Here is a 72089-nt window from a genome sequence, read left to right on the forward strand (position 1 = left end):
TTCAAAGTACATAACACTCTTAGACATCAATAAACACACAGCATGGCCACTCAGCCAACCAATTCACCATTTCTTTCTCCCCCATGTTAACTTTTCTCTTGTTCCACATCCTATGTTTGGAATATCTTATCTTTGCCAAAATGCCTTCGGGCCTCCTCGCCTCCCATCATAGAAAAGTCCTTAAAACCTCCACTTTTCCCAGTAATCTTTTCCTCTAACTGAAAGTGAAGGAAGAAGTGAAAAAAGATTCTCCTTCTTTCATCTAGCACCAGTGTATATAGCAGAAATGTATATTTGTTTAATGTTTATAAACTTGCAATGTGTCTGCAGAGTCTGTTATATCGAGGAAATAACAGAACACTCAGTTACTAAGAGTAAATGGAAAATCTTCCTCTATAAATAGGTAAAAATTTAAGGAGCATGTAGATCAATCTTGGAAATATAGAATGCTAGCACAGCAAGGGACTTCGAAATTGATGTATTTTAACACTCTCGGTTTATAAATGTGGAAAATAACTCCCAGAGTATTATGACATTATGGTAGGCCTTGCAGGATTCTAAAATTCAAAGGGAAGCTAGATGCTGGGAAGGCAAAAAAGATAGGAATGGCAAAACCAATTACGCAGTGGCTAAAACCAAGATGTCGTTTAGGATGTTGTTTAGCAATCATCATCATCATCATCATCATCATCATCAAACTAACAGCTAGTAATCATAAGTACAATTTGCCAATGGCAACCTTAACTGAAATCGAACTAAGTGTTTTATACATATGTAGAAAGATAACCATGAACAAGACCAAACAACTCAGACTTTGAGACTTGTTCCAGTGTCAGAAGATTATGGGGTGTCCTGTCTGACCATAGGCCTGCACAGTACTGCTATGAGAGAAGATGATACTTCTTTAGGAAGGAATGGATATTATCCCTGTAGACCTTCCTAGGAAGTGTTTCACCCTGGACAGGAAATAGTGATACTTCAACAGTGGGTTCTAGACCAAGTTAAAGGGAAATATTCTTGCCCCATTCTGGCACGAAAAGGAAATTTGTTCTGTATTCCACGAATTGGAGATATTCAATCTCTCCCTGTGGTTGTGGGAAGCTGCACTTGGCTGCGTGGGAGCAGGATAAGAATGAGGCTCATTTAGGGGCCCCGAAGAAGTAAAAGCTTGTGCCACGTCTAAGTTGACTTCTGTTTTGCACTTTAGTTCCAGTGCCCCTGGGCCTTCATTATGCCCAGTTTTAATTGTGCTAGAAGGAGTGAGGGAGGCATCGATGACCTTGCTTAGGAGGAGACAGCATGGGTAGAGCGAATCTTTTAATCCAAGGCCAGAGTAGTGAGAGCAAAAATGACATTTCCCAGTGGAACAGGCATCTCAGGAGAGACTCTCAGCTTCAGAGCACCTGCTGCCATTCTGAAAACCTTGTTCTTTAAAGAACCGAAACACACAAATGCCTTGTGCTCCAGAAAAGCCTGGAGAAACAAAGTAAAAGGGAAGGAGCTCCACTATGAAGTTGAGGGGAGTTGAGAGAAAGACAAACCAAATGAGCAGAGAACCGAGCGACAGAGAGTACTGGGCATGTGCAGGAAGTGAGAGCAGTGGTAACCAGGAGAGGCGTAGGCACTGTGTGAATTCCTGCATGTAGCGGGGACAGGGGGGATATTGAATTTCCCGCCTTACATGCAACGACAGGTTGGAGCATTTTATTTGTTCATTAAAGAACAGGGTGACTCCATCAATCTGACAAATTTATGGACCCAAGGGTGCTGGACATTCGCAATACATGTGTTATCTCAATTCGTCCTTGCAACAGTTCTTGGCCCTGTTATTATTTCCCACATTTTCGGTGAATAAATTGAAATCTGGAGAAGATGAATAACTTTTCCACGGCTCACTGATTCTTCCTCCCTCCAGAGCTTGTGGTTGAGTATTTTGGTCCATCTCTTAGAGACGAGGTACCCAAATGTTTCTTATCACTCCCAGATTGTCTTCGAACAGACCATGGTGACTCTGAAGTGACAGTGTGATCACCACCTCACCATCTTCATCACTAAGACCAAAAACGAAGCGTAGATTGGGAACTAGAGTTTAGTATTTCCTGATACCAGAGAGGGACCAGGTGGTATGTTCTCTGCTTTCTCCACTGAGCGAGAGCGCTGACAGCCCTGCGTTTCCTGGGCCAGCATCTCAAACACTCAGGTCAGTGGTGGGTGCACAGAGCCTGCCCAGAGCTGGAGGGTGTGGCTCAGGCACGGGCACCACTCCGCCAGCCTACAGAAGGGCAGGACAGCAACAGGGAGACAGAGGTAGGAATCCACGCTGACTGCTTACACAATGTGCTTGACAGAGCCCGGACAACCACACAGTTATCTGACTGGAACTCACATGCGGCATTTTTTTTTTAAGAGACAAACTCCTGTCTGGAAGAACAGGCTGGTCAATAGTCCTATAATCAAAAATCCCCAGCAGAAGCCACTTTGAAAAGGTGGCTATTGCTCCCTCTGGTCTTGTCTCTAATTCTCCATGTAAAATTAATAGTGTACTCTGGGGACACCCCTTCTAGTACCCAGTCTTGGCAAAAAGGGACAATGGCGGAGGCAGGATAATCTCTGCTGTATCGATTTCCTGTGCGAGCTCCTCATGCCTCTAGGGAGACGCCGCTGCTTTCAGTGCCTGTTAGCAGTTGTGTCTTTTAACCTGCCGGGTGGCCTGGCAGTGGGTCCAACAGAGGCTTGGCTCCAAGCACCTCGCCGGCACAGAGCCTGACTGGGCTGGAGCTCACAGTGCCACTTGTCGAAGCTGGAAACCACACTTCCCACCAGCTCAGGGACAAGGGAAGAATGGCATTCAAAAAAGCCTAAACCACAGCCTGGCATCGCAGGGAGTCACGAAGGACCCACATACCGATTAGCCAGGCAGCTGAAGCCATCAATCAAGTGTGACCCAGGCTCCCAGCATGTTAGTCGAGCCTGGACCCTGGCCCGAAAATCACACCAAAAACCTGTCCCCAGAGGAAGGGTGGGTCAGTTAACCCTGTGAGTGGCAAAGGCTATCATTCCAGCAAAGTGGTTCAATCCCACAACCTGGAGAGGAAGGACTCCACAGCTGGCATGGTATTAAAAATATGCACTACTTATAGGAAATAATTGCATGTTTGCATTCCTTTCTAGGAAGTTATTGGCAAAGACTCCTACCTTCCCAAGGAAGCGGCAATAAAACGGATCGGTTATTTATCACCTTCTTTAGCGATGCAGAGCCACCTTGCTGTGGCCGAGACAGGGTCCTTTTCGATACTACAACATGTCCCTCAGGCTGGCCTCAGGCCCAAGGAGAAGCTGTGATAACCTGCTCCTTTATTGTGTTGGGTAAAAATTCCACAGTGGCGCTTAGTTCCATACTTACTGTGGTCTTCATTATGTTCCTTGTATAACAGGAAACATCCTGTTACTTTGTGAAGTATTATTAACCTGTACCTTCCGCAGTTTTCAACGCTTTTCCCTTGACCTCGGAAACACATGGAAGCCTACATTCTCCGAGGCCTGTCGTTTGGGCCTTCTACACTGAATATTCATCAAGGGACATAACATGGCGCTTCAGAGCAGAGCTGTGGAGCATGGCTGCCTGGGCTGAATTCCTCCTCTGCCATTTATTGACCATGTAACATTAGGCAACTTACTTAACCTCTCTGAGCCGCAATTTCATGATCTGTTAGCTGAGGATAATAGTACCTACCCTAATAGGTTAGTCTCAAGAGCACTTAGAACCGTACCTGGCATGAGTACTCATTTTTATCTCTTGTTACTCTATAGAGGCTGCTCTATTTCTCGGCTCTTTACTGACTGCTCCCGTGATCACAGATGTAGTTACAGAAGTGTCATTGAACTTTAAGACCTCACAAGCTGTTCCAGGAGTGGGTAATGCAGAGTAGCTGGAGCACGGGGCCAATGAGAGATTTCTGAGAGGCTGGCAGGAAGGTTAGGGTATGCCTCGAAGTCTCTAGCAGCTCACAGTGGAAGTGGCGTGGAGCTCCCAGCCCATGATGGAGCAAATGAGCCCTTGCTTCTGGAAGAAGGAGTACAATGTCCACAGGTGATAGAAAGGTGCTGAGCGTGGCCCGGACTGGAGGGATTAGGCAGAGACCTCAGCCTGCTAAGAAACCAACATGATGCCAAAGACTCCCCTTAGCAGTGAAGCTCCCCACTCTTCTCATTCTCTCCTCGCCACATGGGTCACCTCACCTGGTGATGCTGCTCCCAGAGCCTGCTCTTGGAAGGGGTGTAGTGGGAACCTGGCCTTCTGGCGCATGAGCAGACAGGCCGGTGACGTCAGTGCCTGGGCGCTTCCCCTGCCCTGACCACACATTTCTAGAAGCAGGTCCATAGCTCAGCCTTGAAAACAGTTGCTCATGGGAGAGACATTATCATAGTACAGCACAGACTAAGAAAACACTTAGAACGAGAACATTGGGAAGTTTCACAAAATAATGAAAAAAGGAGGTCCCATTGTTTGGGTAGCCTTGGGGTTCTGACATTTTTGGGAGATGAATTGTTTTTGCAAAACAACTTTCACATGGAGGCTCAAGGTGAAAAATGGAAACACACACACACACACACACACACACACACACACACACACAAATGCAGGGCTGCTCTGCTCAAAGGGGAGGCTTCCTCTGGCCCCCGGGGCCACTTCCCTGGGGAGATGCTCTGGACAGCTGCTCTAGGGCAGGAGGGACAGAGAAATTGGGAAGCTTGAGGCCCCGCCTCGGGGCCTATGTTCGTTTCCTAGGGCTGCTGTAACAACTCACACGAACTGAGTGGCTTAAACAATAGAAATCTATTGTCTCCCAGTTCTGGAGGCTCAAGTAGGAGGTCGAGGTGTCGGTGGTGGTGATGGTTCCTTCTGAGAGATATGAGAAGTCTGTTCCATGTTGCTCCCCCAGCTTCCAGTGGTTTCCCGTCAATCTTTGGTGTTCTTTGGCTTATAGAAGCATCATCCTGATCTCTGCCTCCAACTCCACATGGAGTTCAGCATTTGTGTCTTTCTGTGTGTCTTTCTCTGTGTCCAAATTTCTCCTTTTCATAAGGATATCAGTTACACTAAATTAGACTCCACACTATTGACCTCATCTTGATAAATTTCTTCTATGACGACTCAGTTTCTAAACAAGATCAAATTCCGAAGTCCTAGGCATCCGGACTTCAGCGCATGATTTTTAAGAGACACCATTTAACCCATAAAAGTCTGCTCAGGCTGTATAAAGATTTCTGCAACGTCACATTTCCATTCCACCTTCACAGGGAGGGTGAAGAGCAAAGTCGCAGGAGCACTGGAAATCAGGCCAGAGGATAAAAGACCCTGAAGGAAGCTGAGCCCGACGCCTAATATGGGATTGAAGAACAGGATGGAAAATGGGAACATGCCATGGAGAGGTGAAAATAACACCCGTAGCTGAGAAATTACAGGATAAAGGGATCGAGGCAGCCACAAGGCTTTGTTTCCCAAGAAGCGAGCGAGCAGCGGCTGCTCATGCAAACTTGGCCGACATGGAGCTGTCTATGCACAGAGCTGACGCACGACAGGCTGCCCTTCCTGCTGCTGGTGGCGCACGCGGGATCTGTCTCCTGGCTGAGGAGGCTTGTACCTCCACGCGCCCTTATAAAACTGGCAACCCCATCTTATCAGGCTTACATGGCGGGAAATACTGATTCTTCGCTGGCTGAGAGTCCTGCCATTTTAGCCCGTTGTTTGGATGTGCTGCCCTTGCAATGAGGAACAATGAGACAGACCAAGGAGAATCTGGATGCGTAAAACCTGAGGAGTCCAGGAAGATGGTGTAGGATTCCTTCCCCATGAGGTAAAAGAAACTACCCTTTTACAGAACGTCTCCCCTTGGAGAAGGGGTAAAGGTCACTATCAGGACAAAGTTTGGAAAATTTTGATGCCCAGGTTATGCCTTAAACCACTTAAAGCAGAAACTCTGGGGCGGAACCCGGGGACCAGCACCAGTGCACTGCCGACGGCAATACCGCACTTCAGAAGATGCTAGGGAGGTTCTACATACAAATATAAATACATGTACTTATACTATCTATATACACTACATGATACACAGACATAAAACGTGTGTGTGTGTGCGTGTGCGCACGCATGCGCGCGCATGTGTATCTCCAGAGCTCAGACAAAAGAAAGCACATCCTTTTCAGTGTCACACTGCAACAGTGTGTCACAAGTCCACCCAAAGATCATTTAATCACCTAGGGGAATACACCTCTGTTTGACTTTTTCCTTGCTCTCGATACTTTTACAAGTTGACCTGTATATTTTTATAGAGTACACATGCACATGACTTTTGTCCAGTAGTAATATTGCTATATAGGATATTATACAGTTTTGTATCTTATCTAGTAATCTATTTCTAGCATAGCCATCTCATTTTGACAGTCTCTTTTCATTGTCTGTAAGTACCTAGTTCTATTATTTTCTTGGAGTAGCTTTGCCATATTATTGGTTCCCTCACTGATGAACTGAATTATATTTTTGACATGAATTCATGGTATTTTGTCTCAAACTCTCTGTTCTAACTTTTTGAAAATTATGATCTGAAGGTAGGCAGTCACTTGCATTCTCTCCACCAACTCCCTTAACTTGCTTCCATTGCTAACATACTCTAAAATAAATTTCTCCAAACCACTCCACTGATGTTGGAAATTCTCATATTAGGAATTGAGTCACTGCTGAGTTAAGTCTGTAGTGTTGCAATACCTTAGGTAGATCGTACACCAGATTGCCCAGCCAGTCACTCATCACGGTTCTATGGGAACAGAACCATGGAGGCGCATGTTTTGAAGAAAGAGCAAGAGTCAAGAGAAGCAATACGTCATTAGAGGGAAGGAGACCGGCTAATTCAGGAAGAGCCATAGCAAATATGGTGGCCTCATCTCCTGAAGATGGAGGGGATAGACACAAGAGAAATCAGCTACCTACTTCAATTTTGGTCCAATGTTATCCTGAACCTATTACAGAAAGATGATAAAAGGAAAAAGAAAGAAAAGGAGGAACAGATATAGGGAGGGAGGGAGGGAAATAGGTCTAAATGATTAGACACAGGATCAAATAGGATGTATTGTTCTCATCTTTCACACCTTTCTAACCTACTGGAGCTTTATGACAGGCAGCTTCAGGAAAAATGACTGCTGCCCACTCACTATATGCTCCAGTGATATTAGAGGCTCAGGGCTGGACCCGAAGATCATTGACTTCATCTTATCCATTGACTATGGCCTCGATGAAGTCACATTCAGGCTGATTCGAAGGACCCATAGCCTCATTTTAGAAATTCATCAACCTCTCTGATCATTTTCCTTCCTAATGATTTCATGTGATCACTTACCATGGGAAGTTACTCCACTTCCTTCCTCACTGTGGCAAAGAAGCCTTATTCTTATTACATTAGCTTCTGAGAGACTCAATCAAGCAAGCGAATTGGAGGTCTGAAGTCAGGGACACGTCCCACTCCCACCCCTGCCTTGGCCACACACTAAGCTTAAGTCAGCATTTTTTTTTCTTCAGATAGTTCATCAGCAACACTAGGAAACCGTTCCAGCAAGGTCGCTGTACCACTCGCTAAAGCAACCATGCGCGTGAGTGCCCCCAGCCAGACCGAGCTAATTCAACATGAAGTAATCAAAGATAAGAAAAAGCCACAGGAGTTATAAAAATAGACACATCGGGTGCCCTTCCTGAGGAGGAAGGGGAAATTTACTGGTGGTGAAGAGTGTACCAAAATGATAAGGGAAGAGAAGTAGAGATTGAAGTGAAGATTTTGTGAGAAGTTAAGATAAATAATAAAACAATTCACTTTCTACTGTAAAGGGAATAAAGAGGTCAGCTAAGGACTCAGCGGGATTTTCCCAAGATTAGAAGGAACACTACTTGCCAGAGGAGTTGGATGTTACAGAGAAGCTAGATGGATGTACCTGTTCGGCGTTCTCCACGGAGGAAAAGGCACTGCATGCCAAGGCAGAAGTGCTTTCCTGAAGGAAGAAAATGCGGCAGCGACAACCGCTGGGGCGAGGACATCTCCAGGAGGAAGGGAGTCTGGAAGTCCTTCTGGAACTACGCAGCCGAGGAGTATTTCCTCGTGCTCCGAGGGGAAGGAGAAGCAGTTTACGAGCACAGGGTTCAGTGAGCGAGGCTTAATCTGTCATCTTCTCAGAGTCTTAATTCTAAGAGGTCGGGGACAGGCATTCTCCCAACAATACACCTCCTCAGCCATAATGGTGGGGACTGCCTACATGAGCCGAACATCAAGGCTGGATGCAAGCCTCCTTCCCCGCTGCCCAGTTTCATTGCTTCTCTATTTCCTGCTTATTCTGGGAGGAGAGCTGGGATGAACACTTGTTCTCAGACCACAGATAGCTAGCCAACGAGCTGGGAATGAGAACTTTGCCGAAAGCCTGTGCTGTCAGCTTCTATGGCCAGGTTAGCACCAAATAGCAATTTCCTATTGAATCTGGCCCCAATAGGCCCTGGTATATTTTGGTGATTGGTATCAAGAAAACTCATTAGCCACTTGAGAAAAGATTACATTATATCTTTACTTCACATCAGACAGAAAAATTAATTCCAAGTAGGCTTTTCTAAACCATAAAAGTATTAGAAGGAAATACGAGTAAATGTAGGAGACCATTCTTCCCACTTATGAGCCAAGTCTCGGAAAGAATGAAACACAAGGTGTTGCTGTAGATGCTGTTGGTGCCTGATCCAGGTCCCCTGAGACCTTCTTTTCCCTTGGGGGTGCCAGAGCCCAGCTTCCGCTACAGCTGATTCTCTGAAGAATTAACCATTGATCATCGGTTTAAGCCAAAGTTGCTGTGAGCTCCTCTTCTTCCCCTCTTGAGGCTGAGGCCAGACTTCACCCCAAACTGCGTGCTTGCTCCTTCACCTTCCCATCTCAATTCCCACCGTTCACTCGCACTTTTGCCCTGAGAGTAAATCACTTGTATACAAATATCCATTTCAGCCTCTGTTTTCAGAAAACTCAGTGATGATACTCGATTTAACTAAATAATAATGTAAATAAGTATCAAGTGGAAAGATACAAATAAATTTTAAGATATTTTTGTTTATGTTATCTATGCATATATGTGTAAGAGGAATTGTATCCCCCCCAAAAACAAATTCATATGTTGAAGCCCTAACTCCCAGTATCTAAGAATGTGACTGTATTTGGGAAAAGGCCTTAAAAAAATGATTAGGTTAAAATGAGGTCATTAAGGCATGCTCTAATCCTGTCTGACTGGTGTCCTAAGAAGTTGGAAACACAGAGATACCAGGTGCACAGCTGCACAGAGGGAGGATCGTGTGAAGACGTAGTGAGAACAAAGCCATCTAGGGAAAACTCACTGTTTTCCCCTTACTCATAGACAATACTTCTAACACCAGCTGTGTGTCCTGAAATTTCATTCAATTCTGACACTAACTGGGGCTAGAGCAGAATCCACAAGTTAAGGGCTCAGTCCCACAACACTGTCCCTAACCTTAGATGGCAAGCAGTCGGTCCCTGAGTTTCACAAAACTTCTGTCTGACATGGTCACAAATGGGCGGTTCCCACAACCTCCTCCATGGATGTGAGCTAGACTAGCTCACAGAACTCAGGGAAACATTTACCTATATTTACCAATACGTTATATAATAAAAGATATGATAAAGGATACAGATGAACAACCAGATGAAGAGATTCACAGAGTGAGGTTTAGAAGGGCCCCAAGCCCAGGGGCTTCTGTCCTGTGCAGCTGGAGTACACCACCTGCCCGCACATAGATATATGTTCACCACCCTGGAAGCTCTCAGAACCCCATACTTCTGGAATTTTCACAGATGCTTCATTACACAGGTATGATCAGTCATTAACTAAATCTCTAGCCCCTCTCCTTTTGCCAGAGGATAGAGGGGAAGCTGAAATTTCCAAGCTTCTAATCATGATTTGGTTTTTCTGGTGACCAGTCCCATATTGTAGTTACCCAGGAGCCCAGCAAGAGTCACCTCATTAGAACAGAAGACACTCCTATTACCCAGGAAATTCCAAGGGATTTAGAAGCTGTGTGTGGGGAACCAGGCCCAAACACCAAATATTAAAACAAAAGAGGTGCCTAGTGTTCTTATCCTTTAGGGTTTTAGGAGCTATGTGCCAGCAACCACGAGCGGAAACCAATACCTTTTTTTCCTATTATTTCACAGAAGACTTCTACAAGCCAAGGAGAGAGTCATCAGGAAAAACAAATGAGCTGATACCTTGAACTTGATCTTGGAGCCTCCAGAACTGTGAAAAAAAAATTGTTTCTATTGTTTTAGCCACCCAGACTATGGTATTTTGTCTTGGCAGCTCAAACAAACTTATTCAATTTATGTATAGATATACAGATATAGAGATATCTTTGTCCCTCTCTCACACACCGTGACAAAACATTTTAAAACAGAATATATGACGAGCATTTGTAAATACTCAAGAAAGAAATTTTTTAAAGAGACAAATAACCGAATTGGGCAATTCACAAAGAATAAATCAAATGCCAATAAATAAATATCCAAAAAGATGTTCAGCCTCATTATGTCTTCTTTTGGAGGTGCATCTGCTCTACTGACCAAGCCTTGTCTCTCTACCACTTCTCTGCATGTTACTGTCCGTTCCAGCTCTCCCCGTTAGTGTACCCACATTGAGTGTCCAGACAGTTCCATGCACGATGGAGGTACTAAACAAACATTGGTGACGATGGAGTAGTGTTCTGAGGTGGAGAAAAAACTGGTTTTAAGATAATTCAATCCAAAAAGCTATCATCTTGGTTCCAAAAAATCACAAAAGAGGAAGAATAACTAGCTCTAGTAAGTAAAAGAGAAAAATATTCATCACAAGTAATAACAGAAATGAAAATCAAAAGACAATAGGGCCACTTTTTACGGGTTTGCATATTATGTAAACGAAAAGCTAGAAAGCCTTGCTACCCGGAGTGCAGTAAAATGTATTTTCAGTTTGTCAGTGGCATTATCAGTTGGTAAACACAATTGGGAATGCATTCCATGTCATAAACCCTAAGGAATAAGTCAAAAATGGAAAACACCAGGTGAGAGGCAATATTTACAATTATGGTATTTACAATAACCAAAAATTAAAAATACCCTCAGATGGCCAATAATAAAGGAATCATCCCATAAACTACAAAACATTTGCTTAAGGGAATAACATAGATACACCAAAAATGGCAAAAATAAAGACCAAATATCAATATAAAGTTAACATAGATGCATAAATTAGAATATTAAGTTACATATACGTGATGATTATAGCAACGTAAACACATACAAATAAAGACAGACTAGAATACATAAAAAAATCAGTTTTAGGATTTGTTTTCCTCTTTCTTTTTCACTATTTCAAAGTTTCAAAATTTTTGTGTTGCGTATTTTTTAAATAATTAAAAATTTTATTGAGGAAAATGAGACATTTATATATTTATATAAAGGAATCCCACAATAAAGACTTAGATATTAATAAAAACAGCTGACACTTTCTGAAATCTTACTAGTGCCACCACTATGGTTTAGTGCTTTACATGAACTGTTCCATTTAGTGCTCCAACAACCCAGTGAAGTAAATAGGATTCTCTTCTTTAAAGTAATAGATGAGAACATGAAGACCTAATAGGTAGAGCAACCCATCCAAGAGCATAGTCAGCAAGCAGTTGCCACAAAGAAGGCTAGCTGCCCACCGAGGAACACGCCTCCTTTTCTATAAGGGAGAATTATGGTTAGGAAGCAGCTGCTGAGCCAGAGGGACATTTCCCAGCATCCTTCACTTCCCTGCATCCAGCTGGACCATCTTACTAGAAGGCATACAACAAGCACATCCTGTGATCTGTCCTCTGCAGGGCAAACACTGATCACCTACTCTAGGGGATCGGTTCTATTAATTAGTCAAAAGTCTGAAACTAAGATGAGTGATTAACAGATAGAACTGCTCCTTTATTTTTAAAAAACTGGTGGTAAAAGATGGCAATACCATTCTTTACCAATTCTAGTGCCAACATTTGAAAAAATGTTATTTTCTAGAATTGAAAAGCATGCCAGAAAATGGGCAGTTTCCTATCCTCCTAGGGGAAAGTCAAGAGATGCCCTCTTCTAGAACTCTGTATAATCCTTGAACCCAGGAATTCCTTTGGAAATTACCTTACTGAAATGAGGGATGTGAATAATGATATACAGCAATAGTATTGTTTATCTCAGAAATTTTGATGAGGGAGTAGAATCCACCTAACTATCCAGCTATAAAGAAGTGGACAAATTATACTTTGGCTGTACAATGAGTTACTATGCAGCTATTTTAAATTATGTTGCAAAAGAATAATTAACAGCACAGAATGATCATGATATATTATACAGTGTGATTCCATTCTTACTGTGTTTTAAAAACACGTCTATATCAAGCATGAATTTGTTTATTCCATACAGGTGCAAGAACTATCACATTTCTTTATTTTTCTAAATTAGATGAAAGCTGGCTTAGAGTTCTGCCTTGCCTGGCTGAAAGGAAGAACTGTGTCAGGAACTGTTGGTACCTCACTGACAACCCACCCAATCCCACACACACACACACACACACTTTATCTGGATCTTCCTACTATCCCAGGGCTGATGTGGTACCGAGAAGTGGAAAAGGTACCTACCTTTAGACCATAGTTGTCGCCTAAGTTGCCTTCAAATTATACCTTGATATTGACAAGGGCTGCAGTGGTGGAGCTGAGAACAGAGGTCCCCTCATAGCACTGGACTTGTCATAGGCTCGGCTACAGGAGGTTTCTGCCACTTCCCTTGAAACAGTGCTGTTCGAGGTTCTGTCTGCAGGGACATACCACCAGAAGTTTTGCCACTTGGGGGTGCTGGATGGGAGGGATGCAGGTCTTGGACGTTTAGAGAACCCACGCCATCCTCTCCTCTCAACCTCTCTTGGAAACGTTGGCTCTCTTCTGAGGCCACTCATCCCCCTCTAAATTTAAGCTCCAATATATCTCTCTCCTCCCCCCAGGACAATTCTCCCTTAATTCCATGATAAACCTAATCTTCCAAACTAAGGCCTTGGTTGATTCTTTCTTCAATGACCCCTTAAGGCCCAAATAAACTGTCAATCTCCACTCCTCAAGGCCAGTCCACATACACATGCACACTCGTACTCAAAGACACACACAAAGCCCACACAGGTGAGCTTAAACCTTAGAATACAGAGGCAATAGTGGTTTTTATAGTTTTTTTTTTTTCTCAGAAGTATGTGTGTGTTGAGAAAAGAGAATAGAAATGGGAGCGATAGAATGGGAGAAGGAGGAAAATTAATTGTATTTTTATTCTCTTGAACCTAAGCAGTGAGAACAAGTTGTCAAAACTGCTAAATATGCGAGCATTAAAAAGGCTAAAAGATGCTACAAGTGTTGTTCTCTGAGTGCTGAAATTACAGGAAAATTCTTATTTTCTTCTTGTAGTGATTATAATTTTCTACATTTTCTACGATAACATGGGTCACTTTATAATTTTAAAAATGCAATTTAATTTTTCCATGCCATCAACGGTATTTTTTTTTGTAATTCCCTTACTATCCTTACTGATATGTGAATGTATTTTTAAAACAAAGAATAACTAGAAAGCAATAAGAATTACTTTACTGAAGGGTGCAGATCATTGCTATAAAGGCATTTTGAAAAAATAGAAAATGAGAAAAAAATTCAACAAAATGTTTTTTAAGTGATAGCTTCACAGGAATCAGCGTGTAACTTTCCAAGGTGACTAAGCTAATATTAACACTGATTTTGGGGTGTAAACATTTGAACTGATTGCTTTGCTTGATTGATTTAAATTTCTTCTCCCTAGAGAGGTTTCAAACTTGATTCCACCGTGCTGGTGTGCACCCACATTGTGAGTAAAAGCCTCTATCGCTAAGGAAACAATGTATAGCCATCCCCCAACTCAAAACACAATCCCATAGGAGGCGGGTAAACAGATGGGCTGAGTTCTACAAGAATCACTGTTATCTTCCATTTTTCCCCTTTTAGCATCGGAGATTCTCTCTTGCCAACTGTCAACAGATCAACCACCACGTAGGAAGAGAGACGATGACGATCCCGTAAAAAGCCCGCAGCCCCACAGAGACGCCGGGAGGAGTGCAAGTCCCATCGCCCTCTCACTTCACGTTCTATTCTAGAGACGTTCTATTTCTATGCTCTCTCCTCCCTTTCATGCTTTTTTCCTCTCTGGGCACTCATCCAGACATTAGAATTTGTGTTCTCCTTTAAGAAATCTCCGTCGCAAAGCCATCGTTACCCTGGGCTCTAGCACAGGTAACTTTAGAGACTGTGGTTCACAAGTATCCTGCAGGGAGATGGAGGTGGATGAAAAACGAAAAGTAATAAACAAAAGGTATTCGGCAACATTTTCCCGCAGAATGCAACCCCATGTTGGGCCCATCTGATTCGTCCTCATTAAAAAACCAACAACTATTTGATATAGACGTATTTAAGGGGGCTCATGTCTTTTTTCCCTCTTTCTCAAGTTGCCCTTAGTCACCCTGAAATCATGTCCAGGTTTTCATCAAGTACAAGAAGGCAACGCCTACAGGTCTGTAGAATGAACTCACCTGCTAGTCACTGGCTCCAAGTTCAGGTCCAGTTTCCTGCCTGGGTTCTGCATGCCCTTGGTTTTCAGGGCAGATCCTATTCGGAGGCAGCCCAGAGGAAAATGTACATATGAGCACTGAGAAGACAGACCCGGCTCCGACAGTTCTTCCACAGTCTTTGGTTTGCAGCTGCAGCCAGGACAGCAGTGTTCGGAACATGGTTCTCAATCTGAACTAATAGACTGTGAGCTCCCTGAGGGCTATATCTTTAATTAATTCAATATTAATTGAGAACTACTATATGGCCAGCACTGTATTTATTCGTCTCTGTAACAGCAGCCTTAGTCATAATAAGCATACAACAAGTGTTTGCTTCAATGGATTGATATTTCCCCAATTAGAATGCGAGCTCTAAGAAGTCGAGACTTGAACTGGACATATCCTGGGTGCTTAAAAACCTTTTGTTGAAGTGATGGATGGATTAATTAATCAGTGAGTTAAAATAAGTAATCAATTCTCGCCAAAAAATGCTGTAATGGACAGTGGTGGAACATAGCATGTTTATGCAATGCAAATATCTTGGCGTTTGGAGTTAGACCTGAATTCAAATTCCAGGCTTATTTTCTCAATTTTGGTTTCCCACATCTAAAAGAAAATAATAATATTTATCTGACTGACATGTGAAGATTTAATGAGATAACAAACATTAAACACTTGGCATATTTAAAGAATTTAAAGTGCCTGATTCTTTCTAAAGGGTCAAAGATGCTAGTTCTCCACCTCTAACTTCTGTTTCTGAATCTCTGTTTATTATTTTTAAAGTGAGGACAATGATGCCTGTTTCATAATGGTGGTGTGAGGCTAAACTGCTGCAGAAAGTTCCTGAAACAGTGCTCAACATTTCCCCCAATTTCATCAGGAGGCTATGGGTGGGGCTAGAGGAAAGAAAGAAGTGGATTAGACTTTGTTAAGACCTTTAGTGCACGTGTTTCTTAGTCATCGACACTTCGACAACCTCCTGGAAAAGAAGGCTCTAACGGTGACTTGTTGTACCCTAAAATGCATGCTTCTCTTTCCCTCAAGGCTAGAATCCCTGGGTTTTAACACATGGGTGCTCAGAAGAAAACTACATTTCCCAGCACCTTTTGCAGCTAGCTGCGGCCATGTGACTGAGCTCTAGTCAATGAATTATGATCAGCAATGATGAATATACTTCTAGGTCCTGCATTTATAGGGGAGAGATGTATGTGCTCCCCTTCTTTCTCGCTCCCTGTTTGAGACTCAGACATAATGGGGAGCCATCTTGGACAAGGGCACTGCCCTTTGCATAGCAGCCTAAGTCCCCGAACCCTGGAGAAACCCTGTCAAAACCTGAATGCTGAGAGAGAAATGGATGTCTTTCTTGTTTAAAACACTGATATTTTAGATCTCTGTTATTATAGAGGAAAGTAAATCTGCTCTCAAACAAGGTATTATGAGATCTGTGAATATCTAGGCCTTGTTAATGCCAAATCCTTACCTCAGGCACTTTTTAAGCCTCCCCTCAAGGGCTCACAGGCACCAGGCAAGCCTGCCTGCCTATGCTCTAACCCGCCTGCCTACTCAGATTTAACGTCCCCAGCTGCATCATGGATGACCAGTCAGAAAGCCCCTTCCAAGGCCAAACTTGTCCATGAAGCCCCCACCTCATCCCGCCCCAACACGACTGGTAGCTCTCCAGGATCTCTCCCTTGCCTGACCTCCACAGTCGCTGACCAGACCACCTGTCACTGGGGCTCAACCCCACTGTTTTCTAGCCCATGAGTTTTCACTTCATTTTGTTGAATGTCCTTCCTCCTTAACAGCAGACTCATTAACAGCGAGAACCATGTTTTAGACAGTATAATCAGATTTTTCCATCTTTATCTTATTTTGGAAGTAATCTATAACCATGAATCATCATGATCTGAACTCTCAAAACACTTACAGACTTTAGTGATTTGTTTATGTATCTTCATAAATCGTGATGTCCTCAAAAGTAAAAAGTGTGACATAATAATCTCTGCATCCACAGCATCTGATTCACACACGTGCTTCCGTAATGCTTATTGATAGATGGATAAATAAATCTTGGTAGGTGTTAACATCTAAAATAATGCCTTGTACTTAATGCCCAGATGGCCCTAATGTGTTAATGTGGGTGTTGCCAAGGCAGAAAGCTTTTTGATCTTTGGGTTTGGTATTTATGTGAGTTAAAACATTTTCAACTGCAAGCAATAGAGGCTTGACAAACTTACTTTTGCAAAAAAATCAAAATAAAAAAAGGGATTTTATTCTTATGTAACAGGGAAGTCAAATAAGTGACTTCAGACATTGCTAGACCCAGAAATCGAAATAAGTTCTCAGGGCTCTGTCTCTCTCTCTCTCCATGTCTTAGACATATCTCTCTATACTGTCATTCCACGATGCCTTTCAGTAGCCCAAGACATAGCCCAGCAACCCAGCTGCCTAACAAAAAAACAAGTTCCCTTATATCGATATCAAAAGGGGATTAGGGAGTGCTTTGATTGATGGGCGCAGCCTGGGACACGTGTCTATTCTTGAATCACTATGGCCAAGAGTTTTGGGTATTTTGCTGGACATAACTAGGTCACATGCCTACTCCTGCATCTAGAAGAGAAGGCTAACTGGGTTAGCACCACCCAAGTCCAAGAGAAGAGAAGGACAATATTACCAGAAGAGGAAAGGATATAAAACAGACAAACCAACAGACAGACGTTTATCATTATCTGGTAGCTGATACCTCCTCCTAGACTGTCTGCCCAAAGCTTTTGCCCACACTGTTCTGCATTTCTTCTTACTATCTTCTTGCCACTGTTATTATCCTGCGGTCACCTTGAAACATTTCCTCAGTATCTCCTCTTGCCCAAGCCCCTCCGTGCACTGTCAAACAATGGTTAGTAGTTTACCAACCGGAAAAGGAACAGGCATTCCAGGACTTGGGAAGCTGCTTTGCCTCCCGACTACCTCACCCCTAGGGTCTGGGATAATTGGAACAAGTCCCTGATAATGGCACACAAGGGGACTCTGATTCTAGGCATTCCTTTCTAGTAGAGAAAAAATTCAGTTTGACCTTATTGACTGACCCCATCAGCCTGTCAAGAAAGCACTTGGTAATTACTCTAACCAAGCAATTTGCTTTTTAATTGAGATCAGAGCTATTCTCCAAAATCTTCAAAAGGCACTGGGTTGCTGCAGCTACTGTGCAAAGACAGAATCTGACCCACACGAGAATCTCAAGGTGTCTGTGCTCTTAGTTCACCAAAGTTTCCAGTGCTTGTTGAACACAGCTGGTTCTCAGCAGGAGAAAAGCCTTTCAAGGTTGTCCATTGAGTGGTTCAAAAAATGAATTCTGAATATAATTCTGCCTGAGAGACACCCTACCCTTTTCTGTGCCCTTGCCACTTTCTACCAAATCATACCCATGGCTTTCTAGTCTCAAACGGGCTAGACTTTGTGCAAGACTTCCTGAAGTCCTTCGGCTTGCCTGAGTAATCCCTGGGGCCAGCGTCTTCCCCTGCTTTCTAAACTCCAAGCTCTTTCTAGGGTATCTTTAACACTCCTATGATCTCGTTTCATTATTAACATGAACCTATAACTTTACAGTTTGCAAATCACTATTCCCAGGCATTTTGTATGAGTGTCGCAACAGCAATGAGAGATAAGTATCACCTTCATGCCCTGAGAAATGAGAAAACTGAGGCTCAAAATGGCTTATGTAACAGCGTAAGGCCACATGGCTAGTAAGTAGCAGAGCCAGGTCTCAAACCCAGATCCTCTTATTACAGATTCCTTGCCTTTCTTCACATAACACACTGCCTCTAATTTATATTCCCTTTGATAATCTCAACCCCCCCAAACCCCCAACCCCTAATAAGTCAGTAATCTTCTCAAGGACAGGAGGCAGGTCTTTTCGCTCTCGGGTTCTACCTGCAGAAAGCCTAGCACAGCACTGTGCGTAAGGTGGGCATTCCAACATAACTTGTCAGCTGATGAAATGGGTACTTGGCTGCTGCGAGCTGGGTCACCTTGGGGATTCACAGGGTGGCGCACACAGACAGGCTGTTTGCTCACTAGCATCTGGAGGATGTGCAAAGTGATGCCTTCATCTAAATGTGATTAGAATTGATCATTTACATATCCATTCATTTAGCCCATTCTTGTCTTCCAAGTACCAGTGGAATGATAGCTGCCGGCTATCCGCTAGTAAATAAAACACCCAATTCCAGCCCTGAGGAACTGACACCTCTGTGCCAGTCTTAGAATCAAATGGGTATAATCTAATGATGAGCTCTTCATTGTTTTCACCTGTATTAGTTTTTATTGCTGCAGAACAAATTATCACAAATTTAGCAGTTTAAAGCAACACCCACTTATTAACTCAGAGTTCTATATTTCAGAAAACCGTGCAGACTCAACTGGGTTCTTTGCTGAAGGTCTGGCAAAGCGAACATCAAGGTGCCAGCCAGGATGAACTATTATCTGAAGATTCTGGGGAAGAATCTACCTTGGAGCTCGTTCTAGTTTTAGGCAGAATCTAGTTCTTTGTGGCTCTAAGACTGAGGTCCTTATTTTCTTGCTGGCTGTCAGCTAGGAGTTGCTCTCAACTGCTAGAGGTCTCCCTTAGATCTTTTCCATGTGAACATATCCATCTTCAAATCTCTGCTTTCCTCTTTTGCTACCAGCTGGATAACACTTTCTGCTCTTAAAGGGTTCATATGATTAGGTCAGGGCCACCAAGCTTCTCTTTCTTATAGGCAGTCGTGTAATACAGCATAACGTAATTATGGAATAATGTCATCATATTCATAGGTTCCACCCATACCCAGAGAAGAGGAGATTTTACAAAGGCATTGATCACTGGGTGTCATCTTAGATTCTGCCTACCACATTCCTCCCCAGATTTGGGAATTTAGAACTTCACGTGGCCTTTTGTCACAGCCTAAAAAGTGTTTTCCTGTCCGGTGTCATCCATGTTTAACCATATGACACACCTGTGTACCTCTGCGTACTCCAATCCCTCAGCTTAGAAGTTTCCCCTGCTTCTAGCTCCTCCAACAAAATCCTCTTTCAAAGTCTTGAAGACCCTCTAATGGAGTCTTTCCAGCACCCGGCCACCCATCAATCAATGTTATATACTCTTTTCTCTGTTTTTATGGCATCTCATCCAGACTAGTACAGTCTTAGTGACCAAACTGTGGGATCTCTGGTGTCAGAGTTTGCATTTCAGTCTTCTTTCCTGTCCTGGGGCCTCCCATGGATCTTGACACAGAGTAAGTGCTTGGGAAATGTTTGTTGAATTGAATTGAACTAAGCATTCTCTCCTGCGATGGGGACTCATACTGGAAGAACAGAACAGACCCGAAACCTAGTTTAGGCATGAAATAGAACATCGGTAATTTTTGCCCCCTCAGCACACGTTTGTTTACATTCTGCTCACTGTGCCCCAATTTGCTGTGAGGGAAACATCACACTCCCACCTCCATTGTGCGGTTCAGATGGGAATAACCCTATGACCCCCTTTCATGGAGAGACTCACCTGTGACAAAGGCTTCGCTACACCATAACTGATTCCAAGAAGGACACAATGCAGTTGGGCTGATGAGAGCCCTGCCGTCCTCACACCGAAGCCTGTGGGAGCAGCTTTCCTTCTCATGTGGGTCTTATGGAGGTAGTAGGATAAAGGCTTAGAGCCCCTGGTGGCTTTCTCTGCTGGGGGAAACCTCCCACACAACGTACAACACAGGGAAATACAGAACTAAGAGATGACAATGAAGAAATAGTGAGTCCTGAAGACTTCATAGCCTCTGGATTGAGCCACATCCAAAGCCTGCCGTCCTCTAAATTCGCCGAATAAACAAAATCTCTTTAGACTTAGATTTCCACTGACACAACTACTTTCTCATTTATTAATTTGAGTTGGGATTTTGTCATCTGAACCAAAAAAAAAAAGTGGGGTGTCGGGGGCTGAAAAGCAGCAGTGTGGTAAAATTTAAAAATAACAACCCCCCTCAGGAACTAAACCCCAGGGCATGGGATCTCTTAGCTCATTATTAGTCTCCCTGAAAACTGAACAAATAGGGCCATCAGACACTGCAAGAGGAAATGTCACTTTGCCTCCAGCCTCTCCATTCTAACCTGCTGAGCCCTTTGCAACCTGTTTTGGAATCCAGAGGACATGGATTTGGGGGCTGATATTGTGGTGGGTGATGGGACAGAGAGTAATTATTATTCATAACCTTCAGGAGCAGCAATCTGGGTCTTGTGGCCAAGATTTTCTAAGGGACACCAGGTGTGCAATTTGCAAGCAAATGACTATCGATTACTCTGACCAGCTAATTATGAGCCTGCAATTTCCTTGTTCCTGGATTCCCCACCCCCCACCCCAAGTGCCCATACTGGAAGTCTCCCACAGGATCTCATTTGTTTGCCTTCAAGTCATCTCTAGAGAGGACTCTTTCCTCTCATCAGCCTTCTCCATGTCCTTCTCCAGCCTGCTGGCCTCTCCAAAGCTGTGTCACAAGATTTCAAAGGGGCTTTCAGCTTATTGCATAGTCAGCTCCTCCTGAGTCTTCCCCCACCCCCATCTTTGCCTCAGGGTGTTGGAACTTCGCTCAGAGCTGCTGACAGATCATTAAAGATCCCAGCTGTTGCTGGTCCATAACAACCCCTTTCAACTGAGTCTCCTTCCAGGAACAGCTGCAAAAGCTCCAGAAAGGAAGGGAGGAGGCACATTTAGCATGATAACAAATCAAGAGGGAGTGACCAGTTTACCCAGGAGAGCTGTGATGCAGATGTAGCCACCCAGCACCTCTGCCCACCCCCAAGGAGAGAGGCAAATGCTGCAGCCTCTGTGTGAAAACTCTTCATAACCAGTGGAATAAGATCAAGAATCCCTACCCCTGATCTCAGGAAAGGAGTTTGGAAAAGCTTCTTGCTTTCCCTAAAAGGATTTACAAAAAGAGCTGTAAGTGGTTACAAAAAGATTATTATCTTGTACACCTGTACAAGTAATATGTAACTCATTTATACCAAATTAACAACATGGAAGAAGAGCTAGTGGCTGCCGTCTGACCACATACGGGGCGCTGGGTATAGTGCTGTACACATATTTTTTCATGAATACTCATAGAAAGTATCGATGGATGAAGAAATCAAGGCACAAAGAGATTGACTAATGTGCCCAAGTTTGCACAACTCAGAAGTAGTGGAGTTGAGATCTGGACTCAAGTCTATCTGACCACAGAGCTATGCTCTGGCCATCTACCTTACTCTGCTGTCGGTAAGGCAGTCAATCTGAACCCCTATTCTCCCCTAATTGGTCCAGAGCCTGGCCGTTAGTGAGCACTCAGTAAAGGTTGGCTGAATGATTTTTTTTCAGTGAAGACTGATTCATACCACTATGCTTGTATACATGTTACTTTCTCTTCTTGGCATGCTCTTCACTCACAACTACTTCGTCTCTCTATCTGGAAAATGTCTGCTGATTTTTCAAGATTTTTCTTAGGCACTATGTACGTTATGAAAAGACTTTACAGAAAAGCCCCCTTCCCACATCCAATGGACATCTTAATCATTTCTTAACCATTTCCTCCACACTCCTACATATCTCTATTACAGCACGATTCTTTATATATCAGAGATACTAATTATCCCCCTACTCATTACAACAAGGCTCTCATGCCTTGAACTTCCCATTTCCAGGACTTCCGAAAGTATCTCCTCAATATTTCTGCTCCTGCCCAAGGGTTTTACATCTCTGGTTCTGTTCTCTCAAGATTCAACTTCCTCTGTTTTTGTTTTTGTCCATTACTATACCACTTTGAGATGAAACTCGATACTTCCTTTGATTTCTGCACTCAATACCGGGTATTCGTGCGTCTCATAATTTGAGGGGAGGGCATCGAAAGGCGTCAAGTAGTGTACACTATGCACTTTCTACTATCTTCTTCACCCAACTCTTACTGCTTCCCTCCTCTCTTTTATAAGTAAAATAATTCCTCAAATTCTTCACAAAGTCTACACAGAACAATTTCCTACAGAATCCTGTCACCAACTGCCATCAAGGCCATGGAATTATTGAGGAGGAAGAGAATTTCCTCTACCCTTCAAGATACTTTCTGCTGGTCTAATAATTAAATCTACATGAAACAGATTAACAAGACAAAGTAACCAAGTTTAATTACATATGTACATATAGAAGCCCCACATACAAGAGAGTCAGAGACAGAAAGGGAAAAAGAGGTACATAAGACACTCTGGGCTAAGGATCACCTGGGGAGAGGAGGAAGGTCATTCCCAGGATGATAAGGAGATCAGATGTTCAGTAGTTAGAAGTTTGCCCTGTTCTATAGATAGGTCAAAAAGTTATCTCTGATAAGTTCTTACTATGGGCAATGCCCTTAATTTAAACTTTTCTAGGTAGTTAAGTGGGGGCAGAAGTTTCTCTTGAGTCCAGATAAGAAAAAAATTCTGAGATGTTCTAAGTTAATGTATATTGGCTGGAGAGTGAAAGAACTGTTCAGGTGTTAATGGCTACTAACCAGTTAACGAAAGACTTCTCACATTCCTGTTTTGCCTGTTGGAATTTTGGATTAATTTCCAGGCACCATATAACTCCACGGGTCCCCCTTGTTTACACCAGGGCTTTCTGAACTGCTGCCCCTAGACAATCTACAGGACCTGAAATTTCTTCCAGTGGACTCTGCTACCCCAGAAGTGGCCACCTTCACCTCCTCCTATCCCTTTATCTATAGCTCATGTAAATTCTTTCAGGCTACTTCTTTCTTCTCCCTTCCCCCTACCTGATGAATAAAACACTTGCCAGACTCAGGGATGGTGAATGTGTTGTCTTTTCTACCTAGCCATGCTGCTGGTGGTTTAGACTTTATTCCCCAAGACTGATCTTTTGGCTAATATTTTTGGCTCAGTAAAACCTTATTTACAAAGAGACTTTCAGCTGTAGATATTAAAAAGTTTTAGTTTAACAGCTCACAGGGTCTCATTGCCTTTAGGTCAAAACGAACCACATACCACAGAGGCACATCTTGGGGTAACTCATTCTGAGCCCCTACGGAATGAAGGAAACCACAAGGGAGGGAGAGTAGAGTAGGGGGATGGGACAGTCACATTTAAGGGAACCAAAGTTTCGCTACCCTGAAGCTGCCTTTTAGGATATTGATTTTAAGCTGTGCATTAAAAAATAAGACTCGGAAACTTTGACCTTCCCTTTGCTGCCCAAGAGATTCAGAAAGAAATACCTGCTTTAGGAAGGAAATCTTCAGATGTTCACCTTAGTCTAATTTTAATTAAGCATGGTAAATAAAAGGGCTTCAGGCAGGGAAGAAATTAAGCCACAATAATATACCGACATGAGGATGCCTAAAATTAAAAGAACTAGTTAATAAAACCCAGTTATGGTGAGAATGGAGAACTAGAATTCTCAAACACTGCCAGAGGGAGCACAAGTTCATAGGCTTTGAAAAACTGTTTACTCATATTTACTAAAGCAAACATATGTGTCCCTATGACCCAGCAATTCCAATCCTATGTATACAGTCCTAAAAAAGGAGTGCTCATGTCCAACAAAGGCATGTACAAGAATGTTCATTGTAGCTGTATTATAAAATCCCCAAATTGGAAACAACTAAAATCTCCAAGAGCGGAATGAATGAACCTATGGCCATACTCAACAACATGAATCTTAAAGGCAATATTAGGCAAATAGTTTCTATAAGCAGAGTCATATAAGTTCATTTCTATGAAATCCAAAACTACAAAATCAATCTATACTGTCAGAGATATCCTTTGGATGGTATGTATTGGTGTGAACAAGTCTTTAGGGGTGCTGAAAATGTTCTATGGCTTGATCTGAGTGATAGTTCCTTAGGTGTATATATATGTAAAAATTTATTGAGCATTATACCTAAAATTTGTGTACTTCACTGTCTATGGATTATGCCTCAGTTAAAAAGTTCAAAACAAAAGTTATGCACTATTTAGGCATTCATTAAGCAAGTAAAAACAACTTAGCTATTACAAACGATAGTCTCGTAATAACAACAACAACAACAACAACAAAGAAGCTTATTTCCCCTGACAAGTCAACAGGCTCCCCTGGCACAAAACTCCAACTTTTTCATAATTACACTTCTTGGCATCTAGTAGGTGATTAATATGTAATTGTTAAATTGTACAGAATTATAGTAGTGAGAGATGATAAGTTTACCATGATTCTCCTTTGAAACTGTTCTCTCTGGCTCATTGGATGGTGCAGTCCAGATGGGAAATGTCTAAGAATCCATTGTTTCCACTGTGTTGGGCCAACAAACCATGCAGATAGATGAGCCCAGGAGCTAGCAGATACCTTGGAATGCTGAGATACAAAAGAATGTCCAAGGATGTCAAGTGGCCTCAGTGAAGGCTCGAAGGACACAAAATATAAATGGAATTCAAATCAATGAGACAATAAGATGGACAAAGGTGAGGTGACTTAAAGAACTTAAGAATGAGGTTAATTGGTGAAGATAAACTACTGAAATCCATACCTCAAATGTGACCCAAGATGTCTGTCAATGTTGACCTATTCATTCTCAAAGAGTTTGGGGAAATGCCCAAAATTCCAACTAAGGTGACTCGAAAAGATTCTCAACAAAGTGCGACTTATACAAGCATATTTTAAACTGCATGCACAGAGCATCAATTTGGCACATCAGGGTCAGCTAACTTAACAGTAAAAAAAAAAAAAAAAAAGGATTCTTGATAACTTGACCAGCGCTAGTACCTCATCAACTGCACTGAATATTATCTGAAAATAAGTATGTTCAAGCTCAATGGGAATGATGTGAAGACCAGTATAAAAGGCTATCCCAAAGGGAACAGGTGCATCAGCACTTACCCAGATCCACCTTGATTTTGGACCAGGAAGCAGAAGTAATATGGTCCACAGAAAGGAGTTTATTATTGAGGGACAAGCAGAGCTTGTATCAGTGTTGCCTAGATGAGATTACTTTGGGGTCTACCTCCCTCCCTTTGTTCTAATTCCTTTGCTCAGAAATGTTCTGAGGAAGGTACAGAGGCCTTATTTAATTTCCCGTGTGGATCTACGTATGGGGAGAGAATGTGACCATAAGCATCATGGTCTAACTGCTGACGATGGTTGCTAGCTAACATTTGTTGATCATTTTGATCAGCTAGCAGCTATGCTATATTAGTCAGGATAGGCTAAAAGTGCTGTTTCAATAACCTGAAATCTGAATAAAAGTTCTAAACTTTTCTCAGGGTTGAGCATGGGTCTTTGGTGGGAGAGACCAAGGAGCTCTAATCTACACATTCAGTGACGAACCTAGGCTTCTCCTATCATTGGCATTGTTCTCCCCCAACTCCCAGCCCCAAGTCCTTGGAGATAGTAATTCAATTAGTGGATAGAGAAAGAGGGTAAATGTCGCACATGGGAAGTTGGTGAGCCAGGCTGGAATTGATGCATGTCACTTGGGTTCACCTTCTAGCAGCCAGAAATCAGTCACACGTTCACATCTAACTGCAAGGGAGGCTGAGACATGATATCTTTCTAAGCACTTGAAAGGAGAACCTAAAAAGTGACATGTCCTAATTAGTGTTTGCTCCATGCGCTAAGTGCTTTACATGAATTATAGCATGAAAGCTTCATCATATTCCTTAAAAGGAGTTAGGGGAGGAAACTAAAGCACAGGTGAGCTAAGTAATTTGTCCCCAAACAGGCCATTATCTATATCTGAGCCAAACCAAGGTTAAAATACATTTTGAAGGTCTATACTTTTAACCACTACAATACACAGTGGCTGTATTTATCATGGTGAATAAATAAATTGGCCTTGAGATCTGTAAATTTCAGTGCATATATAAAACGGCGAGTCTGAACGTGTAAATGGAAGATTCGATTCTAGAACACAGTGACTCACCGAGGTACTTCCTCCTGCGAGGCGGTGATGGATAGCCAGCCAAATCCTCTGGATGACAGACTGTACATCTGGTCTGGTCAAACTGGAACAGATAAGAATATGAGTTAACAGTAAATGAGCACTTACCACCAGGCCAGGCATGACCGAATGTCTTACATGAACTGAACTATTTGAATCCCTACAACAAATTTACTAAGCAGGAACTATGGTGAAGATATTGCAACACAGAGAGATTAAGACTCGCCAAGGTCACACAATCAGTAAGAACCAGAGGCAGGATTTGATGCCAGGCACTTTTAGGTCTAGAATCATCTCTCTGAGCCACTATGTTAAAGAAATATCCAATAAAGATGGTACCAACACCGTTGTTGGCATGTTGTTTTCCTGCACAGTGGTTCCTATAATCACTCCCATAGAATCAAAACTTGACCTAACTCAGTTATCACTTCCTCATCCCAGGAAGAGAGGGCACTAGAAGTGCACAAGAAACTGGAATTATTTGAGTTGTGTTAAACTGAAGGTTGTAACAGGGTACCATTTTTCCTTTAGTCTATAGCCATGAAATTAAAAATAGCTAAGCATTTTATTTAAATTATCTAATTTAATCCTCATAAAACCCTATGATATAACTTTCCCCCCATTTCTATAGGTCATAACACCAAGTTTTAACCTAAAGAAACAAAGTTCAATGATATCTGACTTAGATATAAGTATAAACCTCCTGGTAACACTTTCATAATGAGTTCTGAACATCTGTCTAAATGAAAAGAAATATCCTAGTCTGGCATTCCAAGAAGATAGGCTGTTGAAAATTCAGGACTTCACAATTCTATCTTTTTCCCTTCCAGGGAAGTCATTTCCGTGAAGTGCTGGTGTGAACAACAATCACAAGTGGGAAGAGCAATGAGACAAGGAAAAGGAGGAGAAAGGAAACGGTCCTATAATTTTAGAAAGAGTGTAAAAAAAAAAAAAAAAGGGAGAGAGACTTCTAGGTTCTATTTTTGGCTCTGCCTCTGTTTTCTAGCCAGCCAGCTGTCTCTCTACCTTTCTCCCCATTAAATGCAAAAGGTGGAGAAGAATATAGACCAGGTATAAAGCACCTTGTCATGCTTGGATGAAAGATTCTGTGTTATGGTCAACGCACAACCAGAATTATGTTGTGAAATCCACGCTGTGTTGTAATACATTGGCTTCAAGTTTCTCCTTGTCCTTAGTTTGCTTTCTCTCCTTTGCATCCCTCATATTGATGAGATGAGCTTAATAGAATGAAAATATGACTAAGTCTTAAAACCTTCTAGTGATTCCTCAGGATAAAGGCCAAAATCTAAAAAGGTCTTCTCTGATCAAGCCTCTGCTTAATTCTCCAGCCTACTCCCATATTTCTTAAAATTATATACTCTACACTTAAATCATATTAAATTACTTTCATTTCTCCAAATAGATGTTTTCTTTCACCTCCATGCTTCTTCTGCCCACATTCCTGGAACTTATTTAGCAAATATTTATTGAACTCCAACTCTTTGCCAAGCACTGTTCTAGAACCTAGATAGTGATTATATAGCTATGAGCAGAAGTTAGAAAATTTCTGTCCTCCCAGAGCATACCTCCTAGCAGGCAATAAACAAAATCAGTAAGTAAAAGGTCAGGTGGTGACATGTGCCAAGGAGAAAAAATAAGTCAACAAAGAAGATAGGGTGTAAAAGAATGAGAAGCTGAATTTTAAATAGGATGTAGGTGGAAGGTCTCAATGAGAAGGAAGATGACATTGGAGCAAAATCCTGCTGGAGAAAGGCGAGGCCTACAGACATCTGGAGATGATTCCAGCAGAGGGAACAGCAAAGCTGAAAATCCCTGCTTCTCCTGCTCACGCTACACGGCTTCTAACTCCTCATTCTTCAGGGCTCCCTTGGGTCTCTCTCACTGCTCAGAGCCCTTCCCGACTCCCATTGCCCATTCTCAATTAAGGATCCATCTCAATGCTCTCAGAGCATCCAGGCATATTATGACAACACTTAAAATATTGATGATAATAAATTGCAGTTAAGGTTTATAAAGTACTTACTGAATGCCAGGCACGGTGCCAATGTGGCTTACTCGGATGATCTCCTTTCAATTCTCACCAACACTGTAAGAAAATACACACTTATATTACCTCATTTTACAAAGAAATAAAGTTGAAGCGCAGAGATTAATTAACTTGTTTAAGATCACCATGAATTGTAATCTTTGTTCTGTGAGCGCAGAACAAGGACTATGTGTTCCCCATATTTGCGTGTTGCATAATGATATGGCTCTAAAAAAGAGCCTGTTTCTCAAGTGCTTTGAAAATACGTTAATGCATTTGTATAATAAAACAGAACTGCTTTCCGCATGTATCTTACCAAATCATGCAGCAGCGGCCAGGTGAATTTGGACACCGGTGGTGAGTATGTTTGTGATGGTCTGATTTAAAAGTGAAATTCCTTGGGTGAGACTCTGGGGTCACCCCACACAAGAAAGGCTGGCATCCTTTCAGAGAAGTTGATATGGAATGTAACGCAGAGCTGATGCGGCTGCCATTTGGGAGAGATCTGCTCTATGTGTTACGACTGTAGACTGAGCAAACTGGTGGCTTCAATGACGAGTTTCAAATGAAAGTCCTTTAGCGATGACTTCCACAGGTTCTGAATCACAGGTGCTAACGTACTGTCAAGCTCCTTCTCATGCTCTACGTTGCCCTCCAAATCGGTAGCTACAGGGATTTGTTTACATAACAATAAGGAACAATTCTCCCAAGCAACCTACATAGGCCTGCAAGTGTCTGATATTTCCGAAGTTCTACTAACCACCCTCACCATTCTTCAGCTCTTGAATTGTTCCATGCGTCCTTCCAGCTCGATGTTTCTCAGCTGAGCGTAGTTTTACCCCTTAGGCTCAGGGGACATTTGGCAATGTCTGGAGACATTTCAGGTTGTGACAGCGGGTGGAGGTGGCATACTACCGGTACATAGTGGAGTGAGGCCAGAGTTGCTGCTAAACATCCTACAATGCACCGGGGCAGCCTCTCCGCACCAACAAAAAAATTATCCAGCCCCAAATGTTAATAGTGCCATGGTCCTATCTCATTGCCATGCGTAAACCCTGGAGCTTCACTTTGATTCCCATCCAATGACATGTCAGGGATCCACTGATATGCCAAGAACTGTCCTTGCTGTTGTTTACAGGGGAGAATCCTTGTTGCAGTACACAAATTCCGTCACATTGGGGTGAATCATCAAAGCAAAAATGCCCTCCACTGAACACCTTCTTTAAAGTTCCGAAGTGTCACTTTCAATATGAAGAATTCCCTGACATGCCCCCAAGAAGAACTGACTACCTGTTCCTTTGCCCTCCACCTGTAACCTAGCACATAATGCTAGCACAGGACCAATTATACTTCCCTAGGCATTATTGATCATATGCCTGTCTCCTTTTCGACCTTCCCATTAGTTCCTCATTGGAACTCAGAGACCATGTCTAATTATTTTTAGTTTCCCAAGTCCCTAGCGTAGAAGCTAGCCCTTAGTGGGTACTCAATACAAGTGTTTGGAATGAATGTATTCTTAGGGGGAATCTGGTTCCAGTAGTTGTTTTACATTCAACCACTCTGTTTTGCACTGTAAATGTGGCTTTCTTCTCCAGTTTCCAAATAGGATAGAAGCCAAGCAAAACACACGGTCCGTCCCCTTGACCTCAGCCTCGTTCCCCACAACTAAGGTTCGAGTTCAGAAAACATTACTCTAGTACTCTCAAAACAAAAATATATAGTCCTGGTAATGGTCGGAAAGGATGATAAAAATAGGCTGCTTAAAAATCAAGCACTTTTGCACAGAAAAGGGAGATGCAAACTGCCTCTGGCACCTTCCTGTGAGTAACAGAAGTTTCTATTTTAAAAGAGAGGCAGTCAAATAAGAAGCAACTTTATCGCAATGCTGCTTTCCCAGATTTCTTGGCCAAAGCAACACATCAGCCTGTATCAGGCTCTTGGCGCTCCATGACGGATCGGGCTCCAGTGATGATTCATAGCGGCCGTGTGAGGAGCGGAGGCTTTCACACAAACGGCCCCCTTTAAAAAAATAAAACGCAGCCCAGCGAAAGGCCCAGCTCTGTCGATCATGCATGTAGCACTCAACTTCTCTCCCTGGCGAATAGCCAGGTAGGCGATGAGAGTTGCCATGGGCATAGCCTTCCAGTGGTTCTCCATCTTCATGCTTTCAAGTAGCTCTAAGGGTGTCTATTTCCTCCCCTGACTCAGGTGTTCAAGTTGCCCAAAATTTTTATGAACACGGTGGAGAATATAGGTTCACGAATCTAATCCTCGTCTTTTTTTCCCCTCATCCTTAAACTTCTTTGGTTTTGAGTGATCTGTGTGTACCTTCTGGATGACCTTCATGTTAGGAATTTTTTAAAAGCCCACTTATATCATTTTGACTTCCAGATATTACAGCATGGAGACTTCTGAATTTGTTTATGTTTTCATTAAGTTAAGGTTTCTGGCACCATCTGCTCCTGATAGGATTTGAGAAATAATGCTAAACCATTTAAGAAGAACACGGAGGACAGCTCATCTGAAGGAAACAGAAGGGATAAATGCTATCTGCAGCCTGAACGGAGTCGATTATCATTTTCGGGCAAAATGTTGTCTTAAAGTTTTCCTGAAGCTAAGCCAGAAGATGGAACAGATTGCAAGTGTGTGCAACTCAGCACTGGGGAATTTGAATATTGAGAAGCTGGGAAGCAGGCTGTAGCATCTCTTTCCTAAGAAAGCTTCATCGGCAGTGAGTTCACCCTCCTGCCCAGCGAGGGGGCAGGCAGTCCCACCCTGAACACAACCTCAGTGTAGAAGAGGAAGCAGTCCCACTGGGACTTTCCCGACGATAACAGCGAAACATGAATTTCTGACAAATGACAGGACAGGGGGCACAGAGCGAAGAGAGAAGAACTAGAGCCCAAAACTCAGGGCCTCTTGGGCAAGATGAGAGGTGTGATCTTCACTTCCGTTATGCCTGACTTTGCAAAAGTAATCCCATCACAGAATTTCTAAACTTCAGACAATTCCTACAAATAGTGAAGTCCTTAATAACCCCAGTTGCTATTACCAGGAGCTGCCATTTAATAAGCATTTCTCATAGGTCGGACACTGCACTCATCTGGTATCTATAATGAATAAGAATAATGACATATTTTAAGCACTTATGGATGCCAGGCACGATTCCATGCTCATTATGTATTTTAATGTGTTAAATCCTCTTGACAACCCCATCGAGTAGGTACTATGATCCCAATCTTACTAGGGAGGAAGTCGAAGCATAGTTATTTAATGGAACCACCATCACCTGGGTATTGATTGGGGACAATCTGATAGGAACCTAGACAAGGCTTCTGTCTCTCAAGCAACACTCTTTTTTAAATAAAAGCTTTATTACAATATAATTCATATACTGCACAATTCACTGATTTAAAGTATACAATTTAGTGGTTTGTAGTATAATCACGGAGTTGTGTAACCATCACCATAATCAATTTTAGAACATTTTCTCTGCCCCCCTCCCTCCTCAGGAAACCCCACACACTAAGGCTAGTCAGTTCCCAATCCCTCATTCCCCTGTGCTCTAGGCAACCACTGATCAACTTCCTGTCTCTATAGATTTGCCTCTTCTGGACATTTAATAAAATGAGATCTGATAATCCATGATCATTTATGACTGGCTCCTGTCACTTAGCATCATGTTTTCAAGGTTTACCCATGTTGTAGCAAATATTTGCACTTCATTTCTTTTATTGCCAATCTCCGAGGCTGGCATTAATATTTTTATTTTATACACAAGAAAACTGAGGCTCAGAGAAATAAAATAAATTGCCAAGGACACGTGGGCAGCCAAAGACAGATCTGGCATCTGTGGATCCCCAAACCATGCTCTTACAACCATGGTCCACTGCCTCCGAAGCATGCCTTCCCTGAGAGAAGTCACCTATGCAAGGGAAATTAGCTCAAGTGTCCTAGTAGCTTTCCTTGTTCTTCCACAAAAGGCAATAAAATAGTAATTGAAAAAAAATGGACTTTAGAATTAAGCTCAGGGCCAAGCTGTGCAAGTTTAGACAAATCACTTAAGCTTTCTACATCTTAGTTTCCACATTTGTAAAAGAAGAAGAATGACATCTCCTTCTTAGAGTTGGGAGATACTGCATGTAACGAGCATTGCCCAGTGCCAGGCAGTCAGGGAGCGGGTAATCAATAACACCTTTCTACGGAGTTATATGTGTTGAGGCAGGTCTAGACTAACGAAGGAGGTTCAGCTGGTGGAAGGAAGAGGAAAAAAGAGAAAGCAACATTTTGATTGGGAGGGAAAGTTGCAGTGGTTTTCATTCCTGTAGCTCTAGGAGAAATGAGCAACATGGGATGTTGACAAGCACTACTTGACCTACCCAAAGGCAATCTGGAGAGGACCTGAAGGGGGAACTGCTCCATCCTTTCCTCCCTCTGGTCTGCCTGTGGGTGCCCCACTTGTCATCTGTATACTGCCACCCCTAAATCATTATATACCAAAGAATTCAAAAGGTTTTTGTGGGAGCGGAGATTCCTGTACATGCCCTGGGAAGCCTAAATAGGCTAAAACCGGTAACCTTAATATAAGCATGCCAATTACACATTCAACAAAATTTATTTCTGCCTTCCCCTTCATGCAATTAGAGAAGATAAGTATTAGGTTTGGGATTCGGAGCAGGTTTCTGAGTTTTGAAATGAAATCATTTATAATTAATTGAAAATAGTCTTTCTCAAAAGTACTGCAAGCCTATTTTTAAGATCTTACTAGCAGGCCTGTATCAATTTGAAAACTGCAGACATAAAACAAGGGATATGGAAAAGACAACAATTAAAACGTGCTCTTTTAAAAAGGGAGATAAAGAGGAGGCTAATTAATATTTCAAGCTACAAAAGAGCAAGTCATTTCTATCACTAAATGGATTTTTTTTCCTCTTGCAAATAAAGCCTTTTATTCTTTTACTCAAGCAATGTGTACCTATTGGTAAGATACAATAGTTTAGCTACTGGTTTCAGAGAATTCATTCCTTGTCAATAAATTTTTTTTTTTAAGTTATTCATTCAGGGGGAGCAAGGGGAGGCAAGCAGATCCGAGGATATTTTTAGATGGCTCAGTTCAGGCTGCTGAAAACTGTACATATTAGACCTAAATCATTGATCCATCCAGCCCTGCACTCCTTGTACATTAGTCTAAAATGTTTATATTTTCGAAAATGGAGGATGAGGGAAGTAGCACATTAGCAAAGGCTACTTGGCACTCTTGAAGATCATGTGTGTATTGATTCAAAGAATAATTCACAAAGGTCTATTACAATGAAGAACAGATGCTGGTAGATAGATAATCTGCTCTGAACTCAAAGAACTTTGGTTGTAAATTCTTACTCTCACTTTTTAGCGAACCTCATTTTGGTGGCCACTAACAAACCATGCATGCTGACATTCATGACTTTCGTCATTCCCTATTCCCACCCCAGCCCCCACTGATCTCAGCTTGACCACAGGGCTGGTTTAGGCCAGTGAAATAGTAGCAAGTGTGATGTAAAGAAAAGCATGTCCTCTTGGAATGCTCGCTTTGGGGACACAACTCAAAACCCAGCCACGATGCTGTGAGAAGCCTAAGTTAAGCACACAGAAGAAAACTGAGGCCCTCACTGACAGTCCCAGTTGAACTCTACCAATAGCCAGTATCAATTCGTCAGCCATCTTGGCTGAGTGACACATTTTGGAAGAGGACCCTCCAGCCCTGCTGAGGCTCTCCAGAGAAGTCATGATTGCCAATATGACATGGAGCAGAGATGAGCTCATCCTGCTGAATCCTGTACAAATTGCAGAATAACCAATAATTAGATGTCATTTTAAGCCACTGTTTTGGGGTAGGTAAGCAGCTTTAGATAATCAACATAGTGGTTAGAGTATAGCACCAAGTAAGGATGTGAAGTGAACTCTGCTTTTCCAGTCAATACTCACCTTTCCAAACCATCAAGAGGAAGAGAGGCTGCCTCTGCCCTATGCTGAACGTTTGAGAAGGCTGGCTCGCGCCCTGCTATTCCCAACAAGACTATCCTCAAATCACAACAGCAAAAGCACCATTTATTCAGATCTTTTTAGTGTGAGAGACTGTGCCAAGGGCCGTGTATGTACAGATATATAGCATATTATTAATTCATGTAATAGCTCTGTGAGGAAAAAAACAACTCTATTTAACGGATGAGGAAACTGAGACTTAGAGAAGTCACTTGCCCAAGGTGTTCCAGCCACTAAGGGGAAGAATTAGGGTTCTGACCAGCCCTCTGCTACTAACGTACCCTCCCCCCAGGGGACGCTGCTTTTGCACCAGAAAGGCGCCGCTGACCTTCCACAGGGTGAGCCGGGCATTTCTTTTTTGTTCCCCCTTTGTCTTTATGCATTTATTTATTTTAAATTTCATTCTATTGTGGTAAGCACATTTAACATGAGATCTACCTTAACAAAAATTTTAGTGTATTATCTCTGACTGTAGCTTCAGGGTTGTAAAGCAGATCTCCAAAGCTTATTCATCTTGCTTAACTGAAACGTCATGCCTATGGATTGAGCTTTGCAATTCTTGACCAGCAGGGATAAAAGTAAAGGGATCCTGCTAATCTTTTCAATCTTTGGGCATTATGCTCCCAAGTATTTTTTTTTTTTTTTTTTTTTGAGGGGCAACATTTCTCTTCTGAGAAGGAAAGAAAAGGAAACCCATTCTCTTCAACACACCATAGCTCACAGGACTTCTCATCCTTAATTTATCTCCAGCTACCCCCCATCCACCTCAGCTCCCCTAGAGAGGAGGATAGAGAAGTGCTCACCCTACCCTGTGACAGCCATACTCCTTAATGTTCACAAGGGGTGGGGCCAGGAGTAGACAATGTCATTACTGATTGGGGCTTGGGCCCCAGGTGCCAGTACCCACTCTTGGTGAGCTAGGCCGGATCACATGATACATCAAGAGTGTGCCCTGTGTTGGCACGAAAGCCCCTTATAGTGTCCTTTTTAATTTTCCCTTTAGGCCAATACCGACCGTTTGGTGGCATGCCTTACTAGTGCCTCTGAAGGAAACACACAATAAGTCCAAGAAGAAGAGACCAAAGGAAAATGGAGCCCAGGGTGGGACTGGTCTTGTTAGCTAACCAACTCCACAATGGCTTTTCAAGGTAGAAAAGCTTTAAGCAGCAGAATCTCTACATCCGGTTGAAATGTATTACATATTTGCAAGTATTAGAAATAATAACTACAAGGAAACAAGAGGGAAAGGCAGAGAGAAGAGAATACGGGAGGGGTTGTGGGAGGGAGGAAGAGTCTGGAGCTCTGCCTAAGGGCGGCGCCTTGCTACCAACGCCCCCTGCGTTACAGCGCTGCTCCCACCAGTAACGGTTCTTTGCTAGTCTCTTTGCTCCCGCTAAATAGTGAATTCCTTAACGAGAGGAATTCCATCCTAGCTAAATTTGCAACTTCATTTTATACAACGGCAACATATTTTTTTTTTTTTGAATGACTGAGAACAAATGAACAATTTTTCTCAACTTCTATGGTCCTCTTGGTTGCTGGCATCCTGGCCCTGTGTCCAAACTCCTTGTTCTGCCTCTTCAGCTCCTGTGGGCCATAAATCATGACATGACAGGAAGATATTGAGAAAAATTGTATTTGGCTAAGATACAGAATCTCAATTCCTTGAATCCTGCCCTCCTACCAACTCACTGCTCAAGGAACCCAAGCGGGTGTATGCAGAGAAGAACAGGAAAACACATTTTATTGCATAAACACTTAGCTTCACCATCAGTCTCCTCCTCCATTTCCCAATGAGCAAAGCCAGACAACCTGAGGGGCTGTCTAGGCTAACGGCGGTCCTTTCTTCTCCCCAGGACACACAGCCGTGAGCAGCTAAAGCGCATCGCTTGAAAATCATGCAAAGGCCAAGACAAGCCAGAGAGTCGGCACTTGTCCTTGTTAACCGCTCCAGTGGGCAACTCCAGGGCATTCCTAGAGCAGGGAAATCACCAGACAGGAGCAGCTTCAGGCCCTCTCTCTGCATCTGTCTTGGGTAAGAAAGAGGGGAGAGAAAATTCCAAGTGAAATTCCAGAAGAATTTCCATAGGAATTCCTGCCCCATGGGACCTGGGACTCATCCCCTTTATCTGTTCTAAAAGATGTTCCAGTCTCTGTCTTTGTGGCACAGTAAATGACCTTGGCCTTAATCCTTTGTCACCTTTTCTTCTTGAGGGTAAAATTTGGGGCTGGAAAAAATTATGAGCTTCTTCCAGAGGCCAAAGTGGCCCTGAAGCCATGCTGATCCTGAGGCCTGCCACCTTATTTTAATCTGTGGCACCTTTGCTCTACAGTTTCTGGTCTTTCCACATCTTTGGTCCCATCTGTCTTGACCTTGACTCTTGGTGTGCATGTTCCATCTCTCAGACCAAGCATCCTCTGTATTTCCAGTCTTGAGAAAAGAAAATAGGATTTTTCTTCTAATGAATTCTGCAATCTTCATATATTCACCTCTCTGTCCCCTTACGTTTTCCTTGCAGGGAGGTGGGTATAAATAAACAAACAAATATGTACATACATAAATAACAATCAAATTTACACATACCCCTTTGCCTTTGGTAGATAAGTATAATTTTTGGACCCAGAGCACATTGTTCTCTTGGGCTCTACTTCTTTCTGATATATTTTATATCAGTTTAGAGTACCCTTGAAATCACTTGAAAGTTTTGAAAAATTTAAGCCTTCGACAAAAAAGGCAGAGTTGCCTCTCCTTACAGCCCACACCCTCCCCATTTCAGGCACTTGGGTAAGGACGGACACCTAAAACTGATGTTTAAAGCATTGGGATGCAGTCTTTATGTGAGGACTCCCCGCAAAGACACATCAATCCTGTCTCCGCAGCACTAACAGTTAGCAAGACTGAACATTGAGTTAATACCCCATGTTAAGCAAAGTCAAAAATCAAATACATCAATCACTTAACTAAAAGCACATTTCAAAGGAGGACACAGCCAACTGGATAGCAATCCTGAGCAAAGTTTGCCCTGGCAGGTGTCTGACGACTGTTCTGTAACACTCCCCAAGTCCTTCTAAGCAGGCAGCGTGGCAGCCCGATCTTGTCGGAGAGAGATGCCTCCAGTTCCAAGACCCAGAGCTGAGTAAAGGGAAGGTAGACCATCCCAAGCAAAAACACGATGTCACACATCCCTGATGCTGCCCCAGCCCTCGTACGCTGATATTGCCTACAGCCTTCAGAGAGCTAGGGCAGGATCCCCGTGCTACAGTTGAAGAAAAAGATACACCTCTCTCACACTCGGTGGGGTAGCTTTCCTTGCCTTCTTGAGATCTGGAGATCACACCCATTGACCTCTAAGTCATTGCCTACTATCACCAGTGCTCTCATCTCCTAAAAATTAGGGCATTTTCGCAACTAAGAAATTAAAAGAGAAGACTGAGGCTCGGTGGGAAAGGAGGGTAATCATGTCATTGGTGCTTCTAAGCCTTCCTTCACGCAGACATCTCCAGCGTTTTACTTGCTGTATCACCCTGGGTCATCAAGGATAACCTGAAGCAGAGAATAAGTGAATGCTTTTCCTGAGGCCACAGGGCAAGGTGTCAGTGGTCTTGATATGTGTCATCAACCCCACTTTCCTGATTCACATTTGAATTATGGCATCTCAGAGGTGACGTAGAGGAACAAGACACTTGAATGTGAAACAACAAAATACACCCTCTTTCAAAAAGCAATCTACCACAGTCACAGAGCTTGTTCACAGTCATAGAAACAAGAACAGGGAAAGGAGCCACAAGGAAGAGTTTGAGAGCTTGTAAGGCTTCACAAAAGGAAGGAGTACCCCTTGAGAATAGTTGTTGAATATATACCTGCTACTAAAGAATGCCCAAGTCACCCCCCTACACCAATTCCCATGTGTGGATCTGCTGTAAACGGGGAGGGTCACGCATATTCAATTCTGTAAAAAGCAGTTTTTAAAAATAAAATTCAATTCTTGGCATGTGTTGCAATACTCCCTCTGTTCCAAACTTAATACTGAAGCCACCCACAGGACTGCTGTCTTAGCCAAATACAGTACAGGAAACGAGGCTTCTTGCAGAAGGACCACATAAACAGCATCCAACAGCCACAGGCAGGCTGAGAAGGCTTCCATGATGCAGTACCACGAGACATGCTTCGGCCTGGCAAGCCATAGCTGCCCTGCCTTCTCAAAGTGCTGCTCATAAAGATAATACCATTGACCACAGGGGAAGAGATCCTCTGGCACTTGGAACTTCTGACTCCAAAGAAGTCAATTCCCAGTTTTTGCCTGTGAATCCAATCTGTATAAAAGACAACATTATGCCAACTGAGAAAGAGACCTCTCATACAATATATAATCCACAACGTCCCTTGAGCTGCTCTTGAATATCTCCTCATATAATTTACTAGTATTTTCCAAACATACCTCTTATCTTCTCATCTAGATCATAAGTTGTATAGGGAAGAGACCATCCAGCTCTAGACATAAACTTTAAGCCACTAGGACTGCCTCGCCCAACATACCATATGCTTGGCTTCAAATAAAAGAAGGCCTTCATTCAAAGTTTTCCGCGTTGTTCACAATTTAGTCCTGAACCATTTGCTCTAATTCATTTCTTCTTTCTTGAACTATTTTTAACCTTACAGTCTGTTTTCTTGCAGATGACCTTATTCCTTCTATTTAGCCTTGAACACGGGACCTTTTCAATAGTGGGTAAGACCACAAGCTCTGAAGCCAGTCTACCTGTATTCAAATCCTGACACCATCATTTATTAACAGTATGACCTGGGCAAGCTATTGTCATTCTCCGAACCTTAATTTTCTGAATTGTAAACTGGTGCTCACAATAGCACTTACCTCCTGGAATGCTGAAAAGATAAAACGGCTTATATGCAGAACAATCAGAACAATGCCTGGCACACAGGATTGCTCAATAAATGTTAGCAGTTGTGAGGCATTTTTCTGCTAACTCTATGGCCATGTGGACATTTTAGTCAACCTGGGGCCACTCATTCTCCTGGTGCTGCTCATCTTCCAGGTAGTTTATTCCTGAAAACCCATGCCAAGCTCACTCCAGCAGACAGAGAGGAAGGCATTCATTTCTCCTGTGCAGACACTCTGTCTCTAATGCAGAGCAAGCCACTGTAGTTAAGTGCTAAGATTTTCTTATCCAGCGATTAAGTCTTGCTGGCTCCAGCTTATGTTAACTGGGCTTCAAGAGTCTTAGTTAAATTAAACACAGAAGGCATTTTTCCCTTTTTAAACTGGTTGCCTATCAAAGAACCTTGTTCTTTACTAGAGAATAAAACTCACGACATGTCTCACGCGTCTCTTCCTGGTCTGCACACTGGAGAGGACACGAAGAGAGTATTCATTCAATCGGCTAACATTTATTCGCCACAGACCCTGACTTTAGTTAACATTTGATTATTTATACGAGACTAACACATATGACATTATCAAAGAACGATAAAATATATAATTAAGTGCTGAGTCAAGTAAATGGTGCTCATCACAAATACAGTAGTTTTAAAAAGGACATATCAGGTAATGGGGTCATGGTAACTCATTTATTCACTCAACAGATACTTATTAAGCATCATTTAATTGCCAAGTTCTCTGTTAGGCACTGGATATAGGTGAAGGTCCCTGTGGCCTTTCTCCCTTAACAGTATTCAATTAATTATTTCCTGCATTCCTCCATGGGATAATAGCCATATGATTAGGGAAACTGAGTCATCTCAGCTAATTACGGTAAATTCATTTGTAATGTCAGTGATTTATTCCTAAATGGCCATTGAAAGTAAGAGAGCTGGCTGAGGGCATCTGGGAAAATTCTTCCCTGGTCTGAAGAAACCATTGCAGGAAGACACATCCATTTTCGTCTGGTTATGGCCATGTGTGGATGTGAAGTTTGTAACTGCTGCTCACATCTTGAAACCAGCCTGAATACAGAGAAGCAAAGACCAAAGAACTGTAGAGAAAACAAGGTTAATACAACTGGATTAACACAGCTTTTAACACTGCTCTGTCTCTGGGTTTCCAGTTATGTAAGCTAATACATTTCCTTATTATTTACATTTGCCTAACTTTTTTTCTGTTAGTTGCAGCCATCAACATTCTCACTCACAGAATATATGAAGGGAAATGAGATATGATTAACCCTCAAGGAGCTCACAGCCTAATGTTGACAAACATAGAACCATATAGCACTACAATTTCTTAGTTAAGTACAATAGAAGAATGTTCCAGAAATAAAAGTAAATAAGAAGAAAGGAGTTAGAAATGTGTAAGAAAGGTAGCTTCACCAATTTCAATTAGTCCTTGAAGGACAGTCAGTGAATGATGGTTAAGACAGTGGAAAATTGGCAATATCCCCAACTCATCACTATAGAACCTGGCTTAATTCTCATGTCTTTATCAATTTTTGTCATTATTACAGACATCTTAAGAGAAGGAAAGAAATATACCTTCCCAGAATTAAGAGATAAAGTACAAAACTTGTTCCTTTGACTTGATTCCTGTTCCTGGAATCAGTCTAGGATTTTCCCTTTTAAAGGCTATTTTTGATCTCTGAAGACAAGGCTAGCTGCAGAATTACAGAAAATCAGAATGTATTACCTAGTGTGCATAGATCCTGGTAATTATGTGCACATAAGAAAAATTTTTTCTCTCTTTGATATCAGGTACTTGAAACTACACTTTTAGTCACCTTTCTCTACAGTTAAAACAGGCCAAATACCCCTTGACTAGACTTGTAATTATTTATTGTACATATTGTTTTGCCTTCACTGTATGCCTGTAACATTGGAGAATTCCAATCCAATTTTTGGAAACATTTAAGTCTTGTCATTAGGAGGAGCTGTAGTGTGGAAGCTTTGTTTAGTTGAGGTCGGCTCCACACGTTAATTTCCAGCTTTCTCCAATTTTCATAAATGAAGCCATTCCTCAGGAACGCTTCTGTGATGGCACCTTCTGAGGAGGCTTCTTGGGTGACCACTCAGGCCCCCAGAACTGGTTACGGTGTCTTGTATGCTAGGAAATAAATTTATAGATATTAAGAACCCAGGCTTTAGAATCAGACTGACATGGTTTCAAATCCTGGTTCTGTAGCTTATTAGCTGTGTTGCCTTGGGCAAGTTACTTAATATTCCTAAATCACCATGTAAAATAATACCTACTGAGAATTAAATGAAATAATGTAGGCAAGGTTCTTAAAATAGTGCCCGACATTCATTATCTTTCAATGAATTTATTAAACTGGAGAAATAAGCAGGCACAAAGCAGAAACAACCCCCCACAGATCTCATATAATAAATGTTCAATAAATAATAGTCATTGTTATTTTTAATAATACCTGTCCCTCCCCTATGACACATATGTTCTCCAAGTGCTCAGAGAGGAAAACCAAAGAATAACGCTAGATTCCTATTTTGTCTCATGCCCCTCCTCGCATACAGTAGTCCTTCCTTATCCATTGGGGGTGCATTCCAAGACCACCAGTGAAACTGTGAATTGTACTGAACCTTACATACGCTATAATTTTTTTCCTATACATACATACCTATGATAAAGTTTATAGCTTTTCTTTGGCATATCCGAATTGCCAGCATCAGTAACCTTGTGCTTTGGAGCCATTGTTAAGTAAAATAAGGATTATTTGAACTCAAGCACTACAAAACTCCAACAGCTGATCTGACAACCTAGATGGCTACTAAGTGACTAATGTCTACAGCGTGGATACACTGGACAAAGGGATGATTCACGCACTGGGCAGGATGGAGCATGATGGCATGAGACATCATCACACTGTTCAGAATAGTATGCAATTTACAACTTATGAATTGTTTATTTCTGGAATTTTCCATTCAATATTTTCAGATGGTGGTTGATTGCGGGTAACTAAAACCATGGGAAGCAAAACTGCAGATGAGGGAGAATACTTTATCTATTCCATCATAAGTCATACTGGCTCTACTGGGGTTTTCAAAATGAATTCTCCTTTCTCTACTTTTGCTACCACCTCACCCAAGCCACTATCATGTCAATCCTAGCCCTCCATTTGAACTTTTTATGGCCACCTTGGCCATCTACTTCTCCTCACAATTCATTCCCTACATAGCAGTTATTCATTTTTATACCATAGAAATCATTGACTTTATTTGCTGAAAAGTCTTAAGTGGCCTCCCAGTACACGCAGAATTAATCCAAACTCTTCTCATATTTCTTTATCTGGGTGCTACCTTTTCCACCATCTCGGTCCCTCCACACCACCATGCTCTAGACACAATGGGTTTCCCTCTGCTCCTCGAACAAATCGAAATCCTTTTCTTTTACTCTTCTCTCCTATATCTTCGTTTAGCTGGCCTTTGTCATAATCTGAAAGTCAGCTCAAATGGACTTTCTCGAACAGGCCATTCTTGATTTCTATGGTCAGTTTCAAACAACATTCTGTCTTATCTTCTTCATATGAAATGACCTTGTTCACTTGCTGAACTTTTACTAGGTTCTATAGCCCCCAGAATGTAAGCTTTATGAAGGCGCGCACCTCACCTGCCCTATCAGTTGCTACATCCCCCATGCCTTATTAAGAGCATATGACATAGAGTAGGTGCACAATGAATATTTGTTGAATTGTATAATGCTAAGATTCCAAATGCTGCCTCAGTTTACTAACAATTTTCCTAAGTCATTTCACTTCCTACAAGCCCTTGGTATCATGAGTTCAAAGAACCATAGGAACCTGACAAAGAAACTATTGTTGTATCTCATTTAAAGACAAGGAAATGGAGATCCAAAGATATGAGGAGACTTACAGAATTAATTAGTGCCAGAGCCTGGACAGGAGCCCAAATCTCCTAAGGTCTAGACATATGGTCCCTATTTAACCCCTGTCATAATACTGCTCTAATGGATTCATGCCTCTAGAATGGCAAGAAGAGAGCAATGATGCTTGACAGGGGTTAAAGAGGGACTAGAGGATAAGATCGATGCTGCTAAAACCAAGGAAAGAAGAGACAGGGGGCCAGAGAAGGCACTTGAGCACAAAATCCCACCAAAAAAAAAAAAAAAAAAAGTACTCTTCAGTTGCCTCAAGTGAATGGACTTCAAATTAGGAGCTACAAATTGTCGATATTGAAAGTATGCATTGAACTCTGTTCTGGTGGACAGAATTATAGAATCGCAATGGAAACAGACCTCTATAATTTATGTACTCTTCCTTGGACACTTTATACCATTTACAACATGTCTGCCCAGAAGTCATCGGCCTTATTTTGAATATCTCCAGTGAGGGATAACTCATGCCTCTCAGGAAACTCTTTCTGTCTTCCACTTCTTTGACTATAAAAACATTCTTTATTGAACTAAGATAGAACTCCACTCCTCTAAATTCTACTGATTCTAGTTTTGCCATTTTTGGACATCTAACGCAGTTAAGTTATCCCCGAATTTTCCTTTGGCCAGGTCCTTCACTTACTTTCCATATGGAAAGATCTTTCATTGACACAGAATTTTTTGCTGCTCTCTTCCTCTCCACATAATTAAATGTGTCAACATTCCTCTGAAGTAGGGCTTCAGATGTAAACAACTTAGAAACCAGAACTTGCCTTACTCTGGAGAGTATATCTAAGTGATGTAATTCAAATTATTAGTCTAGGAGTACTCACAGCCACCTCCACTCCATCTCCATCCCATTAAAAATAATCCTGCGTTGCCTGCTCTCTTCCCATTCCTTCCCAATGCTACCAAGGAAGGATTTTTGCTTACTGAGAGAGAAGTTAAATTGATCTACATAACAAAGTGGTAGAGGTGTAGGTAGATGAGAGATCAAAAAACTCTGTCTCTTAGTTAACAAGAGTTTTTGGAGCTGATATGTATAAGGAAGAGACACTGGAGCAGCTGCAGGGTGTGAGGGAATTGGAAAGGGAAAAAAAAAAAGGAAAAGTAATAATATAAAATGTCAAGGTGACTTAGTAATGGGATTCTCTTTGATGTTCTCCAAGAATGGCAAATAGAAGATTTCTATTACTTTTAATTGCCTTTAGATATAGGACTATGTTTCCTTGAATGTGACACACAACTTTATAACTTGACCACATGGGTCACTGAACTTATTAGGTTATGTACATTAAAAATTAATCTTATAGCAATTATAATGATTTTTATTGAGAGCGATTTACCATGTACCATGAACTATACTAAGAACTTGCCCTTCATTATCTCATTTAATTCTTATAGCATTCATTGAAGGTATATGCTATTATAAATCTCATTCCTCAGATGAGGAAGCTGTAAAACAGAGAGAGGTAAAAAGAAATTGCTCATAGATACACCAGCAAGGAATGACAAAGTCAGTTCTCAGACCCATATCTGTCTAGCTCTAAATCCCACACATTATCTCTTATGGTGGCTCCCAGCAGAACGGCTGCCATGATTGTCCACAAAGAAAAAGAGAAAGAGCTCCAGGGAGGTCATACTGACCAAAGCTTGTTCCACAGGTTGACAGTCAAGCACTGATTCAACACTGGATCAAAGCCGAAATCAAAGTGATGGCTGAGATTTCTGGCACATTCTTTAGAAAGAGACCCAAACTTTCAAAAACTTCAGTCTCATTTTCCGTAATGTTGATTACACAATTTTAGCACATGGGTATTTTTTTTCCCTTGAGCACATCATTTCAGAAACCTTAAAAAACAAAACTGGGTTCACAAAAATGTAATTGTAAAGCTAACCCTTTCCCAGATGACTTTATGGCGTTAGCTAAAATGCAAGCTAAATTGAATTCCATAATGAGCTATATACTTCATAGTAATTGCATTCTATTCGTATGTGGATAGCTGAATGGCATCTCTCAATTTCAGGCTCAGGCTGTAAACTCACATCAGTTTTTGGTAGATTCTAATTGTACATCTTATATAATAGGTGTTGAATCAATGAGAACTTTTGACAGCAGTTTTGAGAATTTATACTCATTATTCATTATCTGAACTTTGAATTTGAAAGGTCTGTCTTATTACAAAATTACAAAATATGTTTGGCTGTACCATTATTTAGTAACTGTTTAGTCTAAAACAGGGTATTTAATTTTCTGAGTCATGGTGTGCTATAAATGAAAATAATAACTCCCTTATGAGATTATTGGATAATTAAATAGGATAATGTATATAAAGTACTCGGGGCAATATTTGGATCAATAAATTGTAGTGTCTCCTATTCTCTATTGCCAGATCACTTGGATGGTCACTTGGTACTTGGAGTGACAAAATCTTCAGTAACTTCCTCACAATTCATTGGCTTGCCGCAGACACCCTGCAACAGGGGTCTCTGCATGACCCCAACTTAAACTTTAATGAGAAGGCACAGACAACATTCAATAGGACTGAAGGAAGCAGGAGGCACAATCACAAGGCAAGGCCAAGAAAACGTGGACAGCAATCCTGCCTTATCTGCGGGGGATATGTTCCAAGACCCTCAGTGGATGCCTGAAATCACACATAGTCCTGAACTTTACATATACCATGTTTTTTCCTTACACACAAACGTTTTCACTTAAAAGAAGCACTTTGTGGCTTCTCTCCGGCATATCCAAACTGCCACCATCACTACTCTTGCGCTTTGGCACCACCGTTAAATAAAATAAGGGTTACCTGAACACAAGCACCGTGAGGCTACGACGGTCGATCTGGTAACCGGGATGGCTACTGAGTGACTAAGGGCTGGGGAGCCTGTACGGAATGGGGACTCCACAGGGACGATGGAGAGGGATGGCACAAGATTTCGTCGCACTACTCAGAAGGACATGCAATTTAAAACTCCTAAGTTGTTTATTTCTAGAAGTTCCCATTTAATATTTTCGGACCACTGGTGACCACAGGTAACTGAAACCACAAAAACAAAACTGAGAATAAGGGGGGACTACTGTACATAAACCCTGTTCTGGGTCTACAACCTGCTCACCTAGACTCACATGACATCCTCGGGCATGAATTGTGTCCACCCAGCCCTGGAGTTTTGAGGACAACGGCTGTGGAAGGAAGAAAACATTCTTTATGGGAGATGTTTATTTTCCCATTAATAAAGGGAAATTACTTTGTTGGTTGGGAGCCCAGACTTTAAAATTACTCCCATGGCTGTATCTAAAACTAATTCGATATTTTAAAACTCGAATTTTTTTGGCGTAATAGATTTAAGGATGTCATATCTTGTGACACGATCAGCCATAAAGTGTTCCATAGGAACAGAATGGGGCATACTGAGGAGAGTGGGAAGAGGAAAATTGTAATCATTTATGTCCAGGGGGGCAGAGTAAGTGCCTGGGACAAGCCCAGCTTCAGCGTGCAGGAGAAGATTCATCCAAATGGGTGGAAGATGTGTATATTATCTGTTGACAGTATAATGTGATTAAAGGGTGGTAGGCTTTAGAGTTGGACAAGCAGATCTTGGAACAAATCCAGACTCCTGACCTTTGTTCTCTGGATAATGTTGGGTAAATTACTCAGCTTACTAAACACAGATTTTTTCATTTGCGAAATGTGGATCATAGTATTAATTTTGTTATGGGGAGCACTTGGCTCAATGCCTTATACATGATAAGTGTTCAATAAATAATATCGTATTATTTTGTTGTTGTTCATGTATTAGCAGTTGCTATGTGATAGGTCCTTCAACATATTTTTCTATTTTCCTCCAGAATATAACACCCTGCCATGTTATTATTAACATTCCCATTTTACAGATGAGAAAATGACCCGCATGTCCAATGCCACACGGTTAAGAAAAAGCCAAATTGAAATTGGAACCTAAGTTTTGGCTGATTTCAAAGCCCACATTATCTCTACTACCTACACCACTCTTTGGAAATAAAAATCCTCATTAATAAGATGTGGGCTATAATCTAAGAAGGCTGTTGGCATGTGGAAGAAAGAGCTAACAGAATATTCTGATAGGTGAGTATGTAAAATACAGTGGAAAAAACATTTCAAAGATCTGGACAAATGGGGTGCCCAGGCTGAATTCAGGGACATAAATAGTTGGACCTCAACCCTCAAGGGCTTAAAGTGACAAGGCCAGACTTAGAGCAGAGCTGGCTTTGATACCAGGGCAGGTGGTGCTGGATTACCTGGAAGCCCACCAGGGTCCTTAAAATCCCTGTCCACAGCAAGAAGGATTCAGCTCAGGGAATGGGGTGACACCAGCTGAGCTGCAGGTAGGATTCAGGTAGATCCAGCTATGGGGAGGAACAGTGGAGAAGCAGGCATTCGGGCATGTCCTGATATTAGCAACCAGTTGATTGGCACTTTTCTTTTTAACTTAGCAGTTTCCCCGAGATCGTGCAGACAGAGTCTCAAACCTGTCAGTTCTAGAGGCTCCAGATTTCCACATGCATAATGCACTGTCATTCTCCAAGTACGAGGCTGCAAAATACAATGTTTCTTGCTCACTGTACCTATCTGCTTTTCCATGACCTTGGGTTTAATGACAACCACTTCACTAGCCTCTTCAAATCAGCAAGTACCTTCTCCATGAGCACTGGCAATTCTGGAAGTTAAGTAATATTCCTTGGCTTATGACTTGCATCTGTGACCTATAACCTCAGGGTCTATACAGACTCAACACATACAGGGAAGTAGTGAAGTCACCACCCTAACCATGGCCATGGCAGACATCATTAATCGGTCACAGGTCTCCTTTCAATTTGACCTAGAAAATCCTTATTACAGTGACCCAGATGGTGACTACCAGTGGATTAGATTTTACATATGATAAAACTTACTGACTGGGAAGATCTAATGGCTCACCGTTCAACAAGTCACTGAATTAAAAATAAAGTAGTAAAGAAAGTTTTAAATTGACCTCCCTGCTCAGCTGTATAAAGAAATGCCTGAAGTGCCTTGCAACAAGTTAAAAAAATAAAAATAAAAGTAAAAACAAACAAACCAAAAAAAAATGTGTTACGTAAGAAGGAATAAGGAGCCGCCCTGGATTCTCTCACTAGCTATCTAATTGAATTTGGCTATGTCAGTACCTACTGTGTGCCAGGCTACACTCCAAGAATTTTACGTATGTCATCTCATTTAATATTCACAATAGGTATTTTTATTATCCTGTTTTACAGGTAAAGAATGGAATATTAAAGAGGTTCAATAATTTTTTAAAGGTCCTGCAAGATAATAGGAGACAGCAAGAAGATTTAAACCCAGGTCCACTTAACTTTACAGCTAGAGCCCTTACCCTTGACATTTTATACTAGATATTTGAAAGCAAAATAAAAACCAAAAGTTATGTTGGTAAACAATTAAGTATACCCTAGAATATTCTTAAGGAAGGTGACACTCTTAAAGCTTCATATGAGTTTTCTATGTTGTGGACCAGAGAATAATAAAGAGCCACAGCAATGTAGGACAATTACTTTCCCCCATCTCAGTGGGACCAGGATACCAAAAAAATTTCCCCTTGGTAACTGTCATTACAGCAGTTGACTAGGAGATGGAAGAAAGATCATATGGGCAAACAGCCCATTGATTCCCTCTGCTTTGTCAGCTCCACTGACTAACAGAATGTGTTATTAGGGAGGTTCCATTTTTGAGGGATGGTTGGTTAAATCATTGGCCATTAGGGATTAATTCAGTTTCCAGTCCCTTTCTCTTCTCCAGAAGTAAGAAGGTGGGGCTAAATGTGCCAATCCTCTAATCACGTGGTTGGTTTCTCTGGTAACCAGCCCCCAACCTGAAGCCACCTAGGAGTTGACCTCATTAGCTTATACTCAGTTATGGGCTTATTAAGAATAACAGGGCTTATTAAGGATGACAAAATACACTCTTCTCACTCCTATCACTCGAGAAATTCCAAGGGTTTTAAAAGTTCTATGCCAGGAACTAGGGAGAAAAACCATGTACATGTGACCCTGAACAACACATGTTTGAACTCTGTAGGTCCACTTATCTGTGGATTTTTTTCAATTAATATTGTAAATGTATTTTCTCTTCCTTATGATTTTCCTAATAACATTTTCTTTTCTCTAGCTTATGTTATCATAGGAATATAGTGTATAATACATATAACACACAAAATATGTGTTAATTGACTGTTATTGGTCAATTAAGCTTCAGGTCAACAGAAGGCTGTTAGTAGTTAAGTTTTGAGGGAGTCAAAGTCATATGCATATTTTTGACTGCACGGAGGGGGGGAGCAGTCTTGTTTAAGGGTCAACTCTATATATTATGTAACAATGTCATACCTAGTCTCCTGATTTCTTTCCTCTCTCCAACAAAATTCTTACAAGAGCGATTTGTTCCCATCAGTCTCTACTTACTCACCAGCCCTCCACTACGCTCCCTGACATCACCTCTGTCACCATAACTTCAAGAGAAATGCCTTGCTGGTCATCCATGTGAATGTTTGGATCAGACTGAACAATGAAGAATTCTGTTTATAAGTGACATGACCTTGAAAAGAGCAGAAATGGACCTGGCTAGAACATCACTGGAATGCTCTGTATGGCTAGCCACCTGTCGTTTTTCTACAGCTGTGTGCCAACAGAGCTACTGGGCTATAGACCAGTCTGACTTCCCATTTTGCGTGTTCACCAGCTTGCTGAAAAAGCTCTAGAGAAAGAACAAAATTGGCATGCCTTGAGTCATTCAGCCACTTCTTGACCCATCCATTGTGACAAGGGGATGCTCAGCCTAGGTTACTGGGTCTATGAAGCTGGCTGGAGTAGCTGGTATGAGAAGAAATGAGAGAATTACATTCACGGCTGCTGGGGAGATCGTGAACTGTGCAGCGACCATGATTTGCGTCTACTAGACTTATATGTCATGCTGAGAACTACACAGAATAAAATAGATGGCAAAATCAAAGTCATTATCAAAATTACACAATCATAATGCTGAGTAAAATATTAAGATATACTTGCATTTCGAGCTAAATATGTATTTAATACCTTGGATCAAGTGGGCCTCATGACTGGGTGGTGGGTGGCTCAGCTGCATGTTTTGAAGGTACACACAGTCGGGCTAGGCGTCTCTGAACAAAACCCCACCAACATTTTGCCACTGGAAAGCTCTTTCAGTTTCAGAATCTCTCAGTTCAAGCCCAGCCCCTATGAGAGGGCTCCACACTTCCAAGTTAACCCCCTTGGGAGGACTAGTTAGCAAATAACTCTGAATAAAAAGACCCTCCAGCACCAGAACCAGAAAACTACTGGGAATTTGGGGCCCGTGGGAGGGAGGACGAGGAGCTGCTGGAGCAAGAAGTCGTCCACAGCTTGAATTTAGCACACAGGAATATCATATGGCAGGACAGGCTTTGCAGCTCTATAATATCCCAATCAACAGCAAAGCGGGACTGAGAAAAATTTGTTGAGGAATTGCCATGTGCCAGGTGTGCTAAATACAGGCATACCTTATGCTTTGCTTTATTGCGTTTCACAGATGTTGCTTCCCCCCACCCCCACCCCCCCGCCCCCTGCCCCAAATTGAAGGCAAGACCTACCACCAGCAGAAGGATTACAGCTCTCTATATTGCGATAATTTGGAACCAAGCCACAATATCTCTGAGGTATGCCTGTACTCCCCAGGATTCAATTCAACCCCATTTTATACATGAGAAAACTGAGCCTCAAAAAGTGGAAAGAACCTACCCAAGTTTACAAAGCCAGTGAGCGACAAATTAGGGATTTTCACCCAGGCCTATTTGCCAGGCTCCAAAGTGCTGAAGATGGGCAGTTAATAGATAGAAAACTTTGCATCAGAAACTAGGTCAGTTGACTTCTGGGTTAGAGCTCTTTCTATGGGGCACACCACCTTACCTGTGTGCGCTGTAACGATGAACAACACATTTTTTCAAGAGCAACATTCTTTTTTCTCTTTACAACGTAGTGAGATAGGTAAGAGGTGGGTGATTTTTCCCTACTTAACAGCTAAAGAGTCTGAGGCTCTGAAAGAATACACTTAGTCCAGTAAGGATGTTATTCTAAAATCAGCATGGCTGGGACCTCCAGGAATACCTTACTTTGACTTTTAGGACAGCAGTTCCCCCTTATTAGAGGAGGACCATGTTCCAAGACGCCCAGTGGATGCCTGAAACCATGGATAACGCTGACCCTATAGATATTATGTTTTTTCCTACACGTACATACCTATAATAAAGTTGAATTTATAAATCGAGGAATTTAACAGATAGAAGATTCATTCTTACCATAGATTTGAGCCGCCTCAGCATACGAATTGTTTTTTTCCTTTTCGTATTACGTCTGATGTAAAGGAAGCGCCTTACGGCTTCTCTTCGGCATATCAGAATGGCGGCATCACCACCCTTGCATTTGGGGGACATTAGCAAATAAAATCAAGGTTACTTCGCCACAGGTACCATGATACTTGGACAGTCGATCGGACGAGCAAGCCGGCTACGGAGGGAGTCACAGGCGAGGAGCGAGCATGGCGCGCGGACGGCGACCCAGGGAGGAGTCACGTCCAGGGCGGGGCGGAGCAGACATCGCGAGATCTCATCACGCTACTCGGCATGAGGTGCAATTTAAAACTTAGGGCTTATTTCTGGAAATTTCCATTTAATATTTTCAGACTGCGGTTTGCCCAGGGTAACTGAAACCACAGAAAAAAGAGGAGTGCCGACCAAGGGGGACTACCGTAATCGCACTCCCGGAATTCAGCTGTTTCTAGAACCAGCACCAGGCGGGCTGTTTCCTAGAGAACTCATCCCCCCACCCCCCAATTCCCCGTGACTGTTTTATATTCCGAGCCCTGCCCTTACTTTCAGTCTCTCATAAAGTAGTTACATTAGAATTGAGTGACTCTGTCTCTTTCCTCATCTCAGACTATATTTTTACATTATCAAGTATATTGAAAGCCATACATTATATGTACTTGCATTATGGAAACTCACTTAAAATTCTGTTTAGCGCACATTTGCAGAACTTTTGCTGATTCCGTGAATGCCACATTTACCAGCCAGGTGTAAATCAGCATTTTGCTGTGAGGACTACTTTAAGGCTGGCCGACCAGACAAGGTCCATTGTATACTTTCTCAAGTTTCAAGTCATCTCTCAGCCTCTTCATTTGAGCAGGTGAAGGAGGAAGAATGGAGCCTAGGAGAGTAACATGAGCCTGTGAGACTCTCGGCCATGAGCTCACACTTTGAGGAGAAGGTTGAGACCTCTTATTCTCTAGTGGTGGCAACATCTCCTATAGAATAATCACGACAATAGTAACATTATCAATACCCAGGGCCAGCTTCCTGGGGGTTTAGCCTGTGCAGTTGGAAAGGATCCAGCTCATGATTGGTTTAATGCTCTGCTGCCACCATCTTGATATTCTTAATAATTTTCTAACAAGGGGCCGTGCATTTTCATTATGCCCCCCGAGCCCCACAACTTATACAACCAGTTTTATCAAGAACTACCATGTAGTAAGTATTTTTTCAAGTCAGTTATTGAGCTAATGTTTTTCTTGCATTATCTAATTTAATCATTATAATATTCAGTTATGCAATAAATATTAAGGCTCCCTTTAGGTGCCCGGCACTGTACAAAGCCCCAAGAAAACCAGAATAAAACCATCATGGAACTTACATGCAAAACAGTATAGACACAAGTAACTTCAAGTTGTAATAACTGATCACAGAGAAAAATTTACTAAAGGACAGAGCTAATTATAATAAGAAAGATCCATGAGAGCCTAAAAAGTAAGAACTCTTGCCTCCATTTTATAGACGAGAAAATTGAATCTCTGAATGAACAGGTGACTGAGCCAAGGTCAGAGAGTCAAATAATAGCAGACCAAGCTTTGAAGTTCAAGTCTATCTGATTCAGTGGCCAGCGTTCTAGAACAAAGCTCGAGCTTTAACATGCTTGGAAATCATGGTTTATGTATTAAACCATAGATCCTGATTCAGTAGATTTGAGGTCATGCTGATCCTGCTGAGCCCAGAACCACATTCTGAGTACGAGGCCACCCTCTCCTGTGCTGGGGGGACATGCTTGGAAGGGGGGGGGGATGCCAGGCAGCCTCTTGCCACTGAAACCCGGAGGCCCAGCTCTCATTGTGGGAAGTACAATGGGACTGGGCACCTATAGGCAAAGCCGGAACTCAGAGGCCACAAGTCCTCGGAGATGTCAAGGACCTGCCTAAACGTGAGGGAAAGAATTAAAAGATCTCCGTAACAGTTTCTGACCAAAAACTTGGAAGGAGGAGAGAACAGACCAACAAGAAAAGGAGCTTCTCCTTCCTCTAGAGATTCTTCCCTGATCCCAAAGCCTAGGTTTCTTGCCTCAAGTGTTAAGAAATGTTTCTTTCTTAACACTTTACAGGTATGTCCAACACCAATCTCTGCCACTGTACCTGAAACACATCTTCTTTTGCAAAGCTCCCTATGAAGACAGAGCCTAGCCAGCTAACATTTTCCCCATATTCAAGTTAGTTTCAAGTCATATTTAGATTTCTAAATTCCAATTTAAGTACTCTCATTTATTTTTGTCCTTATAGGAGTATGGGAATCATTTTTTAAAATCACTATATAACCCTTTTTTTCTGATTCTTCTATGGTTTTTATGAGCCATATGACATTATAATATCTGACTAATTCATAGCAAAAATAACCACCTCCCAGCCCTCATAGAACAGATTTCTTGTATACCCCCCACAATGTATTAAACGTATGGTCAGCTATAAATGCCAGGTCTTTTTCTACTGTATATGCATGTGTTAAGTTTCTCTGTTCTAATTACTGAAACCATGGTGATTAACAGTAACTGGCACACTGCAGGTGATTAATATCTGTCAAATGAATGTACAAACAACCTTGAACTAGTTTCTGCTGAACTATAACCTGTATTTAACGAGTATTCTTGTCTCTCAGATTATTAGGAACCTCCCTGAAGGGGGAAATGACTTCACTTAGAGAAAAAATGTGAATGTAGAGTAAGCTGATGGTATCGAATAAATATTTTTCATGAGTAGCGGTTGACTAAAGAAAGTGTAAAATCTGTAATTTTTGAGAAGATATGGAGAAAAGAGACACTGGGAAAGAGCTCTGGACTGGGAATCAGGCAGCCAAGCTTCTAGCCTTGGCCTCGCCCCCAAACGAGCTGTGTGACCTTGGGGAATTCATTTGACCTCTCTGGGCTTTAGTGATCTTAGCCCAAAATGACGGCGTGGAAGTAGATGATCTCTAAGGATCTGTTTAGCCCTAACAATCTGCGAGTCCATATGAACACTTGGATCGACATTTCGAAAATAGAAACCAGTGCCAAAAGGGACAGATTTGTACAGAAATATAAAAGTATTAGTCAGAGCGGCTCCTTGGACAAAAATGGCTCTTGCTCTCTACTCTGGAGTCATAATTCCTACCTGGTGGTTATGGCAATGGTCTTTGTGAACACCATTTCCTATTTGACCAGTTTTTGTTCTTCAGAAGTGCCTAGATATGTGCTGTGTCCTATCACATCATTCAGCTCAGCCTTTGCCCACGTCAGGCTGGAGAGTTCACAGTTCTCCTAGTGGTACATCCAATCTGGCCTCACAACTCCCACTGATTTCATGCACTCATCGCTGGATCAGGCCCATTTAACCAGCACAACCATCTGACCTAAAGGTGGGTAATTAAACACCCTGCGGATTTCAACTCTATTCTCCAAGATACTGTCTCCCTGAATCCCAGCTCTTCCTCTTCCATCCTTCAGATGAATTCCCCCCTCTTCCCTGGAAAACATCTTCTTCATTTGTATCTGGGCTGTGGTGGGGAAATTTTGGCTCCAAAAGAACAACACAGCAACATCGGTCAGCCTTCATTTGCCTCTGCTCCGGTCTGCCTGTCCTCTATCAGGAGCCCATTTTGCCAAAAGATTTTGTTTTTGCCTGTTTCTAGTCCAATACACAGCTTCCCACAGGTACCTAATGTGCCATCTGCATTTTAGAGAACATCATCCGTGCATTCAGCCTGAATCAAGGGCTTTTCTCTCAGCATCTGGAATTTGTAGGTCTACTGGGGGTATTGGCAGAGCAAAGTGTGAGGGGAAACAAAACAGCTTCTCTGAAATGGGATAATTTAAGGACAGAGGCCAAGGAGCTTTGGAGTAAGCAAAGGAGGAAATGCTGGCTGTTATTAAGTAAAGGGAAGCAAATTAACATGGATTGTGGATCTTCTCTGTGCCTAGCAATGTGCTGAATGCTTTTAATAATGTCATCTAATTATCTCAATGACTATGTAGTGCAGGAAAATTTTGGAGATATTGCGGGTTCAGTTCCAGACCACTGCAATAAAGTGAACCTCACAATAAAGTGAGTCACAATCCTCTTGCTTTACAAAGTTTTTACAAAACTTTGTATTTTGTAAACACACGCGCTCACACACAAAGTCTGTGCAGAGCAATAAAGTAAAATGCATTAAAACAAGGTATGCTTGTATTCATCTCAATTTACAGATGGAAGAAGTAAGGCCAGGAGAGAAAAGATAACTTCCCCAAAGTAACTAATAAATGGGTTCAAACCCAGGCTGGCTTAACTTGAAAATTCATGTTCTTTCCTTTTCTTATCAAACTGCTGTGGAGGGAGAAAAAATAACAAATGTGAGGACAAGTGGAGGAGAGGAGAACATACAAAAGAGAGGAGAGGAAAACAAATAGGAAAAAGAGTAGAGGGAGGAGGGACATCTAGAGCTGCCTCAGGTAACACTCAGAGTGTCACTCAAGCCACAAACCACTGACTCCTCACCTTATAATATGGTTCCAGAGCAGCAATAGTTGATATGCATAAGTCTCCTTAATGGTCTTTCCTCATCAGGGCTCTTTATGGGGTATTCGCCAAGTACATACAAAAGTTCACATATCGCCTATGACCTACTTCATAGCCCACGTTTGGGGTACAGATGACCCATTATTAGTTTCTAGCCTGACCCACTGATGTGTAGGCTTTATCTATGACTGTATAAACAAGCACCGAAATGTAATAGTTTATAACAACAACAACGACATCATCTTCTTATTACCTCTCACAGTTCTGAGGGCCAACGGGGCATAGCTGGGCTGTCCTTGCTCAGAGTCTCTCATGTGGCTGCAGTAAGACAGTGGCGGGCACCGAAGGTATCTTCAAGGCCTCCTCACTTACATGTCTGGTGGTTGGTGCTGTCATTTGTGACCTCACCTGAGGCTGTCTGCCAGAACATCTATGCGTGGCCTCCCCCTACGGCTGCAGGTTCCTCACCATGCGGGGCTGGGTACTGAGAGGGAACATGGCATGAGACCCTAGAGAAGCCGCACCGACTGTTAGGACCTAGCCTCGAATGTCTCACAGCAGCGCTTCTTCCACGGCCACAGGCCTGCCCAGATCAAGCAGAGGGAACATGGACCCCACTTCTCAATAAAAGGGGTGCCACTGTCGCTTAGTAAAAAAGTACATGTGGGGTGGGAGACCTTGTCATGACCATCCTGGGAACCGCATTTTTCCAGAGTCTGACCTCTGACCACATGTCACATCTCTCTCACATACAACCTATACTAACCCTGCTCCCAAGGCCACCAAGTCTCACACCATTACAGCATCCACACCAAGTCCAGGAGCTCATCAATGAGAGAAGATGTAGCAGTGGGTGAGACTCCTTGCACTGCCTCTTCTTAGGTACCATTCCTCTATCTGAACGTGTGTAAACTAAAGAGAGAAGTTATCTGTCCCCTATCGACACTGTCCATTAAACCTTCACTTTATAGTAGGCCCTGCATCCAGCATTTAGGTAACTCATGTCATGCAATCCGCAGCAGTCCTGTGAAGTAATATTATCCCTAATTCCAGATGATAAAAATGAAGCCCAGAGAAGCTAAGGGACCAGGATCTACTAACTGAGGATCTTTAGCTCCTCAATGAAGCTAATTTAACACACATTATACAAGGTAAATTATGCATGCCTCACCCATATAATTAATCTATGCATAATTTACATTCGGTAGCAATTCTCAAAGTGCCCACGGACCACTGAGAATCCCTGAGACACTTGCAGGAAGTCCAAGAGTTCACATCTATGTTTGTAATAATGCTAAGACTTGACTCACCACTTTTACTGGACATTTACACCAACGGTGCAAAAGCAATGGGCACTAAAAGTAATCAGCCCCCCTTGAAGAAACAGCTGAGTCAGGAACTGGGGCAGAGTGAGTACAGGATGAGCTAGGAACGACTTATACCACTGAGTAAGAAAGTGCTCAAGAAAAAAAAAAACCTGATTGGAACATGTCACGATGACACAGGAGGCAGCTTGGAGAGCTCGCATTGGCCATATCTGGGACAATTTTATCACCAAAATAATGAAGAACAGAATGATATTACAATTGAAAAAAAAAAAAAAGAATTCAGAGAGAGGGAAAAAAATGGTGTAGGTGATAGAAGCTCCTGTTCCTCCCTCTGGCGACCAAATCAAGGTTGTGATGGAAACAAGGAGCAGCAGCAAGGACAAATCGCCTGGGATCTAGATGAAGCAGCCACACAACTAGGGGGAAATCCAATAAATCGCCCTGCAACAGCAGCAAGCAGGATGGGCTGAGGATGGGGGGCGACCCTGTCTCCGGCGGCTGAGTGAGACGGAGGCTGCGGCAGCGGCAGACGCCTCTTAAAGGGGCCGCGTCCACGAGTGGATTTTCATGGTGAGGGACCTGCTTGCTCTGAGAGCCAGTGCCTGCGCGGCTGTGCGCAGGGGGCACCAGGGACTTACAGGGAGACACTGTTGGAGTGAGGGCCGAGGCGACACTCACTCTCTATAGAAGTGCCCACGGTGTCCATTGTTCACTGCTGAGCCTTCCTCAACACCAGTGCAAAGACGCAGCACCTCCATAGCGGAGAGGTCTTCAGACTGGATAACAGAGGTCGCTTTGCCCAGAGGATTCCCTGAAACCCCACCTCCCTCAACTCATGGCCCCACCCAAGCCACATCCAGGTGTCTCCTCAGAGAGTCAGGTGCTCCTTGCTGAGTAGCACCTAGACTCACAGTGGGGGCAGCTGCCCTTGGTTTCTGGTGTGGCCTTTTGAGACAACTAGAAGCACAGCATCTGTGGATTGTTTGCTGAGTCTTAACAGGTGGCCCCGAAGGGGCAGAGGCTTGGGCTAAAATTGACCTGCAGCTGAACCTCTCTCAGGGCTGTGCCACTGGACACCTACTTTACAAATCCACACTAATAAGACTGGGAGACTTAGGAGTTTTGCTTAGTACATAGAAACAGACACAGAAAGGCAGCCAAAATGGGAAGAGAAAGAAGCAGAAACCATATGAGAGAACAGAACAGAGATCCAGATATAATGGAGTCAAGTGATCTAACAGATGCAGAGTTCAAAATACTGGTTATAAAGATGCTCAATGAACTTTTAGGAAGTGTAGATAAATTCAGTGAGAACTTCAACAAAGAGATAAAAAAAGAACATAAAAATGGAAATGGAAATTATAAAAGGGAACCAGTCTGAAATGAAGAACACATTATCTGAGATGAAAAATATATTAAATGGAATAAACAAAGGAATAAAGTAAATAAAGAAGAGGATCAAATGAGAATGGGGAAACCAAGGACATGCAATCCAAATGGCAAGTAAAAGATGCCGAGACTATAAAAATAATTTAAGGAGTACATGGGACACTATTAAAGGTCAAAATATCTGTCTCATCAGCATACTTGAAGGAAAAGAAGATGTTGAACAGCTATTTGAAGAAATAATGCTGGAAATCTTCCCTAACCTGGTGAAAGAATTAGACACAGAACCCCAGGAAGCTCAGAGAACCCCCAAAACCAGGAATCCAAAGAGGCTCACACCAAGACACATCATAATTAAAATGCCAAAGTTTAAGCATAAAGAAAGAATCTTAAAACCAGCAAGAAAAAAACAGATACTTACCTACGAGGGAACACCCATAATACTGGCAGCTGATTTCTCAGAGGAAACTATGCAGGACAGAAGGGTTTGGCAAAAAATATTCGCCAGGATGAAGACCCAGGATCTACAACCAAGAATACTTTATCCAGCAAAGCTATCATTTAGAGTCAAAGGACAGATAGAGAGCTTCCCAGACAAAAATGAGCTAAAGGAATTTATTACCACCAAGCCAGTATTACAGGAAAGGTTGGAGGGACTTCTTTAAGAAGAAAAAACACGTATAAAAAACAGGAATAAAGAATGGTAACAAATACATTCCTATCAATAAGTACCTCAAATGGAAAAGAATTAAGTGCTCCAACCAAAAGATAGAGTGGATGAGTGGATAAGAAAACAAGACCCCTACATATTGCCTGCAAGAGACTCACTTCAGATTAAAAGACACACACAGACTAAAAGGAAGGGGATGGAAAAAGATATTGCTTTGATGGATCTAGAAGGTATTTCAGTCAGACAGAGAAAGATAAACACTATATGATTTCACTTATATGCGGAATCTAAGGAATAAAAAGAATAATCAAAAACAGACTCACAAATATAATGCACAATTTGGTGATGGACAGAGGGAAGGGGGAGTTGGGGGGCTGGGAGAATGGGGTGAAGGGTTAAAGAAGTACAAGTTAGTAGCTGATGGATGGTCACGGGGATGGGCAGCATGGCAGAGGGATAGCAGTTAATGGCTAGGTGGACGGTCAGGGGAGGGAGGGAGTAATTGGGGATATCATTTTATGAACTATATAGATGTCTACCCAATGTACTGTATACTTGAAACCAATTAAAATAAACTTTAACAAATAAGAATTCATGAGTTTATATCAATGAAAGGTAGACAGATGATAGATGGGTGAATAGATAAAGAGACATGATAATATAGATGATAGATAAACAGACAGACACATGCATACATACATAGGGGTTGGGGGGAGTGGGCTCCTGCTTACAGTAAAATGCCAAGGCCATTTGGGAGACGTGGAGGGAGCGCTGGAGCTGAAGTGTCATCATTTGTAACCACCATAATCAAGGTTAGATCAGGCCTTGATTAGGCGGAGATTTTCATGAGAAGTAGGATATTTGCATGGTATTTAAGTGCCTCCCCACAGACTACTTATTGTGGTAAAGGAGAGAAATAAAGCACAGTAATTACACGGTGGAGAGCTCGGCCCACACCTTGACTGGGGATCACAGTTCACATTATCAGTGAAAGACATATGGCTATGGCTCTGGTGGGCTGGCTTCCAAATATGGTTCCTGAGAAGAACACCTATGCAGGAATTTGGCCTGGAATGCATAATCTGAATCTAATCACCATGAAACATTAGGCAAACGGAAAATAATGATTTTTTTTTTTTTTTAACGGAGGCAAAAAGGAGTCTTTAGGGTTCCTGGACTCAATTCTAACAAGGGGGGAAGGTTTCCCCCTAAAAGCAACAAACAATTCTGATACCAACAGGGTGTCCAAGAATGCAGCTAAACTCTAGCACTGCTGGGAGATAGCATCAGATTCCACTGGTTAAGAGTTCAGACCTACAAGACTGTCCCTCTCCTCTCCCTCCCCCCACATGCCTGGGTAAACAAACCCATTCAAAATGCAAGAGATACTAATAGATTGTAAAGTGTCTAAGCATGAACACAAACTTCCAGAGTTTTGAGAAACTTCTTGCTACTTGTCGAGTTTTGATATAATGTTAAAAAAAATCTCCACGATAAGCTGAAAGGCTATTAAAACACTTTTCCCTTTTCCTACTACACTTCTGTGTGAGGCCAGCTTTTCTTCTTATACTTTAATCAAAATATCATAACAGAGTGAATGCAAGAGCAGAAATAAGGATCTGGCTGTCTTCTATTAAGCCAGACATAAAGAAATTTGCAAAAACATAAACTACCACCATTCTTCTCACTAATGTTTCTGGTTTTAGAAAATACAGTTATTTTCATTTTTAAAAGATGCCATTTATGTTAAAATGACAATGGGTTTATTTTTGGTATTTTTAAATGAATATTTTAAAATTTATGAGTTTATAGTTCTAATATAGCTATAAAACCCAAAGCTCTTTGAGGTGCTCAATAATTTTAAAGAGTATAAAGGAGTCCTGAAATCATTTTGTGCTCTTGATGGGAAGGGCGGTAAAATCAGGTGCCTGTTCTCGCATTGTGACACCTGAAGCTGTCCTTGGAGGCTACCTCTACAGGTGCTTTTATTAGCCACGGCACACGGGCAAGGGCAGGCACATAACCTAAGCTAGGCCAATTGGACTTTCTCTCCTAGATTTTAATTCTTGAATGAAATGAAACTATGGCAGAAGATACAGCTCATATTCATTCATTCCAGTTTTTGAGACAATCTGGGGTTGCCTGGTTCATCTCTGCTCTGAGTTTCCACCCTATGAAGCACCTTACAACAAGATAATGCATTTCTCCTTGCCCCCTCCCTATTTTAGCAAGCTTAGGATTCTGTTACTAGCTACCAAGAAATCTTAATCATATATTAACTTCTCACTTTGCCTGAAATCACTTCTCTTTGATTTTCCTCCACGCTGTAGTTCTGCTCTTTGTACTGGGTCCTTTGTGTCCCAATTCTGAAAGCTTTGTTATCTGCCTCAGAGCAATGACCAAGAGAGTTATAGTCTGCTTCTCCTAGTCAATCTTAGCTACAGGGATCCAGGTGAAAAACAGCCCACACTAGTGAGAAACATGGCTGCTAAGATTTGCTGTTCATCACAATTAAATTTCTCATTGCCCGGAAGAGTTAGGGCACTCCTGTTTAGCTAATTAAAGCCCCTTGTTTTGTTTTCAATTTACGTAGGTGAAAATATTTCAGAACTAAAAGGCCCTCTAAAAGTAACATTATGGTATTTTTTTATCGTTATTATTATATGGTAAATGAAGAATCAAATAGACCTCATGGAATGGATTAAAGAATACCAGATTTAGAATCAAAGAGCAGAATTATAATTCTGTCTTTCTAACTCACCCAAGATATGTCCTTGAGCAAGAACTAGGTGATGTCTCAGTCCTTTCCAACTCTATAGAGTTGCAGAATTTGAAGTTCAACGCACTGTAGCAGCCACCACTCCCTACTCCATGGCACCCTAAACAGAAATCGATGCCACCTTTCCTGGCAGTGGTGCTTGGTAGTCAACAGCACAGGCTCTGGGTCCAGGCACAGGACCCAAATCTGAGCAAGGTGACCGTACGTCTTGGAGTGTCAATTTTCTCATCTGAAAAATGAAAATGATGATGTCAAGGCATTGTTCTGTAGACTAATGAGCTATATAACGCTTTTAACACAAAGCCTATAATAGAACAAATGCTTACTGAAGGTGATCCACAATTATAACATAGCTATAGTTAAACATAATCACCATGGATGATAGTCATCCTGCCACTGAATATATTTCTGCAGACAGTTTGCTATTTCTTCTTCTGTAATTCTAAATGCATTTTACCTACGACTCAGAAAGAGGCTAAATATATCACTTTGCATAGAATCAGCAAAAACAGTAATAGGATGTACTGTCAGTGAGTGATGGCATATATTTGTAAAGGATCAGAATTTTTTGCAAAGAGGAGGAAGGATTCAGAGCCCCATCTAGAAGAGTTCCTTTGCTGCTGAAAACTCGTCTGTTTGCTACCCTTCAGTCCATCTCTTCACTGAGGAAACAAAACAAGAACGAATCATGGGCAAACGACTCACATTCAAAGAACCAATCCTCAGCAAAGGGGGGCAGGATTACCCGAAGTAGACTCCTGACCCCCCAGAAGTGCTGCTCTCTCCAGAGGAAAGTGGAAAGTATGTGAGACAGGCAATCGGTAATGTCCACAACGGTGGCTCAACCGAACACGGACGAGGTCTGTCGCATACCAATGTCCACGTCCTTTCCTGTTGACTTATTTGAAGAAACTTTAAAACTTACCAGACAAGTAAAGGAGAAAAAGGTTAGTCACATTGCTAAACAACTGTTTTCCTTATACGAAGGCATCATGGTTTCCTTACACAGTCTGAGCATCTCACTAGTCACTAAAAGAGGCTACAATATAAAAAATTCTGATTTTTCTAGAACTTCCGAGAATAAGTTATTAACATCTTCCTATATAAAAACCATCTCCTCCCTTGCTCTACCTTTCTGTACGTTAAATGTAATTGGGGCTACTCCAGGAATGCTAGAAGCCACTATTTTATTATAAACAGTGTTTTGCTGCTCGTTAAAGTAGATACATTACCCTTCATGAAAGCTCAGAAGGTTATCTGCAAGCATTCTCGAGAAGAAACTGAGAAGACTGCCAGCCTCGGGCTTTTGGCTGCAGAGCACCCCTGGGAGCTAGGCGGGGGCAAGCTGGGGAAGCTGCAGCTCCTTCCTGTAGCTGCCTTGGCAATTGATCCTCATCCTTTGGCTCAGAGAATCATTATCCTCTTTAGGTTTTGCAGCAGGAGAGCAATTGAGCCAAATGAAGAAATTAGAACCATACTCGGGCTTCATCAAACCTTGAGCCCCAGCCCGGAAGGGCCCCACAGAATTCCATACACATCCATCGCACTTGAGCACCTAATACATCAGGTTAGACTCAAAGGTGTGGGATTCTACAGGGCAGAGCAACATGGTCCACGAAGAAGACCGGGTAAAGCCCCCGCCTAAAGATAGCCAGGAGTAATCGCAGAGTCAATCAAGAATCTAAATCCCAGCGCCACCCTCAAAGCCTCCCCTGCCCCGCTCACACACTATTTCATTGTGTTAATACCCTCACCATCTGTCAGTCACTCAAGCTTGAAGCCTCAGTCAGGATGAGGGAGTGGTTCTTCACCTTCCATTCCTAATCAGCTGTCAAGACCTGTCATTTCTCTCAACTCCTTCCTGCCTCTTCCTCTTGATTCTGTTTGCTGTCACCCTAATTTAGACCCATATTAACTTTTGCTTGGATTATTAAAATGGCCTCATACCTGGTCTATTCACCTCTATTAGTCTGCTGTCCAAACCACTGTAATGATTGCTGGATTGATTTTCATAAAGCACAGTTCCAATTCTGTCATACCCCTGCTTGAAAAACTTCGGTGAGTCTTCTTTCCCTATGAAAACAAAACAAAGAAACACCTAATCCCTATCCTAGCATTTATTCATACACAGCTTCTCAGGATTCTCCAAGCATGCTTCTTCGCATTTCCCTCTCTGGCTCCTACTGAAGAATTGGCCCGTACTCAAAATTCCTCAAATCCCCACTGAGACATCATGGCCTCAATGTATAGTACTTCTTCATGGTGACTCGCTTTTCACTGAGTAGGCATGCTAACAGAGAACACTCCAAAGGGCCCAGGTGGAAGCTACAATGCTGATGAGACTGGAAGGTCCCAGAGGGTCACTTGCGTGGCATGTGGTTGATTGAGCAGATTCAAGGACAGGAGAATGGTGAAATTGGTGAAGCAGATGATCTCATTCCAGTTAGCAGTCTTAAGGTTCGATTTCAGACTTTGAAAGTATCTATTCCTGTCTGCCTCCAGTCCTAAAGTCTGACCTTTCAGGGAATCCCAACAAAGAGTCTGGGGTATATAACAGAGATCCTCTCTTTTCATGGGTTCTGGATTACAATCTGTGTTCCCTCTGGGGGACACAGTACTGGAAGGCTAACAAAACTCCACTTGGTTTTCATCCTATGACTTTTACTTGATTTATTGGCCACTTTTTCTTCTGTCCAGAATCTTGATGTCTTAAGCCATGGGTGCCTCCATGGTCCCAAACCTAATATTTTTCTTGTCAACACCATGACATTTCCAGGAACTCTGCTGGATCTTTGCCTCTTGTGGTATTTCTCTGCCCGTCTCGGCAACGCCACACCCCCCAACCAAGCTTATACATAGGCAAATGCTCCACTGGGAAAAAGTGGGGCACAGAACATTGTGCTTACGTGGTTAAGTTCCCCTTTCTTCTTATTCTAAGCCCCCTCAAGTCCTGCCTGCCTTGAAAGCTCTCCCATGTTTTCGAATAGACTTTTCTAGATATTCTTGATAGTAGGTTTGACCCACCAGTAACCACACCACCATACAGCAAGTGGAAATGCATAGCCTTCGATCTGAATGATGCACTCTGGCTCACCCCAGATTCACTGTACATTCTGTTCCTAAGTATCCTATTTTCTTGCCGTGTGACATATTCTTCTCCTTTTACCCACTCTTGAGTTTTGAAATAGATGATGATGCCCTTGGTTCTTACTATGGAAACTGTTTAGGCTTCTTCTGACTTCCCCAAGTACCCTGCTGGAAGACATCTAGTCCCAAGCCTTAGGTTTGAGAGCCTATCTGTGGAGCGGGACCAGAGTGTAAGCCACCGTCGATGTCCTTCGCACCCTACACATGGCGACAGACCACAATGAAACATGTCCCAGACCTATCCAGAAGGCTATTTTGTGTTCTCATATTCTGATTCATAATCCATTGCATGGTTTTAAGGTTGCTACTTTGCATACCAACAACTACAATAGAAAAAAAAAAACTAACCTCTTTAATAATAATAAAATTGTTTAAAAAAAAAAATACCATCCATACTTGCCCCTTCCACTCCCCAGAGCACGGTAGTTTTTGTTCCAGATTGCTAAATATATCAGCTGATGAACCACCGCCCATCTGGGGGTATGAAGAGGAAAGAAATAGTCAAAAACAGATGAGCAAAAGGGCCTCAGCTTCCTGCTTCACCTGCTCGGGTTCTTTCCTGAGGGTGAGGCCTGTCAGATGCAGCCTCAGAACCCTCATGCATTAACAGAAAGCATCGGAACCTCAGATGAGAAAGCCTTCCTCAGTGATACCTCCTGCAGCCAGATCTAGTTGTGTGTGTGTGTGTGTGTGCATATTCATAGTTTGATAGATGAGAAAGGACTTTCTGATAATTTTTTATTAATTTTTGTAATTCAAGGGCTTTTTCTAGAAGATAAAACATACAATAGATAGTCAACAATTTTTAATGAGTGTGAATACATGAATGACTAGTAGAGCCATGCATGCCTTATTTAACAGAACCCCCCCCCCCCCAAAAAAAAAAAAAAACAGAACAAAACAAAAAACCAGCTCTCTTAAGATTAGCACAGAAAGGAAGAAAGGAAACTCACCTGTTGGGGAATGTGGGCAGGCAGAGAGCATCCATTCAAACCTTCTGCCCTTGTTAGGGATTCTGCCCTTGACTTTTCATAGCACAACAGGAAGTAGGGCCAGTGTATTTAAAAATTATTTTACTGAAGTTGGGGGATGACAAAAGAAAAGCAAAAGAAGCATGAGGTTATGTATTCTGACTGTCAAGACACAGTGTTCCATCCGGCCTCAGAAGTTCAGTTCTATAAACATATGATCCTCAGAAAAAAAGAACTTCAAGCTACGCGCTCTGTTTTCCTGTTGCAGAGGCATGTTTAACCATTCCTACCTGCACCAGCCTTCCGGAGCCTTCCAAGTTACTCAGTCGACAAACATTCAGGGAGTGCTAACTCCGGGCTGGCACTATCTAACTGCTGGTGCACAAAGTGGCTAAGGCACTCTCCTTGCCCTCACTTATCTCCCCCTCTTGTGCCAGGTGGTATCTAAACGGCAAACTCCAGCAAAATGTGGCAAGTATTATAAAAGAAATACGCACGGAAGTATAGTAGGACATGTGAAGTGGACCTTTAATACCACTTGGAATGGGACTGGGAAGAATAGATCAGAAATTTTGGAGGAAGTTATTGGCTCAGTTCACTCCTGAAGAATCGGTGAAAAATTACTTGGTGGACACTTGGGAAGGAAAGAGAATAGGATACAGGCAGCAAGAACAGCGTGAACGAAGGTAAGGAGGCTGAAAACAGAAAAATATGTGCAGGTAACAATAAGCAGGTCAATGTTACTATAAATAATAATACCTTTTTTTTTTTTTTTTTAAACAGAGGAAACTTGGAATACAAGAGGCTTCAGGAACAAGATCATGGGAAACCTAGCAAGCCATGTAAAAAAATTTGCACTCAATTATGTAGGCAATGGAGAATCACTGAGTGCTTATAGGCAGCAGACAGATATGACAGACATGTTACTTAGATGAAGCACTCCATATATGTATGCATTTATCCAAGAAATTGGCTGATAGCTTTCAGCAGATTCTGAAAGGCATTACCAACCCTGTATAGGAAGTAATTCTAACTGTGATTATGTATCAGAAAGTCTTTTAAAATAGTCAGACAAGAGGACCCGCCCCATACTTATTGAATCAGGCTCTGGAGGTGGATTTAGAAATCTGTATAATTTTTAAAGCTCATTTAGTGGTGCCGACAGGCAGATACGTTCAGGAGGCACTTGTCAGGACCCAGACCCTCACTCATGCCTACTCGGGACTCCCCACGTGGCTTCCGTTTTTTGTCTCTTTTTATTTGTTCACATCATAAATGACCTCGCCCTAGGAGGTTCTACCTTCACATAAGAATGTGGTGGTATTCTTGAAAACTATAATAGACTAACCATAACTGAACAAGGTCACTCAAATTTTCATGCAAGAGCCACGACCCACCTTGAGTAAATACAGTGATTCTCCTAGATGACCTGTGACCCATGGTAACTCCCAAAGAACACTTAATTTTTGGGTGGCCATCTTGGAGTAGTTTTTAGCACTCACGTAGAATGCCTAAGTTACTCATGTTATTTAGGTGAGTTGTTTCTATAATCAAAGAAACAGTTGTTTCTATAATCAAAGATTCAATGATATATGGTGATATGCTTTGTTGGCCTTTAAGTAGCTTGAGGCTTTATTATTACAGACACTGATGGGTGAAAAGGGGGCTTCAAAATAAAGTATTTAGACAATGTTATGCAAAAAGTAGCTGAAGGAATTAGTTTTGCCACTATCTAGAAGCTATAAATAAGGAGTTAGGGAGCATGTAACGCTTCTGAGATCTGCTTGATTTAAAGAGATTTCTTTTTTCGAACAAGTTGGAAAATCATTGTCACAGATATGATATTCAGTAAAAAACACTCAAGTGTTCTCTTCCTTACCTAAAGAAGGGAGTGGAATATCATACCCATTTATTAGAAAAACGGGGTCAGATTACATCCATTCATAGTCTAAACCAGAGCTCAGCCAAGAGTTTGGGATTATGAAGAAAAACAAATTAATTAGTCACAGATAATTTTCTACATCTGTCAGAAATACCAAACATCTACCGCCTCGTAGCCCTGGCCTGTCCTCACACTATCAGGAGCCGTTTTACACCATCGTAGCCACATACACGGTCATTTTTACCACACAGTTCTGCAGCCATGATTCTTGGTCTGGGTAATAACTTTACCCAGTTTGATCCTTTGACCCTGAGGGCCCTATGGATATCTTAGGGAAGGGCAGGAACACTGAGAGAATCCCTTCCATCCTGACTCACAGTGACTTGAATTTAGAAGTGAATTTATTTTCTCAGTTAGAACCCTCAGACCAATGAATTTAATCTCATTTTAGGATGATGGGTAATTAACAATTTTCATTAACCTTGGGCTCTCCCACCAGTTTGAATAGCCTAAAGTAACAGAGGATTGGGTGGGATCTGACATGTCATATTTAACGGAAATATCATATGAGGATAAAATGTTCTTACAAAATTAAAATCCAATATTTGAAAACCCCATTTAAGAAACATTTTAGTAAAAAGTGGGTTCTTTGTGCTGTAACTTTCTACAGCTTTGAGGATAGGAAAGCATTTCCTATTCTGATATCAATTGAACCCTAGGAATAGTCTTCAAGGAGTCCACGAAACTCTTTTATAGTATATCAAATGCTGTGTGTATGCAGCTTAGATATGTCTCTGGGACAGAGGTTATAGCTTTGATTGAACTCAAAGGAGTCTTAGACTCAAAAGTGTTCAAGAACAATCACTTTTGCATCCCACAGTGGCATAAAATCTGCATTCTTAAGGTCTAAATATTTCCCTAAGCTTTGCCCACTCTACAGAAAGGTGTTGCTTTGTCCTTTCACACAGTGAAGCTCCCATGGGCCTCAAGAAAATATCTCTCAGTCCTCTTGTCCTGCATCCAGCACTCAGTATTATGCTGCAATACCCTTGGTGAAGATGTCATGGAAAGGCCTGGCAGCTGGGTGGAGATCAATACGTGAGCAGGCCACCGAGGAATTTGAGTCCCTCATGCCAACTCACACATGGCTGCTCAAAGTTCATGAGGTTTCTTTTTACTCCACTCTCTGATGGAATAACATTCTGGTGTTGCTAGACAGTAGCCATGGGATACTCTTCTCCAAGGAATGGATTGTCTCTTCTTGAGATTTAGGTCATTTAAGTTAAGTTTTTTGTCTTTTTTTTTTTTTTTTTTTTTTGTATTATCAACTCTCTGCCAGGCTTTACATTATCATGATATTGTAGCTTATTGGACTTGTACTCATTGTAAGGACGAGAGCGAAGATCTTTCTATATCCCAACCAGAAATGTGAGTCAATTTTTCCATTTCAAAAGTCTCTGGAGCCAGATTTTTCCCAAAGAACATGCTTTGGCTTCCCCTGCATACTTTCTCTGCTAAATGCAGTAGAATCAGATATGACCCCTAATTCCAGTGTTTTGCACTGGAACTTTTGTTTTAGGAAGAAAAAAAAAAAAGGAAATCAAGAGTACTATTGCTACTACTATTATTACTACTTACTTTACCTTTTGCTGGGAGTACCTGCCTGTAGCCACACAGTCATCCCGAGCCTTCTCAGACAGAATCAACCATATCTTTGTTATGGTGATGTCTTTCATATAGGTCTAGGCTCTCACATTTCCTTCTGCTACAAACTTCTGATAAAGAGTGTTTGAGTTCATGTCCCTCTATAGGTAGTGAGTGCCCTTTCCACTCTTTGCTGCCAGTTAAATTCCTATTATTTCTTAAGATGTCACTTAAGTGCACATCTTCAAGGAAGACTTCCTCAAGACATGCTAAGTACCTACTCTACAATAATTCTAGCCTTGCTGTACTGTTAGTGTTTTATTGTATTATATTATACACATAATGCTAGAGGAAAGATGGTACTCTCTTCTTATAAGTGCCAACAAACAATCTAGAATAGGGTCTCGTTGTCCTGACAGGATACATAATTCCCCTGGTGTTAGGATGGGGGTTAGGGTCAGCATCATACAAATTGAAGGACCTAAGAGTTCCCTAAAGAAAAACAGGCTGCTAATTGGCAGAAAAGAGGCACTAGCTGCCAGGGACAATGATGTTTAAATTTACTTGATATGGATGTCATCAGGAGGAAGAAGAAAGTAATTTGCGAGGGAGGCTTCCTTTTCACCCTATTTCAACTTAAAGACAAGGCAAAAGGGATGTATCACCTAGAAGAAAATTTCCAACACCAGAATAGGGCTAATACAGTAAATTAGTCCTTTTATGGATGTGATATCTAACTTTTTTTTGTCACTGAAGATGACCCTTTATTAATTTTGCCTCCTTGAAAACCAATTTTTAAAGCATTTTGGCTGCCAAACTGCAATTATATTTTCTAGAGAGCTTTTTATTGGGTAAGTTTAAATTTTCCTTCAGTAGGCATTATAAACATATTGAAATATCTTGTGAATATTCAGCAAAAACCTTTAAAATGTTTATAACATTTGATGAGCCAGTTTCACGTCCCTGATTCATCCTAAGATAATCGTCATGGATGTTAAGGAATGTTTATCACAGCATGGGTCGCATTGATCAAATGTTGATTACAATACTTACCACACAACTGTAAGAAAATTTAAAATACCTAAATATCCAACAGTTAGGAATTGGGTAAAGAAAATATAGAACAGCCATGCAGTAGAGCACTATGCATCCATTACAATTTGATTGTTCAAGATGATTTAAAGACATGGAAATATGTTCACTACAGATCACTTTTAAAAAGCAAGTTATAAAATGGCAGGTATATATGGACATTTGGGGAGCAGTGAAAATAGCCTCCAAGTCCCCTTCTTCATAGCTTATCCTTTTTTTTTCTCTACTCTAAGATGGGATGATCTGATCCTCCCTAATTAAAGACACATTTTAGGTTTGTTATACAAGTAGATTTAGCCAAGGAAACCAGGTTATTTGCAGTTCAATTTGGAACAGAAATTCAAACTTGGCAAATAATTTACATATTGGCAAGAACATGTTTTCTTTCTTAATGTCATTGAAGCCACTAGAAAAGAAACAATAATAATTGGCACCCAAACTTCATTTTAGTCCTGAGCGACCTCAACTATATTCCATTAAATGAGAATAAAAAACAGACCATTCCTCACAGAAGTTCAGCCAAAGAATAAAAATGCACCTTTGCATAATTTCTGCTGGTGGATTGCCCATTCCCGAATGCTAGGATGATTTCATGTTGATAGGCATTAAAACATGATTGTAATTGAAAACAAAAGACGCCTGCAGCACTAGAAATACCACAGATTAATTTGGGTCAGTATTAATATTTTAAATGTTAAACTTAGA

At 41.9% G+C, this 72089-nt stretch overlaps 1 long non-coding RNA gene across 2 annotated transcripts; it reads right to left on the reverse strand.

Moving 5' to 3' along the window:
• Nucleotides 1-9133: 9133 nt before the first annotated feature.
• LOC107507152 lies at nt 9134-53190 on the reverse strand. 2 transcript variants are annotated; one of them, XR_004954713.1, is made up of 5 exons: nt 51936-53190; nt 28699-28761; nt 26637-26718; nt 14680-14755; nt 9134-14414 (listed from the first exon to the last, which is right to left on the reverse strand). It is a non-coding gene; the product is annotated as an uncharacterized LOC107507152 (long non-coding RNA). The 2 variants fall into 2 exon arrangements; XR_004954712.1 differs by lacking the exon at nt 51936-53190 and having other exon boundaries at nt 28699-32255.
• Nucleotides 53191-72089: the final 18899 nt, after the last annotated feature.

Source organism: Rousettus aegyptiacus, unplaced genomic scaffold (assembly GCF_014176215.1).
Source record: "Rousettus aegyptiacus isolate mRouAeg1 unplaced genomic scaffold, mRouAeg1.p scaffold_m13_p_15, whole genome shotgun sequence".
NCBI classification, from domain to species: domain Eukaryota; kingdom Metazoa; phylum Chordata; class Mammalia; order Chiroptera; family Pteropodidae; genus Rousettus; species Rousettus aegyptiacus.